This window comes from Lacerta agilis, chromosome 10 (genome assembly GCF_009819535.1).
Source record: "Lacerta agilis isolate rLacAgi1 chromosome 10, rLacAgi1.pri, whole genome shotgun sequence".
Lineage (NCBI taxonomy): Eukaryota > Metazoa > Chordata > Lepidosauria > Squamata > Lacertidae > Lacerta > Lacerta agilis.
In genome coordinates, this window is record NC_046321.1 from 52355793 (window position 1) to 52408584 (window position 52792).

The window sequence follows — 52792 nt, forward strand, 5'->3', positions numbered from 1 at the left end:
ACCCAGTACAAACCTTCAGGTCCAAATAAGTATTTAAATAAGGAAAAATGCTACTTAGGAATCAGGATGTAGGGTGTGTATGTAATATCATATCACAGAGTTGGAAGGGACCCTGAGGATTACCTAGTCCAACCCCCAGGAATGCAGGAATATAAATAAATTGAATCCAAATAGGCACATATAAGAATGGAGATTTATTTGACATAAAAATTAATTAAATTTACAAAGGACAGAAGCCCATTGGTTCTTGGTCAGCAAAACAGTGGAACAGAAAGAAGACAGCCAATCAAGAGGGGGGATTATGTCCCTTCTGGAGAGAAGGCACCTTCCAGGTTTGGGCTCTGCCTTCTAGAGAAGAGCCGGGTAGCTTTTCTGTTCCTGAGCTACTACCTGGGAGCAGCTATTTAAAAAAAAAAAAAAGATAGTGATAGACCCTAATACTCTTTGGTCCTCCACTCTGCATGCCTCCTGCTAAAGGAATGGACATGAGACAGAGTAGCAAGGCTGCCTCTTTCAGCCTCTCACATGAAGCACCTTGCTCTCTCTTTTGGCAGTCATTGAGGTGTTTCAGAGAAGGAAGAGACCATTTCCACCTTTCTGCCTACCATGTCTCTCCAGTTCCACTTTGGCCAACACTCAGGGAGAGTTCAGCACGCCACAGACCTAGCCTTCATCTCATGGTGCTCCATCTCTCTGCAAAGTGACTGAACAAGCCAGAGTCTGTTATAATGTCCCTCAGCAAGAGAAAACACAGAAATTGTGCAAGGGAGTTCCAGCAACTCCACCCAACATTCCTGCAACCTCCTTTGGAGGGATCCCCTATAATGCCAGCCAGCACCCATTATATGGGGACCAGTTGGGAAACTGCCCCCTTTGCCCCTTTGTTAATCTCTCTAGAACTCCTCACTGAACTATCTGCCTGGTGGCCAAAGCAACAATGGCCTCTCTCATCATTCACAAAGTAGGGGGAGAAATATCAGTTGCTTGCAGCCAGCAGTTTATCTATATCTGTTAAGGGAAGCCCTTGCTGCACATGTCTGGCTGTCCTGTGAAGGAGAACATGCTATAAACTGGCAATAAAGAAGAGCATAGTTTCCTGATTGGTATCTGGAAAGGAGACAGAAATTGAGCCAAGGAGAAGAGATTCTATAATTTAAAAAAATAAATGAAGCAAATATATGGAAATTACAATGCTTTTACTATTATAAAACTGACACTCCTGAAACCATGAACGTTAATACCAATTTAGCTACAATTCAAGATGTTGGAAAATATATTTAAAAGTTGTTTTATGTATGACTCCCAGCTCAGCTCTTCCTTAAAGTTAACTTCATGATAAAAATGGCACAAGCAGACCCAGCCAATGTTACTGCTACTATTTTAACATAAGGCTTCTTCCACCAGCGTTTTTCCACCCAAGGATGTATTCGGCAAGGGTCGTCTTTCTGTCCATCATGCAGCTGATAAAATTCATGGAAATGGGTGAAAAGAGAATGTTAGATGTCTACACCACAGTACACTATACTTTAAATTTAGATATTTATACGTCTAAGAATGTGATTTAAACAACAGCAATGTATATATATATGCAGAGGCTGCTTTCAAATCTAAACAATAACGTACTGCAACAAACCCGAAATGCAGTGAGCCTTGGGTTTGGGTGTTCCCCTCGCTTGAGCAGCCAGAAGATTACTCTTGACTTTTACTGTTGGGTCTTGCTTGCCCCACAGTTTGCTGTGTTGTTTGGACTTAGAATTGTGGTTACAACCAATTCATTTTTTATTTGAATATTGTATTCCTACATTACTGTACTCCAGAGCTTTCCAAACTGTGTCACAACACATTAGTATGTCAGCTGCAGTGTGTAGGTGTGTCGCGCGAACACTCCCCATGCTGCTTCCAGGGCTGGAAGGGGGTTAGTTTAACCTCCAATTTGCTAGTAAAACTGAATTACTATGCTGCAAAATGATGCATGTCTAAAAAGTGTCACCAACATGAAAAGTTTGGAAAGCTCTGCTGTACTCAGAAATTTACAACCCATAGTAATGGCAAAATTACAGCCTTGCCATTATATAAGAATTCAAAATACAACTAAAAACGAATTAACAAAACTTCACAAACCATTTCACATGTTGCTACTTGATAACAAAACAATAAAACAAAATCACCTCTGAGAATTACAGCAAATTAAATAATTACAAACAACCAAGAGAGAATAAGCAAACATACAATACACAAAATGCCAGAGACCAGGCAAAAAGAACCACTCAGTAGCCAAACTATTTCTTCCCCTTTTGTGGGATCTGTCCACTCATAGTGGGGCAGCCATGCAATCCAAACTACTACCTGTATCATCCTAATACAGTTCCATCTGCTCTTTAGATGGTTTTAAGTTGGCTCTGCAGATACTGGAGCCATAGGAACAACTTTCTCAGTCTCAATTCTCAAATGAAAAAACAAATAATCTGGCAGGATGGAGGGGTAAGAAGATGCACTTAGCTTCCAACTTCCACATGCTTCCACTTCTACCCTCCTATACACCAACTTGCTTCAAGAATCATGTTTTGGTTTATTGGAAATTTGAGTTTAAACACCAATATGCAATTTGTCACAACCAATAGTAGGAGAAACCACAATGAACTAAAACCGAAAGAGAATGCTTTCAAAAGTCCCCCTCCAAACAGCATTAAAATTTTGCTGATTAAACCCTCATTTAATTAACAATTTGTGCTTTAAGGAACCTATAAAACATAAACCAAATTATCAATTCAAGGCACACAATGGGAACTATACAATAATGGACTTTTGCTATGAGCAGCCCTCTAGCAATTCAGAGCACAGGTTTGTGAAACTTCCAGATTTCAAAATAAGCCGATTATATTTTACAATGACCCTCATTTCTATTCCTTTCCACTATTCCCCCCTCCTATATTGATGATTGGGATTGCCAAACATTTAATCTACAATTCAAAAACACTATTCAATGGGAATCTTACAGTTTATCACACTGTGTGAATCAACATGTACTAGAAAAGTTCCCCATATTTTGATAATGGTTTTGAATGCATTCTGTGTCTTACAACATGCATACCTTTTGCATGAGGCTTTTCAGTTTGGTAGCTTCTCCAGTCAGATCCTCAGCACTGGAAACAAGCTTTCCACAAACATCAGCAAGCTTCTGAGGTGGACTCCATTCTAGAACCAACTAACAAGAAATATTAACATTACTTATCTGAAATGTAGTTTATACACAACTAGAGCAGCATTTTTACACCACTAAACTCAATTCTGATCAGCTACACAAAGCATGTTTTTTGTAAGTTGATTTTCGGGGGGTGGGGCATTTACTGGTATCGTTGCGAAAATATCTTAATACCTTCTGTCTGTTATAATGGCAAAACAGTAGATAAACAATTCTTTGAACAAATATGGAATGGAAAATTTGTTGTGCCCTGCAACAGCTCTCTGATGTGTACAGAGGTATTCCAGCAATGGCTTAGTATGGATTAATATCTTTGCATTGGCCCAGGAAGACAAGGAATCAAGTGACCCTTGAAAGAAGTCTAATGCGGCAAATTGCAGTGGGTAAATCAATGCTGGCCCTATGAATGTGTTAAAAGTAGTGCCAGGTTAGGCCCAATACCAGTGTTGTGTTTTGTTTATATCAGCCACTGAGAATATAGACTAATCTTGGATACTTCCATATGTCAAACCAGAAAGAACCATCATGGTGAGTAGCCAATGCTCCATTCTATGTTTGTCATAGGATATATTAAACATTTGGTTGATTCCTAGCTGCATTCTAAGGGGGAAGCAGCTGATCTAGGAAGTTGGGAGAACATGCTGGAGCACTCTCCTCCCAAAGTCTGCTATGGTGCAGTCTACAGTATTTTGTATTGCTCACTAAATGTACTAGCTGTGAACCACTGTGGTGGGCTGACATACCTCTGACAGAGGTGATTGCGGAAAGAGCTGCGTATGTCGCTGTTGCTCTTGAGAAGTGAGCTATGATATGTAGCAGTGTTGGCAGGTGTTATGTATGGGCAACTCTTTTTTCCTAGGGAAATGGGGTGAAAATACTAAGGTTGTAGTGTCTGAAAGAAACAATACATTTAATATGTCCTCTATACAAGTCCAGCCTGCTCAGAGGGATGGGAAGACTTTTAACAGGAGCTTAACTCCTGTAACCTATGAAATAGGGCCTTTATCTAGGAGATAAAAGAAGAAGGGTTCAGCTGCATAGCTGGGAAAGGTGAATTCCAATACCCTTCTGGCTGATTTGATGGCCACCAGGAACCCTATCTTTAGGAATATGAGTCTCAGTGTTAGGGTCCTCAGCTGTTCAAATTACTATGCAGATTCCAGTAAGGGAAAGTTGTTATATGGGTTGGTTTAGCATGCTGGCTCCTCTAAGGAATAATTTAAAGTGAGAATGGAAGTCTAGCAGTAGGTGAAGCCCTTTAACTAGGATGAACCAAGTAAGTGTGCTGCTCCCATGAGCGCTGCGACACTTGGAGTTATGTATTAGAACTTCGTATTATAGGCTAGATCAGGGGTCAGCAACCTTTTTCAGCCGTGGGCCGGTCCACCGTCCCTCAGACCAGGTGGTGGGCCGGACTATATTTTTTTTGGGGGGGGGGGAAATGAACTAATTCCTATGCCCCACAAATAACCCAGAGATGAATTTTAAATAAAAGGACACATTCTATTCATGTAAAAACCCGTTGATTCCTGGACTGTCCACAGGCCAGATTTAGAAGGCGATTGGGTCGCATCCGGCCCCTCGGCCTTAGGTTGCCTACCCCTGGGCTAGATGAAAGGGCATTGACCCACTGCAGGATACCTCCAACACCAAATATAAAAAGAGAAAGTTGCTTCTCTAACTGTGTTTCATTGCTTTAAACAGAAGAGGGTTTGTTTAAAGAGGGCTATAATTACATGAGTTTTAAATCTAAAGTGGACCTTCAATATATTATATTAGACCCATTTTGCTCACATATACTATAAGCATGTTTGCATTTTTATTTTAAAAAATGTTAACAGCACCATATGCTCACCTTGTGAGCATCTGTAGGGAACTGATTAACCGCACTCTGCACAGCAGCTGTAAGGTGCATACACTGTTTGTTTAGTTTCACAAGGAAAGAAAGAAACTCGTCACCACTGTAAAAATGAAGTGAGAAAATAGTTACATATTCAGTTATACAGAAATAGTTAATACTCTATTTCAGGGGTGGGGAACACTTTTTAGCCCAAGGGCCACACTCCCTCATAGGTGCCTCTAGGGCAGTGGTGGCGAACCTATGGCACGCGTGCCCAAGTGGGCACGCAGAGCCCTCTCTGTGGGCACGCGCGCCATCGGCCCACTGGTCTAGGCCCTGCGGCGCGAGGGCGAGGGGGCCGGGTCTCCCGAGCGGCGCGGGGTCTCCTGAGCGGTGGCGCGTGTGGCGGCGGCATGTTTTGGGCCCCGCACTCCGCGAGGGAGCCCCGCAGCGGGGCCAAGAGAGAAACGCCGGGATGTGGAGGAGCAGCACCCGCACCGCCTGGTGAGACGGGGGGGGGGGGAGAAGGGGGCGGCCTCCCTCGCAGGGCTGGTGTTGCAGCGCCTCGAGCCACAGGCCTCAGGAAAGCTCAACAACTCTCCCCCATTATCCCCCGGATTGGCACTTTGTGATAAATCATTGGGTTTTGGGTTGCAGTTTGGGCACTCTGTCTCTAAAAGGTTCGCCACCACTGCTCTAGGGGCCACATGCCGGCAGTGGGTATAGCCAGAGGCAAAAAGTGGACAGAACTCTTACCCTTTGTACAGTAGGCTACATTCTAGCCACACAAGCCAGAAGTTTCCACACACACAAAAACCCCTCTCCATCCTACACCCACACATCTCTCACAGTTCAAGGATGCATTCCAGCCAGCCAAAAAGCACATGAGGTGGGATCACAGCAAGGCTGGTTAGGGACATGGCCTGAGCAAAGGGAAAGTAACCAGGTGGGCACAGCCTCTTCCCAAAGAGAGAGTCCCGAGGGCTGGATAGAGTTACAGGGCCTGAGGCACCTCATCCCTGCTCTAACACGTAGTAATTTTAAAAACAGAAGGTGAAACAGTTATGCAAATAGTAGACTTGCTCTTAAAATGAGGAATAACTATATAACCAAACTCATCATTCTATGGCTGCCGCTGGGGAACTTTACAACTGTACAAATCTGGGGGACTGTAATATTACATTTCCCACACCCACAGCAGGGGTTTTGATGTGTTTCCACCTACCTATATTTCGTTCACCTTGTGTCTGTCCCAGCAGGAGTTTAGATTCACCACTCATTTGTGTTTGTAGGTATTTGTCGCAGCAGTATATTTTGTAAAGGCCATGGTGTCACAGACAAATAAAATCAATCAACTACAGGCATCCCCCCACCCCTCGGTGTGTGTGACTGCACATATGCGCAGTGCTGGGAAAGAATTAAATAATGTAATCCACACCAGGAAATGGAGGGAGAGAGCTAAAGAGTCCTCATGGTTCGCAAGGAGACCCTCTCCAGAGTCCGAAGAGGACTTCGGTGAGGGCAAAGAAGAGACTGGAGGCGCAGTGAGGCTTTGTTTAGGATGAGAAGTCTCCTCAACTAACAGCTGGTGTGCAGGGTATAGCAGCAGCAGCAACTGTTTTCCCACATGGCCTCCAGCCGGCCCTGAGGCTTCAATCCCAGTTGTGGATATTTTTTGTACAGTATTTACTATCTGAATTGGAGTGAACGCTACATAGTGGGCATTTAAAGGGTGTTTAGAGAGTGCTCCCCACTTACGCAATTTTCACTTATGTGAGCAGGGTTCTGGAACACAACACACACTTGTTACCTGTACTACTACGAAAGAGTGTGTGTGTTTGTATTTCCATCAAACTGCTTTACCTGAGTTCCAAATTCACCACTCTGGACAACTCTTCCAACTTTACTTCTTCAATCTGCACTTCTTTAGCAGCACCTAAGATTTTCTGCTGATCTCTGGTATTCGTAATTCCAAGCTAAAACAAAAAAGAAAAGAAAATATCTAAACAGAGAAATTTAGAATAAAACAGGATTTTAAAAACTCAAAAAGCTTGGTATCAAGTCCACGAAGGCTACATTATGGAAGAACAAGTTTCAGCATCTTAGGGCTGAGCATCCTCTAACTGTATTACAATCTCACCAAGGTAGGTTCAATAAATATAATACATATAGGCAAATCCGTATCTTCCAACATATTTATTTGTAATTCCAAGCCAGAAGTTAAAACTTTAACTAATTTCCAAAGAAAAATAGAACTACTACACAAAACAAGAAGCATTTGCTTGGTCTTTTGATGAAGTGATTTGATTTAGGAAAGAAAAAAGTCTTTTCGTAAAAGGCACTGCAATCCAAACCCTCTTTATGCCTGGTTGGTGCTGCTTTGGATTTGGCTGGCTGGAGACAGGACCAATAAACCTGCAGCCCTGCTGTGCACAGAGGCCATAGCAAGTAGGTGGGCATGCCTGTGGCTGGTACAGCAATCGGGCCCACATTAGCCCTGATGAAGTCACACAATGTAGCAGCAGGACTGGTCTAGCCACTCCCCCTCGGAACACCTTATTTGGGGGCTTTTTGCTGCTGAGGATCCTACCTACAGCACTTCTACCCCCTTGCATGTTTGGCAGGCAGAAGGTGAGCTCTGCATTTGCAGTGACATTAGTGCCTGGTGTGCTCTGGTCCATGAGGTCACGAAAAGTCAGACATGACTAAACGACTAAACAACAAATCCAACCACTCCACACCAGACTTGTGCAATGGGGGGGTTGAATTGCTTCATAAGCCTCTTTTCCAGGTAACACCTGAAATTCCTTGGTTGAATTAATATTCACCATTCAGATCATATTATTTCCAAACAATTAACAGAGAGCTTTATAACCCTGTAGTTATAAAATTGTTTATAAATGAACACTTAAGCACATGGTTATGTACTAATACTGATTTATGTTACACCATGTAGACAATATGATCTCTTCCCCTGAAGGGAACAACAAAAAGGAATTCAAAGTACCTCCTTGCAGAAATGCCATCACATTTGATGTTGGCATCCATCTGCCCCGAGAGACAATGGAGGGAGTGAAGTCAAACAGCTGCATTAGCAGCACTGAAGTGACCTCCCTGGGGTGCCTAGGCAGTGTGTATGGAGGTCCTGGGCTGCCCAGGCAACGACCTTCCTATCAGCCTCGTTGATGTAGTCCAAAGGAAAGCACCAGCTTGGCTGCAGGAGTTGCCGGAAGGAAGCATACAAGACACCATCCAACTTTCTTACGGACTCCAGATTTGTGTAGGGTTTACTCCTTATCCTTTTTCTTCGTCCAAAGGTATCACACAAGACAGCGGAGGTTTAGGATCAGAGTTTTCCTTCTCCTAGATGAGCTACCTTCCCAGGTTCACAAGCCTCATATGCCCCTCACTTCCCTTGGGGTGTATGGGGTTTAAGGGGAAGGGGTAATACCTCTAGTGGGGGGGACACATCGTTCTCCTTCTGGGGTAGCTTTGGTCCCTACCCTCCACTCAGCTCTCACCTGTGGCTCCTAGAAGCTGTCAACATGCGACAGCAGCCACACCCCTGAAGCGGCTTTGACTAGCCAGCTAAACCAGATGAGGGAAGCTGATGGGTCTCAAACCCTAGGTGAGTTAGGAACTCCCCCTACATGAGAAGACAAGCTCTGGTAGATTGTGTAGATGAGACCAATAGTGGGACCATCAGTCAAGAAGGCAGTTTCTGCACCATCACTATTCTGTGAAGAACTTATGATTTTATTGTATCGTGTTGAACATATAGTGCCATGAACTGAAGAAGCTCTAGCAAAACCTGATTAACATCCGGAATTCAGGTATTCTGATCCATTTTTGCCAAGGGACGTTGAGGAGGTGCCTGGCTGTGGCCACCATCATGTATGACCATGTCTTGAAGCCTGCCTTGCAACCGCTCCCTCCTTTATGACTTTGCGCATCCAGTGGAAAACTATCTACAGCACTTTTTGCATATTTGCACTACGCCAGGACACTATCATTATTGGCAGAGTTGTGCCATTAGTTTACTATTTGTTCATAAGTATCTCCAGGCTGTGACATGCACGCTGCACTTTAGTATGTTCAATTGAGTAAAATCATTCCTTATATCTGCAAGCCAGTTTGGTGTTTTGGTTTTGTTGTATTAAAATGTACATCAGCATTAAAAATGTTGTGTGATGTGAAAAATTAGAAACATCTGCATTAAGCCAACCTGTGTAAAGTCCTTGTTGCCCATGGTCAAAAGCTCCCTTAAACCAATCTCTCCCTCCTGTATGAAACAAAAATATTTTATTAGAGGAAACACTGTAAATCAGAATGTAATAATCCACCCTCCCATATGCCTTCACCCAGGTCAATAAACCCAACTAAATATAAAAACCTTTTAAGGATCTTTACAGTGGATAAAACAAAAACTTAAAGCACAAATCTAGGTTAATATTCTGCACGATCCTACAACTTTTCTTTTCAGACATAAGTTCAATGTGCCTCAAGTGAGTGTTGTACTGAAGCCTAAATGCACATTCTCCAAAATAGGACAACAGAGAGGCAGGCATTTTTGGGCCATTTCTTCCTCCCCTTGCAACCTCTCACTCTCCCCCACCCCAAACCTGCTCTGAAAAGGAAGCAAGTGGCTGGGGGAAATAGCAAAAAATGGCCTCCTTTCTCATTCTTTTGACTGGTGCCTTCTGTCAGGGAGACACAACCCAACCCCGTATCTCATAGCTTTAATAAAACGCAAGAAACTATCCTGAATAGAAGTAGGAAGAATGAGAACTAAAGTTGACGTGACTGCTTTGGTCAAGCAGGAGCAAAAATCTGATTGGCCATTTTCCTTGCTCCTGCCTCACAATCAAACTGGAGTCAGTGCCCAATCCAGTGGCCCCATGATGATATTAGATCCAAGGCCATTATCCATATATGTTTTCAAAGCTTACCTTCAGGACCTCTGTTAAGTGTTCAAGCTCAAGGCCTTGTAAAAACACCTCCAGGTCACCAAAGGCTGCATAAGAACTATAAATATATTGGTTGATTATTATAAAAGTATAAATAACTGGAGCAAATCTAAGAAATGACACATATTCTGTGGCTGCCTTTAAAATATTGATTAAAAATATTGATTTAAATTCAGTTCCAGTATTAAAAAGCAGGCAAAAAAAACCCCTTATCAATAGCTAATTTGCGCATCCTTCATGCAATGGGTCTTTTTAATCGCACCAGAAGTTTTAAAAGACAAATACATGTTATTATTTATATCTTTGCTAAAAGAATAAAAATATTTCCCTGATCAGCTGGTTTTTTATAGCTGCTTAGAGGCAAAGGAATGAGTGAACTGTAAGTACAATACACAAATACCTTACTGTATCCTACAGATAAAAAAGAAGTTCAACTAGCAGAGCACTCTTGGAGAGGACAGTGGAAGAAAAAAATCTATGGTGGCAATCTAGGCCCTTCCAGTTCAAAGCAGCTAGGGTGGTTTCCCATCCCCTACATTCTAATTTCCTGCCACAGTTCCCTCCTAATTGACAACAGCTATGCAGTTTCCAACAATTTTCGTTATTTTTAAGAAGGGAAGGTGTTGGGGGAATGAAGGGGCCTTGGATCTTGCACAGCCAAGCTTGCCACTGAATCAATCACTCCTCTCCCCCTCCCCGCCCAAGACACTCATCCCACCAACATGTGTACATCTATGACCCTGGAACATTTTATGGGCATACAAATGGCTATGTAACTGCTGGAACTTCTCTCTAACAACAGAGCAGCTCTAACAGACTGCAGCTTGAATTTTAGCATCTGTTTAAAATGGAAGTGTTTTTAAAGGGAACTGAATTAAGTGTTTAAACGGTGCACTGTACTATGTTTAAACTGTCCAATGGACAAAGTTTTCGTAGCCGAATACTTTCAAAGTTAAATACATTAGTATTCGCTATTTTTTACCTGGTTTTCTGGCTTTTAAATGTACTGGGAACTGCTTTCAGAAGTTTGTGAATAGCCTCTTCTTTAGTCAGGTTGTTGAATTTTTCTTGGAAAGGGTGTTTACTCAATGTAAGTAAGCTAAAAAGCTAAGAGAATAATTAAAAATAAATTGTTAATATTAAATCAAGGAACAGATTGTTTTTCATGTTTACCAATAGGTCTGTTACACTGTTAAGTCCAACTGGAAATTCAGCTATAAAATAGTGAGAATGTGCAGAAAATTTTCTGCTCAGCTATCATGTTAGACTCCAGTGGTTCCCAATTAGGGGTCCGGGGACTCCTGGGGGTCCACAGAACACACCTGAGGGTCCACAGTCCCATCCCTTGCCTCCCCAACTAATTTTTTGTCATTTTTGCATGGTAATATCACAAATTTTATGGTCTGTTTTAACACTGTGCAATTTTTCAACATAGTAGCCAAAATCAGTTTTGAAATTACACCGCAATGATGATTTTGACATGGCAATACGCAGCAATGTATCGCTCCTCACGCAAAGGGGAACGTTGATCTCTGTGATAACGCCACTGATCTGAGCTGCCTTCCCTCACGCTGAGGGAAAACAGGGCAGCTAATTGCAAGACGCTGCCTTCCCCTCACACTGACAGAGAAGAGGGCAGCTGATCGCCCTCACTTCAAGGCCCCATGGCACTATCTTCCCCTGGCACCGAGACGTAGCAGCTTTTTCGGTCAGCAGGAAAGTAGCAGCAGCCACAGTGGATGTACATCTTTGTTGGCTGCCACCGCTGGCTGTCCTGGTGACAGCGGCTTGATGCACACACACACACACACACACACACACCCAAACCATGCAGTTCTTAGTTCGCTTCCTCTCCTCCCCCCCACCCATCCTACCTCAGCGGCTGCCCTTTCCCTCATCCCCATACCTGACCTGCACACACACCACCTGCCTGATCTCCGTGACTGCTTCTTCCCTCATCCTCATGCCTCATCTCCCTTTGCTTGCTCTTAAGTCTTTTTTTACTGACAATGATGTGTGCTGCCCCTCACTGCATTATTTTACTTTAAATGGAAAGTCACTTTTCTATCAAGTGTGTACAGTATGTTCTCAGTATTAATCCTTCTAAGTATGTTCAGCTTCAATTTTTGTTCCTCTTTGTGTTGTGGCAGTTGACCCCCGTTTCTTTTTCCAAATTAGCACATCAGTAGAAATAAATTCAGATTGTCATGAGTAGAAACATTATTCAAGCATGAATCTGAATGAAGATATACAGTAATTTCATAAATTATTACTAAGTGGCAGAGCATGTTTAAAAAACAGAAGGCAGAAGAACTAGCAAGGTCTGCCTTACAGATGATGTTGCTGAAATGCAACTACATGCACTGTATGACTACTTGCACCATACTAATATTAAATTAAGGGGACATGGTTCAAACCTTGCAACTTTTATACAGAGTGAGTCCTTTAAAAGAGGCTCCATGGATACAGAGTACACATGTTCCACGGGGCCTCTTTTAAAAGACTCACCCTGTATTATACTGCATTGCAGAGGGTTGGGGTCCCTTCCAACTCTACAATTCTATGAACCGAAGAATCGAACCATCTTTTTAAACAGAAAATCAGAAGAGGTTTACTTAGTAAGAGAGGTGACAAGAGTGCATGCTGACTGTGTGCCCGATAGACAAAACACTGAAGGGAAGGGAGCTCAAGTCTCAACATAAACTTCACTTTAAAATTTGCTGCATGTAACTGTTGTAACATTCTAGAGTGCAGTGCAGAATCTGGAGTGTGAGGTGACGTGCACATATAACAGAATAGGTTTTGAAAATAATCCCGTTTCATAGATACAGAAGCATCAAGAAAAGGTGCAATTTGGGCAGTGTGGAGGTGATGAACATATTGAATCTGAACAGGTAGGAATTTATTCATTGCTTACATGTCAGTGCATTTGTAGGCCAATGTCACTCCTTCTCCCTCTGCCCCGAAAAGGTAATCACAAGGACTTACACAGAACATCAAGGTAGACAACTGAGCTCACAAACATGAGCCCTCCTTTTTTCTGTTGTTTAGTAGTGTTGGGAAAGTGCAATGTGAAGCAAACAAAAGTTGTGTGCCCTTCCACTTGACAATTCTTTTCAATTGCAATACCATAGCACCCAGCATATTTTATCACCCAGCATCTCAGGTTACAAAGCAACCCTAGATTTCTTGCAGAATGCCCGGTGGTAGAAATCTCTTCATGTTGCTGTTCCAAATTCAGAATAGCAAACAAAATGCAGGATCATGGCGGGGTGGGAAATTTTTGTTAGCTCCAGGCACTCCGTGGTCCCCATCTGGAATGGGGTCTGAAAGACCAGGAAAATGTGTGGATCCAGGGAGAGCAAGGCGTAATCAATGACAATGTACAATATTGCATAATATTGTTGCTAATCTCGGAGCACATATGTTAAGGCATCAGCCTTGGTTTCCAACTTCCAGGCTTTGTGGCGCATGAACCAACATGAATAGCTTTAACTCTTTGCAGACTAGGCTTTTTATCACTGAATTATTATATCAGCTCTAATGTTTACTATGCCTCTAATGTAGGTGTAGAAAGTTAAGCAACCTATGAATATAAGCATTTCAACTCAAGTCTTGACACCATACATAAAATAGTACCTCTGAATGCTTGTTGCTCTTAGCAATCTCTCCTGCTGTCAGTCCATCTTTGGTCTGTATTGATTTATCAGCTCCCAATTCGAGCAACTTGAAGACTACTTTTTTATGACCTTGGCGTGCTGCCCATGTTAATGCCTGTAACAAGGCATTAAGTTGTCTTTATTAGGTAGTATGTACTTTAAAACTGGATAAAGAAAGCGACTGCAACATAAATTACCACTGAATCAATGTCTCATTTGGTTCAATCCTGCCTGCTATTCAAGCTTAACATACTGTTTGTTGGTTTGTTTGTTCTCTTCTACTCTTTCAAACAAATAAGTGAAAGCTCTGGGGCTTGAATCTGGAGTTGTCCTGTACGAGTTCTTAGTCAAACATTACTGATTGCCCCTTCCAGCTACAGTCCCTCGTACCACACCTCAAGCTATTCTGGAGGGTCTCCAATCCTTGAAATGGGATGGATTTTTAGGAGCCATAGGAAACTGGCAGGAAGAGAGATGAGAAAGTCCAACTCCATGAGCAGAGCTGTGCTTGCAAAAGTTAACATTCACACCAGTATGTGTTCTTCCTTACATGGAATTCAGCTAGATTAGCTGAATTTTACTATTTTACTTACTATTCTTCAGATAGATTATACCATTCACCCCAATCTAGCATCAGCATCTGCATAATGAAACTGTTTTAATTCCTGAAATCAATAGACTACTTCAGAGTAAGGTGGGGGGAAAACCATGCATCAATCAGTCATTTGTGTCAGCATCGAGTTTCCAGGGCTGAAAGCCAGGGCCCAATAATATAAAAAAACAAAAAACCCAGTTTATTACTTCAGAAAAAGAAAAAAGTAAGCAAATCTATTTTATATGTGGTTTGTGTTATATGTGTATATCCCTTCTTTGGATCCTGGCTACACATGAACTCTTCATAACTGAGAAAAAACTTAAATGTATGTGAAATAATCTGATTGTGTCAGGGGCACCCCCTCATTTTAGTAAAGTATTTTTCCTTCTCCTCCAAAAACAAATGGAGAAACAAGGGAGGGTGAAAGAAAATCTGTGAATGATGCAAGATTAAGCACATTTCAGAAATAATTAAAGTCTGTCTTGTTGCTTAGAATAAAGCTCACTTACTGTGTAACCACGTTCATCCTGAGCATTTATTTGTGATCCATGAGCAGCAAGAAGAGTTACAACTTGAGGATGGCCTTCACGGGCTGCATACATTAATGGAGTCATTTTCTTCCTAAGGAAAAATCCATTTAATATCCATTAAAGCAGCTATCATGTTCTTAATCCAAACACTATTTATTCTGTTAATATTTCATATGTTTCTCATGTGCAAAGGCCTTAGTAAAACTTATTTTGTAATAAATGGTAAACCACCAACACATTAGGCCTTGAAACAACAAATCATGGAAACAATGCTGAAAACACAACCAAAGAAACAAACTTTGCCTGTTGCATTTCACTGTAGACTCTTGGCTTTGCAGAGGATAAAGGGTTAATATTTGGAATGTGAAGTATACACAGTGTGCTGGTAGGCATAGCTGTCCTGCTTGAAGAAAACCCTATGGGTAATTCCATAGTGACCAATGTAACATGTGTAAGCTTCTTTACCTAATATTTTGTGTTTCAGCTAATATTAGTAAGGCCAATTAAAATTAAAATATTTCTGTGTTAACCGGCTTGATCTTCCCTATAAATAGAATCAAGAAATATACAAATGGTAGTTTAAATGTTTTCTTTTTATTGCATTTTAAAATATACCGGTCCCGAGAGATCTACGTTGGCTCCCAGTAAGTTTCCGAGCACAATTCAAAGTGATGGTGCTGACCTTTAAAGCCCTAAACGGCCTCAGTCCTGTATACCTGAAGGAGCGTCTCCACCCCTATCATTCAGCCCGGACACTGAGATCCAGCGCCGAGCGCCTTCTGGCGGTTCCCTCACTGCGAGAAGCAAAGCTACAGGGAACCAGGCAGAGGGCCTTCTTGGTAGACCTCTCATCAGAGGTCAAACAGATAAACAACTCCCTGACATTTAGAAAATACCTGAAGGAAGCCCTGTTTAGGGAAGTTTTTAATCTGCGATATTTTAATGTATTTTAATATTTGCTGGAAGCCACCCAGAGTGGCTGGGGTGACCCAGCCAGATGGGCGGGGTACAAATAAATTATTATTATTATTATTATTATTATTATTATTATTATTATTATTATTATTACTACTACTACTACTAATGTAACAGTTTTGCAACCTCAAGAACTTATCTGTAACTTATATAAGTGTTTTCTCTAAAAGTATGAATGTTTTAAAAATCCACCTGTGGCAATATACACAAAGAGCTACTGTTTCATGGGCAAGTGTCAAAATTATGGTTATGTTTACTGTAAACTGACTGGGAAAAGGTTTTCTGGAGAATGACCTGTGATCAATGTACATCATCAAAGTATAATGTAACAATTTATTGATAGACACCCATAAACAAATGCCACCAAAACAAGACCCTGTGTACATAACACTTTACTATGCATTCATAAGTTGTAGGTCAGCATCAAGTTTATGTGGGAAGTTGTAAAGTCCAAAGCAAGTTACACTTAGCTGTAGCAACACTAATGATTTGTTTATTTTCAATCCAACATTTATCACCACTTGCAGGGAAGACTAATGTCACAGAAGCCCTTTTTATGAAAAGGATTTCATACTGATAAATATCTTATTGCATCACCAATTTTTTTTCATTATTTCCTGTGTTTGTGGTCCAGTCATACCTCGGGTTACGGCTGCTTCAGGTTGCAAGATTTCGGGTTGCGCACCACGCAGAACCCAGAAGTAACGGAACGCGTTACTTCTGGGTATCAGCACTCGCGCAGAAATGCTAAATCGTGCTTTGCGCATGTGCAGAAGCACCGAATCGCAACCCGCACGTGCGCAGAAGCAGCACTGCGGGTTGCAAACGCGCCTCCCGCATGGATCGCATTTGCAACCCGAGCGTCCACTGTACTCACTTTAAATTTTGTTAAAAGGTCATTTACACTTCATCCTTTTACATGGTTATACTGTTCCCTGAGGTGAGGCAAGAGACCAGCTCCTAAGGGGAATTTTGTGTCTCTAGAACAGTCGCTCACCAAACTTTTTTTTGTCATGCCCCACCTAAGCATCTCTAAAATCCTGATTCCCCCCCCCCATGACATATAATTCTTATTATTCAAAAAGCGAACTCCTATTCACATGAAGGAAGTCCAAAAGGTCATTTCATTATCGAATTGCTCCCCTTAAAAATCAAATAGCCCCCCTGTGGGGCGTGTGCCCCATGTTAGGAACCACAGCTCTAGAGTAAGGAAGGGGATCCTCTAGCTCAGTGGTGGCGAACCTATGGCATATAATAATAATAATAATAATAATAATAATAATAATAATAATAATAATAATAAACATTATCTATAACCTGTCCATCTGGCTAGGTTTATTTATTTATTTATATTTGTATGTGCGCACACAATCATAATTATCTCATATTAAAAATTGGGAGGGTGGCTCTTAGTACAACCCTCCAGTGTACACTCGTGGCCAAAATTGTGGAACCTTCTGGAAAAAACGTATTTCCGAGGTTTGATGGCTCATAACACCACTTTGTTGTGGAGTAATACCAGTGCTTTCTTTCTGTGGGGACGCATACTCCTAAACATTTTCTGAATTTAACGGGAGAAGAAGCTAACCGTATTTATTTTTCCTGATTTGAACTGTATCCCCCCCCCCCCGGTGGTGATTTTTTGAGTCAAAATGAGAATACCCCTAAACATTTTTTTAAAAAAAGGCAGTTATACCATAAAATTATATATCAATGGAAAGGTAATTTAATGAAGAATGCAATGCAATAACTTTTATGAAGGCTTATTTATTACAACAGCAGTCATAAAGAAGAAATGCGAAACACACAGAAAAAATGAGATATACAGGTTAAATTGCTGTGTTGGCACTTTGCGATAAAAAAGTGGGTTTGGGGTTGCAGTGTGGGCGCTCGGTCTTTAAAAGGTTCGCTGTCACTGCTCTAGCCCATGGGCCAATCTTTGCCTACCAGGCTTCCACATTTGTCCTGTGAAGCCAGGGTTACCCACTCAACACCTAATATCATGCAAGTAAGAGCCGGGCTTGACCAAAACTGTTTTGTGCAGCTACAAAAGCACACAAAATCCAGCTGGTTGTCAGGAGCCTTTGAAGCAATGCACAAAACAGGGACCCAGTGCTAAACAATCAATCCCCGCCGCACATCTGCTGATATTATGCAAGTTGCACATTGCAGTGTTACAATGATCACAATAAATGTTGCATGCAAAATACATTTAAAGTAACATATCATCACGTTTTCTTAATGTTAAGATCATCAAAAAGGAGAATAAACTTAAAACAAAGTTTTCCTTTTCATTTGTGTGGTGAGGGGGAGTATGTGTTTTTGTGACCAATGTAACACATTTGAGTTTTATTATCCTAAGCTCATCTGGTTTGTTCCTAACGTAAATTTTTTTTTTGTCAACTATCAATACAATAAAGGTCTTAACCTATTCTCTATTTTCTTAGAAAGGTCTTTAATTGAACTTTAGGGGGGAAATTAAGAGAAATTCTGAGTCATATTGTGTGCCATCCTTTTGTTTGGCTTTCTTGTGTGTAAAATGCTATTTTGGAAGACTGTTGCCAGATAACGAAACTACAGGAAATTATATTCAAAATAATATATAATAGGTTAACTATATATGACAATGAAAAATGGGTCTGCAGATTAACATTTTCATAGAATTACATATAAAAAAACAGCATGGCTTGTTAACCATCTTACAAACCACTAGAGGGACCCATAAAAACACATGATGAAAGGCTGCACTTCTTTCAAAAATGCTGGCAAATGGACTTGCTCAAGTCTTCATTCCCAGGTAACATTTATAAGAGAAAATGGGGGAAAGGTCACAATCCTATTCTTGATTTATCAAAACATGTACCACAGAAAAAGAAAAAGCTTATCCACAGAAGAGCAAATAGTTGAACCATATCATTTGTTTTAAGAATCCAAAATGACACCTCATCAGTTACAATGAAATCATCTCATTGTTAAAAAATAAACAGGATTACACAAATGTAAGTTTGGATCTTGGTTGGATCAAATGTACCCTCAAGTACTTTTGAAATGCACAAATGCTATGAGAAAATGTCCATTTCCTAAGTTCATTAACAATGAATGCACGGGTTGTCATTTCAAATGATGCATTATGAAAGTTTGGCCATTTCAAAAATTTATCTTTAAGAGCAATTTAAGAACATTGCACAAGAAAATGTTCTGCAAAATATTCCAGTTCAAAAATCTCCACAAAATCCACATCACTACACATATTGCAAGGAACTTAAAAATTGTTTAGCCCAAGTATAGTGGACCTTCGGCTTGCAGGCCAAATCAGGTCCAGACAAGGTCCTTATTTCGTCCACATGGTTGTTTCCCCAAAACCATTCCCACTTGCCCCACACTTGATGGCCTATGCAAGACTGCTAAGGTATAATTATGAGCCTTAAGGTGTATTTTGGATTGTGCACTGGCAAGAGAGGCTTGCTGTCACCACCATCAGTTGGTATCAGTTCCCCAGGCAATTCTGTAGCATAGCCAAATTCAGCAGAATGTAGGGCTTGAAGGTACAGTACTGCCTGTCACCTGATAGGCGCTAACCAAGGTCACTGGAGAACTTGGCAGTATAGCCAACCCCTGCAAAACCAGAGCCTGACGTCAGTGCTGATCAACAGTAACCACTTGGCTGGGCTTAGAGCTTCCTTTCTAATTACAAAGGAAAAGTGAATCACCTAGATAGCTACAAAGGGGAAAAATGGGACATAGTTTCAACCCACTTGTCAAAATGACCTGCTGAGCATGGGTGAACAGCTAGATCCAGTACCCCACCCCTAGCCCTAGCCCACTCCAGTCACCATCAGTTCCCCAAAGTAGAAAACAAGTCTCAATATTAATGTCACCTCCCCAAGATTATTTGCCTTAGGAAAGCAGGAAAACATTGTACCAACTCTAGGGCTGGGTGATATCTGGTTCTCAGCACTGTGATATATCACCAGCTAAATATTGTGATTTAGTGATTATCATGATGTCTGAAACATGAAACAATGTAGGATGGGGGTTGGAGATCAGACAAAGGAGCAGTCATTGGAGATCGAGTCATAATGAATCCCACCTTTATCATCTACTATTCTAGACACTTGATTACGCTCGCTCTTCTAGCCATAAGCCTAGAAAACTTATTTCCAAACTCATGATACACTCTACTTGTTCAGAACATAGCAGTGCAGATTTATTCTAAATCTAATGCTTGGTACTTATGCAACAGATCTTTATACACTTGTGGGCTTCTTACATTTTTATGTTTTCATTCAAACACGACTACCTCCTGATTCAGTTTTGTTTTACCTCACCCCCATTTGATATTTTAAATGACAGCTTCCTTCCTACAATGCCCTCAGGAGTGGCATTTGTATTAAACGAACAATAATTTTCAGACCGTAGTTTTTCCTTGATCTTTTGTCTCTGCAATAACCCCATAGGTAGCCACCAAGTTGGTATTGATGATCTTTTTTTATATATCAACAATTCCAATAATACTGTGGCATGATCTCAAACCAAAATGATCCCAATTTGATTTCGGAGTACCAAGACATTTGTGGTCTTATGTTGGCTTCGAACATTCGGCTGTACTATATTATGTGAAACCTTTCTCAATATTAGAGATTGCATGGATTTGGCATACAAGGTGTGGTATTGCTTATGTTTTTCTTTGTCAAAAATGCTGCACGTGCCAGTGGCCGCACATATGCTGATAGTGCACAAATGGGAAGGTGCCTGTACCACATTAGTAAATACAGAGCTAGATGGGACAATTAGCTGTCTGACTTAGTCTAAGGCAGATTTGTACATTGCGCATACAAAGTACTTTTTCATGCAAGCATACAATCACCTCATGGAATTCACTGCCATATGATGTAGAGAGGGAAACAGGGTTAAATTGATTTAAAATAAGATTAGCCAAGTCATGAAAAATAGGTTTCCCATAAATATGTGGCTAACCACTAAAGAAAACAGGATGTTATACTGATAAAACCTTTAGTCTGATCCAGCTGGTCTTATGCTCTTAGTAAGCCTTTTAAGCTACTGCAATATACTTGAGACGTCAGCTACTAACAATAAAATGAAGCTGAACAATAAACAATAGGAACTGTTACGCATAGGAATGACTCACCATCCCAACAGTGGGATGTAATACTATTCTACTTGAAGATAGTATAAAACGTCATCTGATAAGGCTTTGTATCACTTGTTGGTACCATAGTCGGAGGAAGAGAATCTTGAAGCAACTCAAAGGAACTATGTACAAAGAAAACCAATGCTAACTATGAGCTTTCAAATATTAACTAGAATATCAAGAAAGATGGAACACAACCATCCATGTATCCACAGAACACAATGGCCTCTAAAGGCAGGCAGGTTTAGGTCAAACACTGGGGAGGGGTACATTTTTTTACCCAGAATATTTTCATTCTGTAAAGAGTTAACAGTTCCACCACAAGATGGCAACAGATGCTAGACAAGTATGGTAGCAAATTTTGCAGAATGTTCTGCAACTTTTCATTTTTCACATTTGGGAGACTATTTCTAAAATGTATTCCTGAACCTAAGTAATTGAGTAGATTAATACAGGACTTTTCAGTTTGGCAACCAGGTAACTATTACAAATGGAAGCTTGTAATAAGTAAGTTTGCACTTCACCTGGAAGACACTCACACAAACCAAATGCAGCAGAGAGGTCCCATTCAAGTCTACTCACAAATTTCATGGGCCTCCTTTTAAAGACAATCCAACTCAAGTTTAGTTTGTGAATAGGTTCCACTGACATCCCTTTGCAACAAGATTTCAATCTCGAATTTAGGTAGCTATTCATGAATTGATTCGGGAATGAAGATAATGGTATTAAATTTCTATTGTTACTACAATAGAATTTACACATCTATGATAAATGTTTTACTGCTAGGTAAAATTTATCTCACATCATGGATGATTTCTAGGTTGACAAAAACAAGAAACCTCTTCTTTTCAACTTTGAAGTCATCAAGTACTATGCCTGGGATGTCTCTCAGTGTAGACCCCATTTATTGTATGTTCAAGAAAGCTGAAAAATAACTATACAGTAGAACAGCTTTCAAAGTTACAAAGCAGCAATTTAAAGGAAAATATTTAATTGACACTTAACTGTGAACAAACACACAAGAATTTCTTTTAGGCTCAATCAAGACAACAAGCCAAATATCACTATACCACATACTTTGTAGTTTGTCTGTCTGTCTCCCTTTTCCCTTTGAATTGCTTTTGCTTGTGAAGTAGATGCACAATCTGAAAGCGAAGAAGAAAGGGAGCTCCCTTTTTGGAGAACTTGTAACCTATAACCCAAGAGGTTTAACACTTTTTCAAGTTCAATACTAAGCCCAAAGGTTCCAACAGTTAAGTGTTAGTGGCTCAGCTCCAGTGATAAAAGAATTCAGCATTATCAAGAAAGCAATGGAAACTACACAAAAAGAAATGTTTCCTTTGTGAACTCAAAAGAACTAAGATGGCACAAGAGATCCCTGCAAATAATGTACCAAGTTTCATTGATATCAATAGCCATTGTTTTATAGTACTGCCACTCACGATATGTGCTGTGCTCTGCTCATTCTCTGTGAATTCATTCTGACTCAAAGTACTATACTGTATAGAGGAGGGCTCCTATCAGGTGCTGTAATGTAGCTTTATGAAGGCTGAGAGTCTGATGGGCATCTAAGTTAAGCATTAAGAAAACAATATTGGGGGCCCAATCAGGGTGTGGCATTAGCCAGTGAGAATCCTTGCAGAATCTGTCTGAAAAGCATTTTTATTCTGCAATTAGTTACCCTCTAAAAGGGGGGTTGACTCATTTGAGTAATATGGGTTGACTCAAGTTCAAGAGGGAGGGAGAACACGTTAGAATTCTCTCCCACATGACATTTACGTACATCGAATGGATTTAAGAATTTATGTATTAAATTGATTCCAGAGGTTACGTCTCATGAATAAGGAACTCTAAAAAGGTAACCATGATTAAATGTAGTATTGTTTAAACCCTTCAAACTTATGGCTGATATTTTTCTTCTAGGGAGCAGATTAAAGACCTATACTATGATAACTGTTCTGTATCTCTGCTTTGGTGTCATTGATAGTAGGATTTATTACCTAAAAGATAAATGCAACACTTTTCCCAGGCCATATTCATGTAGTTAGATGTGTCATTAGACAAAGTTAACTATCATATGATAATAAAACCAAGGCCACTGAAATAACACAGTAGTGTTGGCATGATACTATCAGCAACAATAAATATATTCTGTTAAATTTTAATGTGTTAAGTAACTGGATAAAAATCTCAAACATTAACCAAGCTATCAACAACAACAAAAAGGCATGCTTGGACTAATGCATCATGCACTGTCCCCATTACTCATTTGCTTGAAATCTGCACTGAAAATACAGAGTACTTGCATATTTGATTCAAGTTATGATTATTTTTTAAAACCAACGTATTCAGTAACAGCTTGCAGACAACTTTTGCCTCAAATATCAAACTAAACTTTCATTTTTGTATTTAAATTACTGGATTAGAGAGAATTTACATTTCTCAATGTTTGTGCTGGATTTCTCTTGATAGTCAAATACAGGCACACCTCATTTTATTGTGCTTTGCAGGTACAGTGGTACCTCAGGTTACATAAGCTTCAGGTTACATACTCCGCTAACCCAGAAATAACACTTCAGGTTAAGAACTTTGCTTCAGGATAAGAACAGAAATTGGGCTCCGGCGGCGCAGCAGCAGCAGGAGTCCCATTTAGCTAAAGTGGTGCTTCAGGTTAAGAATAGTTTCAGGTTAAGAACGGACCCCCAGAATGAATTAAGTTCTTAACCAGAGGTACCACTGTATTGCGCTTTGTTACAAATTGAAGGAATGGAGGGGTTGCTGCTGCTGGGTTGGAAACAAGGTTGCAGGAGCTTGTCCCTGCTGCACAGTTGCTCCTGCTGCTCCTTACAGGGACATGAGTACAGCTGCAGGCAGCTCAGCTGCTCCCAGGAGAAGGAAGCCCACCCCCACCCCCCCGTTTTCTGGCCATGGGAGTGAAGCTGGAAAGGGCGGAGCACACTTTGGGGCTCCCCAGATGCATCTTGGATGGTGCACCTGAGCAATGAGAAATGGTGCTAAGGCCAGAAAACAGCTACTGTATTGGCCCAAATATAAACCACACCCACAAATAAGCGGCCCCTTTAAAATTCGGGGGGGGGGGGAGACAATACCCAAAAACGCTCCCTTAAAATTCCGCAGGCACTCAAACCCGTAAATGGCGAATGTAGAAGAAAATCCTATGGATACAGTATGTCCCTCGGGTAGGACAGGTGTCACTTCACCACACTCCTGGTGCCGCTTGCCACGCTCCTGGCTGCATGCTGGGCAGGGGGAGCCGCGCCGCGTTGCTGGTGGTTTTCCCCCTTCCCAACCTGGGGAGGACAAGGGACTGCGTGTGGGGCGGGCACCGCTTCCCCACGCTCCTGGCGATGTTTGCCCGCAACCCCGACTGCATTCTGGCGGGGGCATGCGCTGCATTGCCGGCGGCCTTCCCCCTTCCTGGCATTGGGGGAGAGGATGGAGGACTATGCGTGTTTGTCTTGCGCTCCTGGCTGCATACTGGGCGGGGGGGGGGAACCTTCCCCCTTCCCTGCTTCCTCCCTTTCCCAGTTTGATGTTGTGAGGGGTTCGTAGCAGTAAAACCCCCGCATCCAGAAACCATAAATCACTTTCAGCTTTCAGCTCACTCCTCACACCCAGTCGTAAGGGGGAAGGGCTGGGAAGCTGTGGGCGGGGGCTGCTTCCCTGCATTCCTGGCAGCATCACGGGCTGAAGGGAAACCGTGCCATGGTGCCAGCAGTCTTCCCCCTCCCCCACGTTCTTTCCTACCCAGCTTTGGGGGAGGCTGGGGGAGCTGTGGATGGGACAGGAGCAATATCGTAAAAGTCAATTTTTGTCAGGTCACAAATTTAAGCCACACTTTAACTTTTCATGGTCGGAATTTGGAGAAAAAGTGTGGATTTATTCGGATCAATACAGTATCTACAATGCCAAAGATGCCCTAAGTAAAACAGCCACTACTTGAGGCTCTATCAGGGGAAATGAAGACGGAGACTCTGAGTCCATGCTCCTCAAATTCAAAGAGGAGACAACAATGGAGGGAAGGCAAGTTAGGCCTTGATACCCAAACCATCCATGACTGGTTACCAAACCTACTGCTTACAGAGAATCTTACCACCAACAAAAAGGAGTTCTTGGAGAGGTCTGGCAATGCTAATATTAGGGAAATATGTTCAATGAGTATTGTGTGGAGTCCAGGTGGTGATGGGTGGGCATCAAAGTTCTCAGTGGGCTGGGGTACTTTTTCCCAAAAGAAATCTATCTCTGCATAGAAGCCACTGAACAGCCAACAGAGTAAGCCTCTATGGTTTGGGGGATTGGGGCGAACAAAGAGCATTTAACAAAAGGTAACTGTTTACTACAGTAAGCACATAACCACATGATCACCTGTACCGTCCATCCACATAGTAGGAAGAATTTTACCATTCCCTTGCTCCCCTGGATTTCTGATTGTGTAAAGTTCTCCTCAGCAGTGGGTAGATAATAAAACAGTGTTACAGATAATCAACTACAGTACCAATGTGGGTCAGTGTGAATGAGGGCTTGTTAACACCAGGAACTAGTCAATTGCCTGGTAAGCTGTGATAAGGCGGTATCACCGTCATGAAAGTAGGCAGGGAAATATTTATAAATTGGAAGTGAACAAGTTGTCTTTCCACCTTCCTCATTTCTGATTCACTGCAAATGACAGTACATGTGGGCAGGAAGGTTAGTGCAATTTTGAAGTCTCATAATGTTAGTGGACTTGCTTGCAAGGCTAGCGAATTGGCTGTGACCAGCAAGAGATAAGCTCTGAACAGATGGGAGATTTCCATACCAAACAAATATGCTAATATTTATATCCTGCCTGACAACAGTCTCCAAGATGGCTGAAAACTAGTGGAAATTAATATAGTAAATGTAAGATTCTTTTAAAAATACAGTGATAAGTCATGGAAGGCTTTAAAACAGGGGTGGTTCTCCAGATGTTGCTGGACTCCAACCCCATCAGCCAGCATGTCCAGTGGTACAACATCTGGATGGCTATTTCTGCTTTTGTAGAACAGTTATAGAAAATGTTCACTCTTCAGGTCTAAGATATTGTCACTGCCAATGTTAAAGCTATTTAGCTTAGGAAAATAGTTTAGTTTTCAAGAGGAGTGGAAAATTGAACAAGATAGTATTTTATAGCATTTGAGAAACTAAAAAGCAGCAGCTCTGAAAGAAATATCTTCCACACAACTAACATTGTAAGTGGATGTAACATTCAAAATGCATTGAGCTTCTAGTCCTCAATCACACCTGTTCTTCTACAGCAAAACACAGCATGCTGAAAAATTAGTTTGCTTACTGGATCAACAGCAAAGTTTAGCCAATACAACAAAGTACAGTCATACCTTGGGTTACGGTCGCTTCAGGTTGCGCGATTTCGGGTTGCGCACTGCACCGAACCCGGAAGTAATGGAATGCGTTACTTCTGGGTTTCGGCACTCGCGCATGCGCAGAAGCGCCAAATCGCGACCCGCACATGCACAGATGCGGCGCTGCGGGTTGCGAACGCGCCTCCCGTATGGATCGTGTTCACAACCCGAGCGTCCACTGTAAGTTCATGATCAAATCTTTCATCAAGTTTCTCAATGCAAATGGTTAACAAATGTTACAAAACCATTTGGAGGGCTACTTCAGAAGAGGACAAAAGGTTTAGGAGAAAACAGAACCCACATAAGGCACTGTAAGCAAACAGAAACATTGGTAGTACATATCAGAAAGTGAAGGCCAAAGACCTACTCAAAAGTTATCTATTGGTAGTAAACATGACAGAACAAGTTCAATTAAAAATGATTAAGTCAGAAATTTGGAGATAATGTTGTTTGCTTACCTACAAGCAGCATTAGGGTTAGCATTTCTTGAGAGAAGCAGTTCTACACACTTTAAAATCTGCTCTTCTGAAGTATGTGCTGTGCATGCAGCCATCAATACTGTATATTGATCTAAATGAAAATTATACAAATAATCAATGATTCCTATAATAAAACACAATAACCAGACACAGTAAAAAAAAATGTGCAAAGACCAATGCTTGTTACAAGCACAATACACAGAAACCACCAACTGCATTTAATTGTAAATGGAGAATTCATAACATTAAATTTGTTTAAATTTCAAGAGAAATTTCTTATTGGTCTCAATTTGAAATTTACAGTGTAAACTTTAAATGCATATTTAAACTTAACTACAGGTTGCTAGATTTAATATTTATTTAAAACTATGTTACCTGAATAACAACAGCTTGTAGATACTCTGTATCCCAAGAGAATACATTTTTTTGCATACCTCCAACTGTACATAGATATACATGTCATTTTCAGTGCTATACATGTCATGTTCAATGCTATATAAGTCACTTACATTTATACTCATATTGTACTACTTCGGCTATGTGTTTAATAAAATATTGAATTCTTGCATTGTGAAAAACAAAGATTATGGTGAAAAGTGAAAAACATGAATTGCAAAAAAACTAGAGCTTACAGAACAAAACCAACTTCAGATATGAAATCAGCATTGAAAGAACATAACAACAGTTGAAAAATCTCATGCAACAGAAAATGAAAAAAAATTGTTCCCCAGTGTAATTATTGTGATAATGATTTTTATACTAATATTTGGATTTAATATTTAGCTGCCAATTGCTAATAATTAAACGGTTCTATCCAAAGACAACACTGTCCCTTTGGCTCTCTGCATTCCACCAGGCTTCCATTGTGCCTACTGTATCTATGCTCTCCTTTACAACCAAGCACTCAAACTTTCCCATCTCAGTTCAGAGGCTTCTAGTATTGGCATATAAAACCTATACAGTACACTGTGTCTTTTTCCAAATATTTCTGGTGTTTGTTTTTAACTTACAGCACTCCAGACTCCTTGAACTGCTGTCATTTTCAATGCCTACTTCTGCCCCTTCCCCATTTGGGCAATCAAACTTTTTCACCCTCATCCCATATTGGAACTAGATTCCCTCCTTTCCTGAAATATAATACAATTTTTATTATTTGTACCCCGCTCATCTGACTGGGTTTCCAGTCTCATTCTCCATGACAGTGGAGGAAGTGTCAACCCTGGGAGTGGGATATCACTATCATGTCTCTGAAGGCCTCATCCACCAACCTCTCTGCCTTTGGTCTCAAAAGAACAAAAAATGAGGCACTCATTTTACCGAGCACACTCCCAGAGTTTCTCCCCAGCAGACAGATAGTCATACACGTAACATTATGTACAATACACTGGATAGCCCCCACACTCCTGCTGGCTTTCCACCTGCATACCTGAAGTCCTAAAACAAATGCAAGTAAGAATAGCTGATTTACTAAGGCTTACCCTTATCAAAACTTGCATTTGAACCTCTGTCCAGAAGGATATGCATGAGTTCCACATTTGAGACACTTGCAGCATACATCAGAGGAGTCCATCCAAACTTAAAAGTAGAATCCACACTTACACCTGCAATTTTATATATGCAAGAGTACACACAGTTAATAAAATAGAGACTCATACTTTCTTCAAAGACTTTAGATACAAATTCCAGAGCTCAGCAAAAGTTATCTAGACCAAGTGGTTTAGCCATTCAGTATGCAGAGATCAACAGCAGTAGTGGTGGTGGTTGAAATGCCTGTTGGAGCAGGAAAGTACTCAGAAGAATATCTGGCCCCAATATTTTGCCTTTCCAACTACTATTATCAAGAAGGTTGGGGAAAAGGCTTTATGTGCCCTCTCTCACATTTTGCTGGACTACAGCTCTCTTCAACCCTGACCACTAGCAATGCTGGCTAGGGTTGGTGAGACCTGGAGCACAACAACTGGAGGGCTACAGGTTCCCCATCCCTGTTATGCATCATTATCTACTCCACTGTCTCAGAACTCTACCCTTTGCTCAGAGCAATTGTGGCAGCAAGAACACCTGACAAAAGCTCAGGTAAGAGTGCCCCCAGGATCTGACCTTACCCATCTCCGCTATTGCAAGTATGAAAACAAAGTCACATTTTTATACTACTGGCAGCACTTAGTATTCTAGATCTCTGAAGGTGTTATTAAAAAGCAACTCATCAGATTACATTGCCTGGCACAATAGAATTTGAGACATTGTCTGGATTCTGCCACCAGCCAGGTGATTTGGGCAGCACATCCTATCTCCTAAGAAGATTACCATGGTAAGGAGGAGATCACTCTGGCCGCACCAATCAGCTAATGTAGAAGAACCTGCTCCAATGCTAGCTTCCTTCCACCCATTCCTTTTTGTATTGTGCATTTACACTGTGACTAGAAGCAGACACTCTCTTATTTATTTATTTATTTATTTATTTATAATCACTTAGAAAATTACAGATACTTTATAAATGTTAAATACTAATTGCCCGCAAGAACCAGCAAAAGTAACACTTTAGCCACGTGGAATCCTCCACATACAACTTAACAAAAAATAATCTTATTTAAATCACTTTTACTAAGGGATTTAGGTACAGAGATCTATAGCTATTTTCTCTAGATCATCCTTGTATCTCTATTCTAATTCCATGAAGGTGAGCATGATGGGCAGCAGGTGACAGACCCTGTCTCTCCTCATCAAACCTCCCTGGTTTCCAGGATGACCATGCAAGAAGCGATATGCCCGCCTCCATGGCTAGCACAGAAATGAAGCAGACCAGCAGAGGCAAAACTCTTTTGTTCCTCATCCATTGGCCCTCTTAGTAGAAAGCAATTATTTTTTAATTAGTCTACCAACAGAGATAGATAGATAGATAGACAGACAAATCATGGAAGCAACTTTTCTAGTTTGATATACAAGGTGATTCTAAACCAGTTTTCTTCAACCTTTGGTCCCCAGATGTTGTTAGACTACAATTCCCATCAACCCTGATCATTGTTGCTCAGCCAGTTGGGAATAACGGGCATTGTTCTTTGACAAGATCTGAGGACCAACAGCAGAAGAATTTAAGCTTTTTCAGACCAGAGACCCACCTGTAACCCATTTGGGGATTTGTTTGGTGGCAGTGCTGCTTCTATGATTCACATTAGGTCAGGCTAAGGCCCAGTTCTGGGTCCTGACCCATTAGTTGAGGACTAGTGCTCTAGGCCACTTGCACATAGTCATATGCAGTCCTATTTCACAATCATCTGGACAATCACTAGAAAGTTGCTGAGCTCATTGAGAACCTTTGCTCTCTTCATGGTATTTCTACAAGCTAGTAGAAATAATAGTCGTGTTCCAAAATGTACCAGCATCTTTTGTTTGACTAGCTAGGCTTTGACACTATGAAGAAAATGGTCCACAAATAAAGCTTGAAGTCAGCATAGAAGAGAAGAAAGTTACGTAATCACTTTATCTTCTCTTATTTGGACTAAGAGTATTTATTGGCTGAGAAGTCATTACTTACAGGAAAGCTGCTATTTTTATGGATAGAAAGCTCTCAAGTTGAAAAGGTGAAGTAATGCCTTAGGAGATTAAGATGAAGTTCCATGAAAAAAACTCTTATCTTAGAATATTTCAACATTTTTGACACTTGGGAAGTATGATAACAGGTCAATACATCATTCCTAATTTATGTTGCAATCCCCCTGAATTACTGGATTCAGTGATTAGCAATTCAGAATTACGAAGACTTCTCAGCATTTGCTGGTGTGTTAATTTCTATAATGTAATCTTGATTCACAATAAATAAAACTCACATTGCCATATCAACAGCAATCATGCCCCAGTATTTTTAAAATTTTTGTGGGGCATTTTCTTCAAAAACTGAGTAACTTGGTAAAATCAGTACTTGATACTTTTACAGCCCAGTTCTATACATATCTATTCAGAAATAAGTCCCAGATAAGCAGGCATAGACTGCAACCTATTCAAGACAGAGGAGGAGAGAAAGAGAAAGCAAGAAACTGACATTTTGGAAAATGTATTTAAATATATGCGCAGCAGTAATAACATTTTTGGAAATTCTACATATCTATCTAACCATCTTTACTACAGTTTCTCATTATTCTAGTTTGTATAAAGTAGTGTCCCAGAGATGGAACACCAATTGGCTATCACAATGACTATCACATTTATGCAGAAAACGTCATGTACCCCGCTAGATCAACAGGTATGTCTATTTCACCACACATAATGGAAACCCATTGCCACATGTAGCTTACTAATGTGCATGCCCATGGCACATAGACAAAGCACTCAGCACTTGAAACACATTCAGTAATGTCAAATGACTTTTTTTTTTGGAAGTATTTCCTGAAGGTAGGTTATTTTAACCTGATAGCTGAAAATTAATTTTTGTGGCCAGGAGTGGGGAACTGAATCTGTCAACGGGCCAGATCATCCAATTCCACACATGTGGGCCAGAATTGATGAGTGGAATTGCCCACCTGCCAATCACCAGACACCACAGTGATCCCAGGTGGCCCTTTTCTGCCTGCACAATTTGAAAATTTGATTGCCAGGTGCCTGCAAACCACCTTTAATCAAGTCTTTACCCGCTCCACACCTGACATCATATATAATGGACAGGTGGGCATAGCTTGACCAAAATGGCCTCATGGCTCAAATAAAGAGGCCTGGTGAGCTGAAGGCTAGACTCGTTCTCCACCCATTTTACAGCTTCCATTCCCACTATAATATCTGGACTTCAGATTTCAAAATCTCTGTTAGTTAAAAAGCTAAGTCTAGATTTTTCAAATCATTTGCTTTCAAAGTATTTTCTAAAGTGCTATATTATGAACATAGCTGGAACCTTCATAATGTAAACAGCAAATCCAGTAACATTCAGCTATTGGTCAAGAAATCTGTTCTAGTTCCAATTCATAAAACATCAGGTGAGCTACATGTGCAGTGAAAAGTTTCCACATTCCTGCTTTTGACAGCAGCCTGCCATGATGGCCAACAAGCTACCAATAAAAGTCAAGAGACTATGAGAAGCAGCAGAACTCAAAAGAAATTGCTCTTGGTTAAAAGAAAGGTGAGCAACTCCAGTGCACATTTGCAAGAACTTGCATTTGCTCAAAGGAGCTCATAAGATTCCTCTACGTATCTATGTGAAGAATAAAGATTTACCTTATAGTAAAAGCAACTTCTCAGAAAACCTTTCAAAATCTAGTTTAAACAGAAAAATTAAAACGGACAATCCATTAATCTTACCTGAATTTAAAAGCTCTTCAACAGCAGGCAAGTTTCCAGCCAGCAATGCTTTCTTCAATGCTTCATCTTTGTCATTTGACTGCAATATGTCATCCAGTTGCTAAACAGGAAAATAACTACATTGGTTTAGTGATTAAATATTTAGTTATTTTACACTTATATTCAACCTTTTCCCCCAAAGTTATCCCTACAAGTTCAAGGCTGCACACAATATATATTAAATTTCTATACGGCCCTTCATCTGAGGATAACAGGGCAGTTTACAATATAATACATTCTCCCTACTACTACCATTTTATTCTCACAGTCCACCTTGGAGGCTTATTAAATGGAATTACATGACACATCAGGAGCAAATAAATGTTGAAAAATGTAAAGTGCACCCACCTTGTTGAATTGTGTCACAGCATCCATTCCCACTTTTCTTGCCAACTGTACTATATTCTGTGACTCTTGGTTTACGATTTCTCTATTCTTTTAATTTGAAAATCCAATAAAAATAACTTTTTTTCTTTCTCTTTTGTAAAGCACACCTGGCTCTACTCCAAATTTCAAAGAGCAACACACTACATCTTGGAGGCTTATTAAATGGAATTACTCAACACATCTGAAGCAAATAAATGAGAAATATAAAGGGCACTCTGTTGTGTTGTGGCACCCATTTCCCCACTTTTCTCGACAGCTGTATTCTGTATCTCTTGCTTTATGATTCCCCCATGGGCGTAGCTAGGATTTGGGGGGGGGGGTTGGCAAAAAGTTGTGGGAGGTCACATTTTAGAAGTTTTTTGGATAGGACGCGGTCATTTCCTTTAATATGTAAAACTAAAAAACAAAGACTTTGGTTGGGGCGGGGCAGGCTTTATTATTTTAGTATTATTTATACAGCGCCCCATACCCGGAAGTCTCTGCTGAGTGGGTGGGGACAGAACCTCAGCTTGTTAAGTGTTTTTATTGCTTTTTAATACTTTTGGGGGATTTAATGGGCGACGCCCATGTTCTAGGCTCTATTACTTATATTTTGAAAATCCAATAAAACGACTATTTTTTTTAAAAAATGTAATACCCACCTGGCCCTATCTACTCGGAATTGCAACTGCTTGTGAGCCCCCCCCCCCCAAAAAAAAGTAACAGCATGGCAAACTGTGGGAACTCAAAATATATGCCCTCGGCCGTGAAACTCTCCACACAACCTACCTCTCAGGGCTGTTGTGCGAATTAAAAGGGGGGGGGCAAAAGAAAAGGGCTCTGCCTCGAAAGCTTCAGGTCACAAAACACCTGAATATAATAAAATGACTCTTAAGAGGGACGCAAGGGAAAAGACCCCAAAGGGCCTTTTGAGTAGGAAATTGTGCCTCCTGGAAGCGCCTCAGGCCCAGGCCTTCCTTACGTGCTTCTGAGGAGCCGCCTCGACGGAGCCGACGACCCAGCCGTCGTCGTCGCTGTCGCTGCTCTCTTCTCCGGCTGGCACCGCGAGGGAGAGAGCGCCGCTAGCCATCCCTCCACCGCCGCCAAACTCCTCTCACTCGACGGCGACCGCGCAGTTAAAAATAATGGAGATTTCTGTTTTTCAAATCCCCACGCCGCCGCCGCCGCCCCCTAACGCGCAGGCGCAGAAGGACGGGAACGCAGGGTGAGGACGCCAACCGCCTGTGAAAGCGGGAAAGTTGAAACGCCCAGAAGAGCACGAGGGACGGTTGGACGGGTGGCGCAGTCCATCTTCGAGGAGGGGTGGGGTTGTTGTTGTTGTTTTGCCTCCTGTTGAAATGGCGAATTTCTTGTTAAAGTACTAAACGCCCCTGGGCGTACAAATGGTACATCGGAGTTGCTGTTTTTTTTTTTTTTGCGGAGGTGGGGGAGTGGCCAGAACCTAGCGCCAGGTTTTTGTGGTAAAATTATTATTATTATTCATTTGGTTTTACCCCCGCCTTTTCCCCTTATGGGACTCGAGGCGACTTATAGGATTAAAAAACAACAACCAAGAATCACAACATATAGAGGGGGGACATATAAACCATTAAAAACAATGAAACATGAACAGAATTATAACTATGTACATATAAAAAAGCAATGAGCTACTGTCCTGGTGGGGTGCAAGCTGTGAAATGAAGACGTGCATGAGTTGTCCTAGAATCTACTAGTGAATTTATCCTTCATAGTAACTGGAGCATTTTGACTACATCTACTGTCCCATTTGCAAAAGAAAAAAAAATCAGTTTACTGTTGCTTTTTTTGTTTTTAACTGAGTGAACAGTAAAAGTAATTAATTGCCATTTGGGGCTCAGTGGGATATAGCCCCTAACTGTGCTTACATGGAAGTAAGCCTCATTGAATTACATGGGACTTTCTTCCAAGTAGGCAAGGTTAGCAGTGCAGCGTGTATGGTAAGCTTGGGTAGAATTGTTAAAAGACTGGAAGTTTCTTACAGACTTCACATGAAAGAGGAAATGAACTTGAAATATCGGGATTTGAAGATTGAAAAAATACTGGTTTATAGAATGGTTGGATTTTAAGGAATGAATATCACATGTAGCTGCAGGACAGAGAGGTGGAAGCCCTTTTACTCTTTTCTATCTTTAGTTTTTTTTCTTTTTCTTTCCCTTTCTCTTTCTTTGAGTCTCTCCTTTTATTGTCTTTTCTTCTTTCTGAATTTGTTCTATTTTAGACTAAATAGCTGTTTTAGTATACTAAAACAGTATACTGTTTTAGTTTAGTTTTAGTATAAAAATATACTTCATCATGGGTATGTATTTTATATATCTATGAATAAGTATCAATAAATAAGGTAATGAAAAAGGAAGCAAGTGCTACTGAACAATGTGGGACTTACTTTTTAAGTATATAGGCCCATGAAAATTAGCTAGGGTTGCCTGAAGTTCCTTTTTAATTTTGGGGGCCTTAAATGGCAATCCTATACATGTTTACTCAGGAGGTCCTTATATGAAGTTTTAAAACACACACACACACACAGACACCCCAAAGCAGTTTTACAGAGCCCCCCTGACCCACCACCAGCTCACAATAGCCAGTGGCAGGATCAGGGCTCTGTTAAAGTGCTCCTCCTCCCCAGCTGAGAGAGTCCCGTCCCCGCTTGCACAAGAGTAGGAGCAGGAGCAGGGCTGCTCAGCTGGGAAGCTGAAGCCCTCTCCCTTCCCAGCTGAGACAATCCCCGCAAGTAGAAGCATGCAAGTAGGAGCAGGATTGCGGCTGCTCAGCTGTCCCAAGTCTTCTTGTTCTCAGTTCAGCTTTATCTGCAAGACTTCATATTGACCAGTAATATTGGGGGGGGGGGGAGAGAGAGACACATGAATTGCACTGCCTTGATAAATGGCTATGGTTCTTGTGCATTCAAAGTGTACCATAAAATATTTCAAAATGTTCAGCTCACTACTCTTAACATGGATAGAAGGGGGGAAATGCATATTGGGTGTAGTATGCAAGATGAATTCATCTTGTCTATTTGCAGAGTGGCATTAAAATATTTGCCTTCTTTTCTTGTTTCTGAAATAAAACTATCAACTCTGCTGTTCCCTATCCATGTGCTGTTCATAATGAGCCCTGCAGTGATTTTCACCCCTGCATAGTAGCAACTAATTTAGAACATGCTAATAGGTATGAACAGTTCCAATTGTTCCTTTAGCACTTGAAGAGGAAGATGTAAATAAACATTAAAAACAAAACAAAACACCAAACAGCTTCCAGTGCTAGTTAGATCCAAAGCAGGAATTCACCTTGAAGGTACAAACGGCATTTTTATCCTTTCACAGCATTTCTGCCAGGTGCAGAAATAGAATCATAGAACTGTAGAGCTGGAAGGGGCCACAAGGATCATTTAGTCCAGCCCCCTGCAATGCAGGAATCTTTTGCCCAGTGTGGGGTTCAAACCCACAACCCTGAAATTAAGAACCTCATACTCTACCAACTAAGCCATCCCAGCTATAGTCTCTTAAAATGACCCAAAGTAAATTAAATTTGTACTTAGCCATCCTTACAACAGCACAGTACTGCAAGACCTCAACTTTATTTGCCCTACAGACCATTCTCTCCTGATAAGAAATGGTGGAGTTGAATGTAAATGAAATGTTGACAGTGTTTATGGGCAAGGCAAAACTGGCTCTCAGTTTATATGGATCCTGGTGGGATCCTTCCTGAAAACCAAAGCCACGCCCTTCCATCTTAATCTCTCACCACACAGATTTTTCAGGTAGGTAGCCACTCAATACTGTTGAAGAATCAATCTGCAATCCTTTATCCACTTAACCTAGACACAGTGGAGCTTCTCCACAAACATGCATATGATTGTATGGTTAAGACACTGTTCTGAAATTTAAAAAGCATATGCAGGATAGCCGGTATTAACTCTTTACCCCAAACTGCATCTGTAATGTAAATATTTTAACTCTTTCTATGTGGAATTGTTTTAAATTGTTTTATATATGGATCTGTTTCTGATTGTTTTTTAAATACTTTTCTTGTTTTATGGTTCCAGCTGTTTTATTTGTTTTATAACTATGTGCTTTATTGCTATAACCTGTCCTGGGACCTTAGGGTAAATGGCAGGTAAGAAATCTAAAAAAACTGGAGGAAATAATAATACCTGCATCTTCAGCAACTTGTGACCTTTCCTAGCCCACGTGTTGTTTACAAAGGGTCTCCCGAGCCATCATGACTAGAAAAAGGTGGTTGTGGTATTGGGAATACTGTCATTTATATACACATCTAGAGAGAGAGAGATTTTGCAAGGTATTACAAGCCATAGCCATCACCCACGTTTGCAATACTCTAGCTTCTTGTCTGATTAACAGAGGTATGTGCACATCAGGGGAACTTAGTTTCAAGTTGCTACTGGGTCAGGGATCTGTCCAAACACTGCATGAAAACGGGCTTACAGAGGGAAAACTTAATTGTTACAAGGTTGTGCAGGTCCAACACATTTTGCTGCCTGAAGTGGACCTCAAGCAGTGCTACCTGTCCATTGCCCAGTTAGGGCAGGAAAACATAGGATTGTATAGCTGGTAGGGTCCACGGTGGTTATCTAGTCCAACTCCCTGCAATGCAAGGATCTTTTGCCCAATGTGGAGCTCAAATCCATGACTTCGAGATTACACCATTCAGACATCCATTCTTCTGTCTGCACCCCATACTCTCACACAGTGCTGCCTGGCACCATCAGTCCACCCAATAATTTTCTCTCACATCAATGTCTCTCCCTTTGTTGTGGTTGCTCTGTATGTTTCTTGTTGCAATGCACCTGCTCTTTGCTTTTTTGGGGGGGGGGGTACACTGTGGTCCAGGTGGTTTATTTTATATTGCCTAGTGACAGGGAGTGGAATTAATTGGCCTGTCTGGTCTCCTAGTAGTCTATGATTCTACACCATTTTGGAACCCTATTACAGTGGTCCCCTTCATGGATCACTGCCTTGTCGTGGCGAAGGGGCTTGAATTACTCAGGGAAGCTATGAGCTATGCCGTGCAGGGCCACCCAAGATGGACAGGTCATAGTGGAGAGTTTGGACCAAACGTGATCCACCTGGAGGAGGAACTGGCAACCCACTCCAGTATCCCTGCCAAGAAAACTCCATGGACAAAGACAACAGGCATATAAAAGATATGACGCTGGAAGATGAGCCCCTCAGGTCGGAAGGTGTCCAACATGCTACTGGGGAAGAGCGGAGGACAAGTACAAGTAGATTCAGAGCTGATGAAGCGGCTGGGCCAAAGCCGAAAGGATGCTCAGTTGTGGATATGCCTGGAAGCGAAAGGAAAGTCCAATGCTGTAAAGAAAAGTATTGCATAGGAACCTGGAATGTAAGAACCATGAACCTTGGTAAGCTGGATGTGGTCAAAAATGAGATGGCAAGAATAAACATTGACATCCTAGGCATCAGTGAACTAAAATGGACGGGAATGGGCGAATTCAGTTCAGATGACTATCATATCTACTACTGTGGGCAGGAATCCCGTAAAAGAAATGGAGTGGCCCTCATAGTCAACAAAAGAGTGGCGAAAGCTGTACTGGGATGCAATTTCAAAAATGATAGATTGATCTCGATACGAATCCAAGGCAGTCCTTTTAACATCACAGTAATCCAAGTTTATGCACCAACTTCCAGTGCTGAAGAAACTGAAATTGACCAATTCTATGAAGACTTACAACACCTTATAGAAATGACACCAAAGAAGGATGTTCTTCTCATTATAGGGGATTGGAATGCTAAAGTAGGGAGTCAAGAGATAAAAGGAACAACTGGCAAGTTTGGCCTTGGAGTTCAAAATGAAGCAGGGCAAAGGCTAATAGAGTTCTGTCAGGAGAACAAGCTGGTCATCACAAACACTCTTTTCCAACAACACAAGAGACGACTCTACACATGGACATCACCAGATGGGCGACATCGAAATCAGATTGATTATATTCTCTGCAGCCAAAGATGGAGAAGCTCTATACACTCAGCAAAAACAAGACCTGGAGCTGACTGTGGCTCTGATCATCAGCTTCTTATAGCAAAATTCCAGCTTAAACTGAAGAAAGTAGGAAAAACCACTGGGCCAGTAAGATACAATCTAAATCAAATTCCTTATGAATACACAGTTGAAGTGAAAAACAGGTTTAAGGACTTAGATTTGGTGGATAGAGTGCCTGAAGAACTGTGGATGGAGGCTCGTAACATTATACAGGAGGCAGCAACGAAAACCATCCCAATGAAAAAGAAATGCAAGAAAGCAAAGTGGCTGTCCAATGAGGCCTTAAAAATAGCGGGGGAGAGAAGGCAAGCAAAATGCGAGGGAGATAGTGAAAGATACAGGAAATTGAATGCAGATTTCCAAAGAATAGCAAGGAGAGACAAGAGGGCCTTTCTAAACGAGCAATGCAAAGAAATAGAGGAAAATAACAGAATGGGAAAAACCAGAGATCTGTTCAAGAAAATTGGAGATATGAAAGGAACATTTCGTACAAAGATTACCACAATTAAGGACAAAAGTGGAAAGGACCTAACAGAAGCAGAAGACATCAAGAAGAGGTGGCAAGAATACACAGAGGAACTATACCAGAAAGATATAGAGGTCTCATACACCCCAGGTAGTGTGGTTGCTGACCTTGAGCCAGACATCCTGGAGAGTGAAGTCAAATGGGCCTTAGAAAGCCTTGCTAACAACAAGGCCAGTGGAAGTGATGATATTCCAGCTGAACTATTTAAAATCCTAAAAGATGATGCTGTTAAGGTGCTACACTCAATATGCCAACAAGTTTGGAAAACTCAGCAGTGGCCAGAGGATTGGAGAAGATCAGTTTACATCCCAATCCCAAAGAAGGGCAGTGCCAAAGAATGCTCTAACTACCGCACAATTGCACTCATTTCACACGCTAGCAAGGTTATGCTTAAAATTCTACAAGGCAGGCTTAAGCAGTACGTGGACCGAGAACTCCCAGAAGTGCAAGCTGGATTTCGAAGGGGCAGAGGAACCAGAGACCAAATTGCAAACATGCGCTGGATTATGGAGAAAGCTAGAGAGTTCCAGAAAAACATCTACTTCTGCTTCATTGACTACGCAAAAGCATTTGACTGTGTCGACCACAGCAAACTATGGAAAGTTCTTAAAGAAATGGGAGTGCCTGATCACCTCATCCGTCTCCTGAGAAATCTGTATGTGGGACAAGAAGCTACAGTTAGAACTGGATATGGAATAACTGATTGGTTCAAAATTGGGAAAGGAGTACGACAAGGCTGTATATTGTCTCCCTGCTTATTTAACTTATATGCAGAATTCATCATGCGAAAGGCTGGGCTGGATGAATCCCAAACCGGAATTAAGATTGCCGGAAAAAATATCAACAACCTCAGATATGCTGATGATACAACCTTGATGGCAGAAAGTGAGGAGGAATTGAAGAACCTTTTAATGAGGGTGAAAGAGGAAAGCGCAAAATATGGTCTGAAGCTCAACATCAAAAAAACTAAGATCATGGCCACTGGTCCCATCACCTCCTGGCAAATAGAAGGGGAAGAAATGGAGGCAGTGAGAGATTTCACTTTCTTGGGTTTCATGATCACTGCAGATGGTGACAGCAGTCACAAAATTAGAAGACGCCTGCTTCTTGGGAGAAAAGCAATGACAAACCTAGACAGCATCTTAAAAAGCAAAGACATCACCTTGCCAACAAAGGTCCGTATAGTTAAAGCTATGGTTTTCCCAGTAGTAATGTACGGAAGTGAGAGCTGGACCATCAAGAAGGCTGATCGCCGAAGAATTGATGCTTTTGAATTATGGTGCTGGAGGAGACTCTTGAGAGTCCCATGGACTGCAAGAAGATCAAACCTATCCATTCTCAAGGAAATCGGTCCTGAGTGCTCACTAGAAGGACAGATCCTGAAGTTGAGGCTCCAGTACTTTGGCCACCTCATGAGAAGAGAAGACTCCCTGGAAAAGACACTGATGTTGGGAAAGATGGAGGGCACAAGGAGAAGGGGACGACAAAGGATGAGATGGTTGGACAGTATTCTCGAAGCTACTAACATGAGTTTGGCCAAACTGCGGGAGGCGGTGAAGGATAGGCGTGCCTGGCGTGCTCTGGTCCATGGGGTCACGAAGAGTCGGACACGACTGAACGACTGAACAACAACAACATTACAGTGGTACCTCTGGTTACGAACTTAATTTGTTGCGGCGGTCCGTTCTTAACCTGAAACCTTTCTTAACCTGAGGTACCACTTTAGCTAATGGGGCCTCCCGCTGCCGCCACGCTGCCACCACACGATTTCTTTTCTCATCCTGAGGTAAAGTTCTTAACCCGAGGTACTGCTTCCAGGTTAGCGGAGTCTGTAACCCGAAGTGTTTGTAACCCGAGGTTTTTGTAACCCGTGGTACCACTGTATAATCAGTTGCTGAAATCTGATTATGAAATCATGGCCGGTGCATATTCCTCAAGCAGAAGAATTACTATTTCAGCCAGAGGCCTGAAGCTCAGTAGGCAAGTTGTCTCATAAAGGATTTTTTAGGGCACAGAATCATGCCCTGTACACACCAACACTTCCTTGTTTATTACCTGTATTAATCACTCAATGCTGTGAATTTCTACAATGGTATAAATATTATATTACTATTTACAGTCTTTCTTAAGTACAGAGGTGCCAATCTATATTGACCCGAAAAGAGATTGTATTCTTTAAGAACTTTTAAAACAGTCTACAAATAATTAAACACTCTTTCTTACCGCTTGATACTCTTTGTTGCTCAACTGTGTGGGACAGCATGCATGTGCCTTTTGTTCAGTCACAAGAGATACCAGTCTTGGATTTTTGCCCTTCCAGCTTCAATAATGTTATTGTTCTAGGATTATTAAATGGCACTATGAGATGGAAGAAGTTAAATAAAACTGCCTTTAGAAACATAAACCTTATGAGCTGGCCAGAGGGAGTTTCACAGACTTTCCACTCCTCCTACCTTTACTTTGGCCCTGAAAGAGGATTGAAAGTTGCTCAAAAATCTTTGCTATCCATTCAAAACAACAATGGCCTTCTGCAGAGCCAGGCACCCATGGCTACATTAAGCTGGCCCAAACGGTTGTGGTGTTTGACAAATCTATGCTAACATTTCGGCTACGGACACTGTTGTCTTAGTTCAGTTACCATCTCCCAGACTCATATGTTACCCATAATAGAATATAGTTTATGCATTGATTCAGCTAGTAGCAGATTCTTAGGTGCCTTTGTGGATATGGAGCTCTCTCACTCACACAGACACACTGTTCACTTTAACTGCCAAGACAACAAAGGCAGTCCAAAACACTTCACAGCTGGAGACACAGCACCACCTCAGCAATCAACGTGCATAGCACCCAAGGGTAGCCAAGTTATTTTGGCATATGAGACAGAAGACCTCATAAGCACCTCTCCAATCTACTCTCTAACAATGAAAAGTACAATAATAATAAAAATAATAAACCATTTGCTGCCTTTTCAAGACACCCGTCATGATCTGCTTGAGGTAGGTGCATCTCTCTACCTAATGTGCTCCAGCCATTGGAGTAAACGGAGGCGCCGGCTTGCAGCATAATCACCCTCGCAAACTCGACTACAAAATATTACTTTCATATTAAGTTTGCAGATCCAACATCTTTTATTTCCAGATGTTAAGACTAGGGAGGTAGTGTAGGCAGATGTAAATCCATGTTCTTCATGAGTGGCATTGCTTATGTTGGCTAGAAAATAAAGACTTACCATACTTCTTTACATTTCACATTGCGAAAACCAGTCTTAGATTAGCCCTTAGCAAGGGATGCAGCCCAAGGCAGAGATAGCATCAGGTGGATTCTACAAAAACATATGTCAATCAAACGGTGAGCAGGTGGCTCAGCTGGCCCTGCAATAACCTGGAAAATAAACCACCTATCCGGCACCCAGCCAGCATCTCAGTCCATCTGCATTGAACACACATACCACAAAATTGGCACTCCGGGTTCTCTGTACTGAGCCAATCTGGAACGAATTGTATAATGCATGAATGCACCCTATATCTGCCGATTAATTTGCACATGTGACAATAGCACAGCTTTCCACTGCTATTAGCAGAGACACAACCAATAATCATTGTACGCAGAGGCATATTTTCCAGTTTTGAACAAAGAAATCTTATGTTTTGATTGGATCTCCCTAGAATTCTCAAGTGCTGGTTTTATTTTGTTTTTAAGAATTTGACCCAAAAATGTGTGGAATTCGCCTATCAGTTTTATTTTTGCTGATGGGAGCTATTATCACAGTCCTGTGTTAAAGTGTGCCATTCCATATGAAAGGTAAAGGTAAAGATGCCCCTGACCGTTAGGTCCAGTTGCAGACGACTCTGGGGTTGCGGCGCTCATCTCGCTCTATAGGCCGAGGGAGCCAGCGTTTGTCCACAGACAGCTTCCGGGTCATGTGGCCAGCATGACTAAGCCGCTTCTGGTGAACCAGAGCAGCACACGGAAACACCGTTTAGCTTCCTGCCGGAGCGGTAGCTATTTATCTACTTGCACTTTGACATGCTTTCGAACTGCTAGGTTGGCTGGAGTAGGGACCAAGCAACGGGAGCTCACCCCGTCACGGGGATTCGAATCGCTGACCTTCTGATCGGCAAGCCCTAGACACTGTGGTTTAGACCACAGCGCCACCCGCGTCCCTTACTATGAAAGATACTGTAGTGGCCCATGAACTAGCAGTATGTTTTGACTGCTGTATGTTATAGTTGGTACCAACTAATAATCAGGGCTTCAGAGTTACGACAACGTTCGCTTGGTCTACACATTGCACACAAAACCTAAGGATGGGTGTAAATTATGGTTACTAGATTTTTTTCAATGAATCCGAGGACACTTTTATTTTTTATTTTTTGAAGCTGAGTAACAACAGGGAGTCATTAGTGGGGATGGCAAGGCAAAAGACCCTGGGCCCAAGCACACATGCATATTGTATAAAGGTGCAAAGCCCTTCTTTCGCACCCTGTGAAACATAAATGCACAGAGTTTTTAAAAAACTGGGCAACAGCCACCCGCCCACGATTCCTGAGTCTCCCCCAATCAGTCAAAACAAAGGGGAAAGGGCCTGGTTCCCCTTTGGCAGTGGTGGTAGCAGCAGCAGTCAGCAGCCCGGATCCAGCCTGGTAGTGCAGTTGGCTCTGACTGGCTTCAGGAGCTGCTCACTGCCCACTGCTGTGGTGTCCGCCATTTTTCCTCTCCGTAAGTCCCCACATGATGTGTTGCGCACAAGATACATCATATGGGGACTTCCAGCGAGGAAAAATGGCGGGCGTCACAGCAGCAAGCAGCTCCTGAAGCCAGCCAGAGCCAACTGCGCTACCAGGGTCACTCTGGGCTGCTGTGGCTGCCGCTGCCACGTTTCCCAGGGACAGATTTGCAAATCTGGGGACATTCCAGGGACGGAATTTGTCCGGGGACAGATTTGCAAATCCGAGGGCTGTCCCTGGGAACCGGAGACGTCTGGTAACCCTAGTGTAAATACTTAACCTATGGAATATTTATACGTCTGTTGTTGTTTTTTTAAAAAAGGCAGGGACTGTAAAATGAAACAGGATGTGGGATACATGAGGCCACAACACTTCTTTTGATTTAAATTTATTTTTAATAACACTTGCTTAAAAATAATTGTTTAAGTTACCTCTATATCTTGATTGATATGCTTTCATTTGTGAGCGAACAGGGTAAAATCTATACCAGGTTTTATTTTATTTTTTTGAGATCTGTGAATGGATCTCACAACCTTTGCCTAAAAGCAGCTGCATGCCTACTTCAGAGTAAAGCCCACTGAATACAGTAGGATTTACTTCTGAACAAACATGGATCAATGCTGCACAAGAGTTAGCCAGTGATTATATGCTTGCTATCTACATATTCACACTCTTTTATTCTGGGTTAATTGACTGGAAATTATCATTAAGCATCCTCTGCTTTTGTACCTATAATCAGCAACAGATGTAATACACCATCCCATGCCTTAAAATGCATGTTAAAAATCACTTTGAAAATATTAGTTATCTCTCACTGCTGTTTAACTCTCTTTCTCTCTCTCAAAATGAAAGTAATAAAAGTAGGGGAAATTGAAAACATCTGTTTAACGTACGTCCATGGGAATGCTACTTCATTCTTATATCAAGACACGTGTCTCATTTCAAATGAACCTGGTCAGTTTTCCTAGAAAATGTAGACTTGTCTCGCTTACATTTTCGTGCAGATGAAATTTACATGAGCTCCAGTCTTACTCAGGTAGGCTGCTAATACTCCATTGACTTCAGTGATATTTAAACAGTCATGGTGGTGACATGTGGCCTAACCGTTTGATAATTTCCTTACTTGCTACATTTATATCCCACATGGGTGCCCCTGCCAGAATATTTCTGGTCCCTTCGCCAATTTATTTTTTTCAATTAAATAGAAATAATAAAGTCTGTAGCCTCCTTATAAAGTATACTGTCTGCAGTATCACCGAACCTAAATTGGAGTGCATATGGGATTTGGAAGCATGGAACAAATGAGTGCAGCCTTTTACTATGTTTTAAATCAGGGTTTCCGAAACTTGGGTCTCCAGCTGTTTTTACTGCAACTCCCATCATCCCTAGCTAGCAGAACCAGTAGTCAGGGATGGTGGGTGCTGCAGTCCAAAAACAGCTGGAGACCCAAGTTGGGAAAACCCAAACCCTCTTTTAAGTAAGATGCTGTTGTGATCAAGTGGGTAGTTAAAATGGATTAAGGGAGATGCAATCTAGGTTAAGGGACCTTTGCAAATCCCTGTTGCTAGAATGTTAATAAAGGAATCCCTTGTACTATAACAGGTTTATGCTTTCTAAAAGGTAAAAAAGAGATAAGTAGCATCAGCTTGGCAGGGTGGTGTGTGTGTGGGGGGGGGGGGGTCCTAATAATTCTCACAGCAGACATGGAGGGGAAATTCAGCTGTTTTCTTGACAGAGCTCTTACAGAAAATTCCTCTTCTGCAGCTGATAGCTGCTTTGGGAGGAATCCCCAATTGGTGCCAGTGGAGACATGGGTATAGCCAGGGGGGGCAGTTGCCCCCCATAAATAAAAATCAATAAGAATACATAACAACTTGAGGTTGCCCCCCCTAACAAAAGACCTGCCACCCCAACAAAAATCCTGGCTAAACCCATGAATGGATAATTTCCTCCCAACAGAATAGCACACTCAGAATAGTCGGCTCTTGATTGCAGCTGGGAGGGAAAGAGTTACCACATTCTACTAGTTGCCTGCTGTAATAATGATCCTGATAATTATCAGCCCTCCCAGCTGATGCTGTTTGTATTTTTAAAAACCAGTATCTTCAATGCAAAGACACATTTAATGTCACGTCTAGTTTGGCCTTGAGCTACACTAGGAGGCTTATATATATATATGCCTCTCTGCAGGCTAGGGAGCTACATATTGAGAAACTAGAATGGCAAATATGTAAAACTAGTTACCCTATTATCCTTTATATGGAGGACAGGTATATAAAATTGGTTCTTTGCAACCTGTCTATCATCTTTCATAGCCTCAGGAAAGGCTTGGTCTGAAGTTCTTTGATGTCATCTGGAATCTTTCCATTTTAAATTAACTTTGGATCGTGACCAAAACGAACGCTGTTTTTGCTGGACTCTTTGAAGGTTTCTTCATAAGCACAGAAAGATGTGGAATTTATCCCAGTGACAACTATAAAGGGAGCCCTTGTAATACACTATACAATAAACCTGTTTGCCCTGTTTTTCTATGGTGACCTTGTTCAAGATTTGGTAGTAAATGTTTTATTCCTAGTTACAGAAGCATGCGTAAAAAAGTGCAGAGGCCTCAGAAGTGTCCATGAACTTAATAATTAAATCTAGGCCTTTACATTTTCAGAATGTGACTATTAACACCTCCGAGTTCACGTTAAAAGCAACAACATTTAGGGCACAATGGGTGACATTCTGTTCTTGCCTACAATCCAAAGAACCGTGTGACTTAACTCCCAATGGGACTTTGGACTTGTGTTTCTTGAACACCCCAATGCTGCATAGAAATTGAGAGAGAGAGAGAGAGAGGGAGACAGATTATGTGTACACCTGAATCTCGGGGTTTTGCCAGGTATCTAGACCAGAGATCTACTTTACTGAGTTCAATGACTTTATATTGGCATTATATAATATGTTTTTATACAGACCTTTGCATAAACACACTCTTATTGAATGCTTTTAATTATAACTTTTTTTGCCATTCCTCCTCAAGGAGGAATTATACTCTATGTATTTTTGAATACAATGAGTGTGTTCCCTTTTTTAAAACAGTATGAGGGGAAAACATTTAAAATCGGACAATAAAATAAATTAACACCTGATTTAAAATATACATATATTAGGACAAGTGACCTTGACTTTAATGGGACATAGTTCCATATAGGATAGATTTTGACATTAGCTACCAATGACGTGCACTCACTTATTTCAAGGTTGTGGGTTCGACCCCCACGTTGGGCAAAAGATTCCTGCATTGCAGGGGGTTGTACAAGACTACCCTTGTCCCTTCCAGCTCTACAATTATATGAAATGATTTCAGGGGTAAGCCCCACTTTCCTTATCAACTCTAAATTGGAAGGGACTCCCTTCATTGCTTTTCCAAGCATCTAGTGCAAGGTAAGAGATATCCGATTGTTCTAAACCTCTCTGAAGTCAGTATGATGTACTGGAGAACGACCACTCTTCTACAAGCTCTGAAGAAGGATGGGGGAACCTAATAATAATAATAATAATTTTTAAGTGCTTGCCAATGGCAAGCCAGAAGTGAATTTGTATTTCTGGATCCTTGTCTGATAACATATAGACTCTGGTAATAAACCATTCATCCCGGTGAAAGCATGGACAGAGCCCTGTACATTCCAAGGGTGCACAAAGCTACAAAGCATTTTAAAGATCTAGATATTTAAACTTTGGATTCAGCTGTTAAACAAATGACAGTTGTGTCTCCTATATCCCATGAATCCTGATGATCACTTATGTAAACAATGTCAAGTGGCAGTAGCAAATATATTTCTAAGCAAATGTGACTTTGGTTTCCAGGATGAGTGTTGATAGTTGTGTGCCACCATCTATTATCTTAATCTTGTAATTTCAAAGTAAATAAATCTGCTATAGAAATCCTAAAGCCTCGAGATAGAAAAAACTTCAGATTCCTTATGTCTGTTGATCTCCTGCGCTCCAATGTCACTGTGTGCTTTTAGCAAAGCCCCTGGCTTTGACACAAGGTGTGCGGAAGGTGAGACAGGATTAGCTACGGTATTTCAATTCATTTTGCAGTTGATCTTTGATGTTCTGGATCTCCCCGAGATGCCACAGTTCACATTTTCTCTTTGTTAAACCCAATTGGTATTCTGCTAATTTATCGGGAAAGGTCAGCCCTGCATTTCCTGTGAAGTAATTAAAGAGTTTTTGCACTGGCTTATAGATTTTGCTAGTTTATCATTTATCAAACCACTCAGATTAGTTGAAACAAAATAAAAAAAAATTCCTTCCAGTAGCACCTTAAAGACCAACTAAGTTTGTTCTTGCTATGAGCTTTCCTGTGCATGCACACTTCTTCAGATACACTGAAACAGAAGTCACCAGACCCTTACATATAGTGAGAGGGTGGGGAGGGGTATTATTCAGAAGGGTGGTGGGAATGGGTCGTTGGCTGATAGGTGAGGTAAACCTGTTGACGACTGTTAACGACTGCAATTGCCCTTGCAGGAAAAAGCAAGGGGTGAGATGGCTAAAAATAGCTTTGTTGTGTGTAAAATGTGATAAGAATCCAATGTCTCTATTCAGACCAGGTCTCTCCATGGTTTTAAGTTTGGTGATAAGACTGGAAAGAGAAGTTGCTGAATTGCAACTTATCACCAAACTTAAAACCATGGAGAGACCAGGCCATTCCCACCACCCTTCTGAGTAATACCCCTCCCCACCCTCTCACTATATATAAGGGTCTGGTGACTTCTGTTTCACTGTATCTGAAGAAGTGTGCATGCACATGAAAGCTCATACCAAGAACAAACTTAGTTGGTCTCTAAGGTGCTACTGGAAGGATTTTTTATTTTATTTTGTTTTGTTTCCACTCAGATTAGGGATTTGTATGAAGTAGAAGTGGCCAATCAGTGACTAAAATAAATTGTCAATGGAGCCTGATATCATTTGGAGAAAAAACTTGTCACTTTGGGGGTAACTAATACTATAAAATTACATTATTATTTTTTGTATCACATACCAGGTAAACAGAGCACAACACTCAATCCTGGATTTCAGGGGCCCTTGGGGCTACCTCTCCAGACCACAACCCTCCCTATTCTTGCTTCACATCTGAGTGTTTTTGCCTGCCTGGAATGTGTCCCTGAACTCTGATAAATGACTCTTCTTGCTAGCCTCTATGGAAGACAGAGAAGGGTAGAAACTAGCCTAATGAACAAGGGTAAAATATTGTCGCACACCACCCCAATCTCTGAGCAGTGTAAGATCCCAGGGCTTCAAGGTGCTTGCCCAGGGTTTGCATTTTCTTCTGGACAATGAAGCACAGCAGAGACTGTGGTGTCTTTATGATATATGGTTTATTTACACATATATACAACCTTGAGCCTACAGTGGAGGGCTTCACCTTAGCCCATAGCCTTGGATTCAAACAGAAATCAAACGAGGGGGCCCTACCCATTTGCTGTCTTGCACAGAGGCCCTTCCTTTGTTCCCCTTAATGGCTCATCCCCCAGGCTATCACTACACCAGGAAGCTAGCCAGACTATTCCAAGAATTTGAAGGGCACCCATGCATTGAGCCTAACCACCTTCCACAAAAAACCTCATAGCAATATATACATTTCTCTTCCCACTTTTGCCTTACCTACCCCTAGCATGCCCGCACCCAACTCCAGAGGGTTGTGCAGAAGGTAATGTGACCCTTGGGCTGCAAAAGGTTCCCCATCCCCACTGGGTATGTTTAGCCTGGAGAAGAGAAGGTTAAGGGGTGATATGATAGCCATGTTCAAATATATAAAAGGAGGAGGGTCATATAGAGGAGGGTGAAAGGTTGTTTTCTGCTGCTCCAGAGAAGCGGACACGGGGCAATGGATTCAAACTACAAGAAAGAAGATTCCACCTAAACATTAGGAAGAACTTCCTGACAGTGAGAGCTGTTCGGCAGTGGAATTTGCTACCAAGGAGTGTGGTGGAATCTCCTTCTTTGGAGGTCTTTAAGCAGAGGCTTGACAGCCATCTGTCAGGAATGCTTTGATGGTGTTTCCTGCTTGGCAGGGGGTTGGACTGGATGGCCCTTGTGGTCTCTTCCAACTCTATGATTCTATATTGTGCTCCTCTTCCCTGTATGCTCAATATGTGAGGTTCACCTATATGGAGGCTAGACAGACTTCAGAGTTGCAATTATTATCTGCTCTCTTTTTATTACAAGGTTTTACTTCCTGTTCTTCAGGATAGAAATAATCCTGCAGTAGTTTATAAGGAACATTAAACTACTTTAAAAAAACACACAAAAAACACAAGAGACAGTGGGAGGTAAGATGTGTTATCAGTTAAAAGGAAGGAACAGGCTGCCCCTAACAACTTGTTCAGCCTATAAATTCCTTTTCAGTATCAGACATGAGTTCACAGTCCTTTCATACAGACAAAAATCTGCCCCTGGTTTTTGCCCAACCTTTCTTTGCTTCAGCAGCCTAATTTGGAAAAAAAGGCCCTTTTCACTTTTGCTATTGTTAAACAATTGGTAGCTGAAATCCTTGCCACCAGTAGATCCCGGATCTATGGTCTGCCAATCCCCTCCCCCACCCTAATAGTTGTCATTCACCACCTGTACTAATAATGGAGAGGATCCAACATGTTCTTTCAGTCTTTCTTTCTCAGTGTGCCATTATTCTGGGATCTGAGGTAAGAGTTTATTTTCCTCCCCTTTTGCAAATAATTATTTCAAGCTCTTAAGGTTCAAAGGAGATTTATAATCTGCATTAAACAATCCCCCTCCCATTTTAAAAAGAAATTTAGGTGTATATCATAAAAATGGAAACCATATTAATTGCCTGGGTATTAGAAATTGATATAGCATGGCAATGGAAAAAAGTACTCTTCAAATTGAAGGGACAGAATATGATGTAATATAAAATTGGTTATTGTAATACTATAAATATTCTGATGTCCCAATCAACATACCAATAACAATATAGTTTTTAGCTTTAAACTGATTTAATCCCATTGATATGCCCACCTAGACAGGGTGGAATAAACATATAATAATAGGGATATGTGAGATTTAAGTATTCAATTCTAAGCAACCTTGCGTACATGGAATTAATTGAATTTCTAGGTGGAAGCCAACTAGTTTAAATCACAATGTCTGTGATTGACAAGAGCATGAAATCATTCAAGAATCAAACCTTGCTGTTGTTCACACACACACCCATACCCTCTTATTAATTTTTTTAAATTTAATTGATGCCTAATAATAGCTATCACTCTCTGGGCAACAAGCAAAACAAGAAAAAAAAAAACACAAAACAGCAACAGCATGCAATATAAAAGCAGCATTAAACAATAATAAAAACATCTTTAAAAATCCATAAAGGTCTAGTAGGGGGGGGAAATGTTTTTTTGCTAAAAAGCATTCAGTGTTAGTTGAGTCTTTCCAGGGATAGTGTTCCATAAATGAGGACTTCTAAGAGGGCACTTCCTCTTATAGCTACCCACTGTATATTAGCTGTAGAGGCACTTGTTGAAAGGTTTCAATTGATTACCACAGGGCATGGACAGGTGGGCACAGGAAGAGGTAATCCTTCAGATACGGTGATCCCAAGCTTGGATAGCTCAGTTGGTAGAGCATGTGACTCTTAATATCAGGGTCGTGGGTTCGAGCCCCACGCTTGGCAAAAGATTCCTGCATTGCAGGGGATTGGAGTAGATTACCCTTGTGGTTCCCTTACAATTCTACAAGTCTATGATTCTAAGTCCTGAAGAGCTTTAAGGGTCAAAACCTGCACTTTGAATTTGGCCCAAGTAATGGACTGGGGGCCAGTGAAATTGAAAACCACTAGCATAACATGCTCTTATTGCTTAAGCTTTCAGCCATATTCTGTTCCATTTCTGAAGGCAACTCCACATATACAACAGAGCTCTGCAATACGTATATACAGGAGGTTACCAGGGGCATGTACCGGTACTACTGTAACCATGCCATCTAAATAGGATCATAGCAAATGTACCAGCCTAAGTTGGTAGGTGGTACTCAGAGGCACATTGGACAGTTGTGTCTCTAGTGGCAAAGACTGATCAACAGGAATCCTCAAACTATGCACCCAGTCCTTTAGGGGAGTGCAATTCCATCCAGAACAGGTTAAGTACCACTCGCCTTAAAAGGATGAGCCACCACCAACATGATCTCTATCTCACCTGGATTGAACTTCAGCTTCTTTGCCCTCATCTGTTACCGTGGAGAGGTACCCATTTTGTACAGCCACAGCCTTGGTAGTTCATGAACATCTGAAAATGCCTTAATTAGCAATAGAGAAGAGAGAGGGGGGAAAGTTAAATAGCTCCTTCAGTACAGTAGTTCATAAGAGATCAATTGTGATGTGCAGATCTATGTGGGGGAATTTTATGTCACAAAGGGGCAACTAATTGTAATAAAATTATTTTTAAAAATATATTTATCTAGGGATTTTCCCTGTTGCATTTGTATCATCCATGTCAATAATATGAACATAACCAATGTCCTCCTCCTATCCATGACACACTAAAATCCGGAATGGGTTTTAAGCATTTGGCTCTTTTGTTGCCATATTCCCGTTTAGAAATTCACACATACCTTTATTTCACCCCCAAACTTCTCTTCCATGCTATCCTATGGCTCATTCCACATACCTGTCACTTCCCCGGCTCCTTAGTCCCATGTGTTTCTACTGCATTTTGGGAAACCTTGGTACAGATTTTGGCCAAGCTGCCCATTAGGTCATTGCTAACACAATAAACCTTGGAGGGGGGGGGGGAATGGATCATATGTGATCATCTCTGGATGCATTACCAAGGTCCCTTAAGCTGGGTTGGTTGCCACATCTTAGAACCTTGTCTATTTCAGCATGATGGCTTGGTCTACAGGTGCAACAAAAAAGGCGGTAGCAGGCAGCGGAGTCCTGAGTACCGTAGGTAGAATGAACTATCATTTCATACTTTCAGTAGACGAGG

The 52792-nt window shown here is 41.3% G+C and overlaps 1 protein-coding gene across 2 annotated transcripts; it reads right to left on the reverse strand.

The window, feature by feature from the left end:
- Positions 1 to 415: 415 nt before the first annotated feature.
- Positions 416 to 33585, reverse strand: ASZ1 (ankyrin repeat, SAM and basic leucine zipper domain containing 1). Of its 2 annotated transcripts, none has more exons than XM_033162925.1 (13): positions 33469 to 33585; positions 32082 to 32181; positions 28277 to 28399; positions 26778 to 26889; positions 14773 to 14884; positions 13649 to 13783; positions 10992 to 11116; positions 9992 to 10067; positions 9268 to 9324; positions 6906 to 7018; positions 5058 to 5163; positions 3092 to 3205; positions 416 to 1460 (listed from the first exon to the last, which is right to left on the reverse strand). In XM_033162925.1, exons 1-13 carry the CDS (start codon positions 33574 to 33576, stop codon positions 1308 to 1310), a joined length of 1434 nt encoding a protein of 477 aa, XP_033018816.1. In that variant the 5' UTR covers positions 33577 to 33585; the 3' UTR covers positions 416 to 1307. The 2 variants fall into 2 exon arrangements, with proteins under 2 accessions (XP_033018816.1, XP_033018817.1); XM_033162926.1 differs by lacking the exon at positions 33469 to 33585 and adding an exon at positions 32469 to 32532.
- Between the last annotated feature and the right edge of the window lie 19207 nt (positions 33586 to 52792).

What these genes read in the sequence shown, in the direction of transcription:
- ASZ1 (XM_033162925.1), bottom strand. Translation starts at nt 33,576, where the DNA reads ATGGCTAGCGGCGCTCTCTCCCTCGCGGTGCCAGCCGGAGAAGAGAGC. An exon ending in TGAAGAGCTTTTAAATTCAG is followed by an intron (nt 28,400 to 32,081) that starts GTAAGATTAATG and finishes ATAAAATTGCAG; the next exon opens with GTGTAAGTGTGGATTCTACT. An exon ending in GTGGTGAATTTGGAACTCAG is followed by an intron (nt 5,164 to 6,905) that starts GTAAAGCAGTTT and finishes TCATTTTTACAG; the next exon opens with TGGTGACGAGTTTCTTTCTT.